This window comes from Mya arenaria, chromosome 4 (genome assembly GCF_026914265.1).
Source record: "Mya arenaria isolate MELC-2E11 chromosome 4, ASM2691426v1".
In the NCBI taxonomy this organism is placed as follows: Eukaryota; Metazoa; Mollusca; class Bivalvia; order Myida; family Myidae; genus Mya; species Mya arenaria.
The window spans coordinates 59138523-59197745 of record NC_069125.1 but is presented as its reverse complement, the minus strand read 5'-3'; the positions used below and the strand labels follow the sequence as shown (position 1 = coordinate 59197745).

Sequence of the window (59223 nt, the reverse complement as noted above, 5' to 3'; positions counted from 1 at the left end):
AGTGGAATAACTTATAGGTCAGGTGACATCAGTCGTATGTCAAGTGACATTAGCTTTATGTCAAGTGGCATCAGCTCTAAGCCAAGTGGCATCGACATCAGCTATAGGTCAAGTTACATCAGTTTTATGTCAATTGGCATCAGTTACGGGTCAAAAGGCATCAGCTCTAGGCCAAGTCGCATCGGTATCATCTTTAGATCAAGTGGCATCAGCTATAGGTTAATTGGCATCAGCTATAGGCCATCTACAAAGTTGGTTTTTTTTTCAAATTGTTATCCAAATTCCAGCCGTCCGAGTGAGAACGAGAGCAATAAAATTGCATAAAAGTTATAGAGATATACTGTAATAATCAGGAAGAATGGCTAAAAATATTTCTTTACACAAGTTCATATTTTGAACATGCACGAAAAAAGGCTTTATGTTGGTTTACAATTCCGTTTGTTGGCTCACTGACTAATGGTCATGAATGCCTGTGGAATTCAACAAAAATAATCTCTTTCTTGGTAATTGATATATCCACTTTTAAAACGCTTCTTGTTCATAATTTATTAACGTCATAAAACAAACCAAGTAGAAACACACCATTTTGCTAATTATACATTATTATTTCAATAGTAAAAACGAAGTATTCTCTGTGTTTATAAAATTTACGATAATAAACCAATCTCAGGTCGAAATCGACGGTAACGCACGAATTGCAGGAAACATGTCTATGTTAAATATTTATCTATTTCTATTATTTTCCGTTCAGTATTTCTTGAAAAATATCAATTGATGCCATATAGGTTCTTGGGACGATCCTAGTGTTCTAAATAGGCAGTAGTTGGGTGGCTCAAATTCAATTTGAAAGAAGGACCAATTTTATAACCGATAGGTAAATGGTTTAGTTATGTTAAAATTATCATTGTTTAAAGTTTATAAATAAGATTGCATGTTTGATAATACATAAGATACCGACGCAAATGTACCTTTAACATATAATGTCGCAAAGACACATTTTCAAATCTTAAAATTCAACTTCATGTTAACTACATGTGAAAGCTGGATAATACTCACTGGCAAAGCACTGGTGTTGTTGCTGGTGTTGTTGCTGGTGGTGCTGCCGGTGTAGTTGCTTGTGGTATTGCTATCGGTTTAATGACGTGTTGCAAGTGTTAACAAGTATTCTGGATATATTTTAGTATTGCGGTTATTATGAAATCGACATTTCATCGTAAATTCAGAGCGGAAGGTTTCATGTTTTTAGATGTGGTGATTGGTATCTATGACATTTGAAACAGTTTGTGCTTTGGGGTTTAATAATGTACTAGACACATACACTGTTTTTACGATCTTTTATCTCGGATCCTTCTTTGTATATAACTGTACCATTCCAAAATACTTAAAATGTTTAATACCTCACCTGGCGTTTCGAATAAAACAACCACATACTGGCAGTGTAATACATTGTGTCTAAAATGCTTCGTTGGGAGGAAATATTTTACCCTTTTGTTTCATTTAAAATGGTAAAAAAAGAAAGTTATCTTTGTTTTAAGTCTTCTTTCGAAGCAAAATACTGCCTTCCGACGTTACATTTATGACGTAATTTATCACATGATATACACACACTGACTACTATGGCGCGCTGCTGTTTTGCTCCTCTCATGGGGTTATGGCTGTAGGACACGGTGACATAAAGAAACGGTAGTTTTGTTGTATTTTGGTGGTATTTTCTTGTATAGTTATAATTGTGCATGGAAACACGATCAGGGTTAATTATTTGTCTGTCGGCTCTGTTGTTTCAATTGTTAAATGAAATAGATGATTTAGGACTAATTTTATTCTGTTTCCTTTTTTGACAAAATAAAGGTCGAAAAAATCAAAGAAATTAACTAACAGAAGCTTTACACACAGAACGACAATGGCGACACAATGGTCCAATCACGTTACAGTTGCAAATGTCGTATTGTTACTCTTCTTTCTGAAACTGGTTCTGCAAATCGATGGATGGCAAAGACTCGTATTTCCTGAACCGTTAATGGAGCATAACGGTTTCTGCCTCCAAGGCCTGGTTTTTCATACGTTTAAAACGTCCGATATTCAAGTATGTGGGATGGGTTGCCTTAAACAGAGCAAGTGCAAGTCTCTCAATTATGACAAAGGGAATAAAAGATGTGAACTTAATAAAGAAGACCAAGACGTTAGATCAAGTCCCTGTTTTAGACAAATAGAGGGTTGCTCCTACTTTTCTCGGAAGGAATTTGAAGTAATGGAGGTACGTATATGTGTGAAAGAGGGATGTTCATACTTTTTTTAACAAACTGGAACATAAGAAGGTAAGTGCGCATGTGGAAACAGGGTCATAGAGGGATGACATTATATTCTGCGTACATGTTGCAGCTAATGACGACACATGCGCACTACTATTGTGAATACGGTGCAATAGAATAGGGTTTTCATACAATTACTTTCAACCAATGAAGGTTGTATGTTGTACATACAATGAAGCATGTTAAGATTCAACGTGGTTTTTGTCTACTTTCTGTAAACGCAGTGGAACTGATGTCGGTATTTCGTATGAGTTCTGCTACTTTACTATTTTTTTAAAGGAAAAAAACCAGTTTATTTTCTAAATTACGGAGGGAGAAATTAATGGGACCCATAGATCAACAACAACCTATAAGTCATTCAATCAACATTAACACACATACACCAAATACACTGTTTGGGGTTTTTTCACAAAAATGTTGATCTTAGAGAAAAACACCATAAATTCAGCAAATCAAATTTTCACTAATCGGGAAACTCAGTTCGAACTTAGTAATGGCCCGTAACATGGCAAATTACACCAGTTAGGAAGCGACTACTCCGTGTAACATGTGTTTCTGTTTTATTTAATCAAGACATGACAGTGATTCAACGCATGGTTATACCGAATCAAACCATTGACTACTTTCCATCTAGTGGTAGCGTTCAGCCAATTTATTTTTTCTTGTAAGACACATAACTTTTTTATGTTGTTTAATTTCTAATGCACAAGTGGAACTTTCATCCCATTTATGGTATTGAGGGTCACGAAACACTAGAAATCAGTGATACTTCCCGTGGAAATCAATCAATTCACTATAGAAAATAAAGGAAATGTATATAGTGACCTACACTATTAATAGTTGTGTCCGCTGTGAATGCGTAGCCAATTTTCCTTTCTTTATGTTATTGGGCAGACGTTATGAATTGTTCTTCGGACTTTATCTGATAATAATGTGTATGTATATGTGATTTCCTCATGAAATCAACCTATATTATTAACCTATATGCATATATTTTTTCTGTTTTCCCGACGTATCCTATTTTCTATAGCCGACCCTATTTATAAAGACATGTATTCGATACAGATGTTTCTAGGAAAGTGTAGGCGCCACTCGTGCCCAGACGACACGGTATGTGTACCAGACGGGGCCACGTCATCAAAACGGTACAGCTGTGAACCATCTGACACCAATGGAAACCAGACGAGTAATGTATCATTACTTTTATGCTGATATATGTGACCAAATTGTTTTTGCCGATTTTTCCAACCGATAATGTAAATCGAAGACGCGAAGATGTAATTGAGAAATAAAGGAAGTAACGTCTTTCTAGCACTATTCCATCCGAACATGAAACAAATCTATTCAAAATGATCATTGAGTTGTTTCCGATAAATCTGGCGTGTAAGCACTTTGCAAATAAAAAACAATAAATAGCATACAGTAAAACAATAAAAAGATTGAAATCTGCAAATGGAATGATATGAAAACATGCATATATATGAGGTCTGCATAACAAATAAAATTGCCAGTCTATGATTTAAAGTCTATGCACGACGTCATCTTGAATGTCCGTCGCCTTCTAGTATGCCCCATGCCTTCTAGTAAACCCTACGGCCTGAAGAACTCTCCACGCTCCATAGAATTCCAAGTTCTCTCTTGTATGCCGGGTTCCCTCTTGTATGCCCGGCGCACTCTTGTATTACCTGCGCCAATTAGTATGCCCTTCGCCCTCTTTTATGCCCGACACCCTGTAGTATGTCTGCCCCCCTCGAGGGTGACCTGCAACCTGTTGAATGTCCGACAATCTCTAGTATGTCCGGTGCCTTCTAGTATACCCGACCTCCTCTAGTTTGACCGATACCAAATAGTATGCCCGACACTAACTAGTATGTCCGATGCCCTCTAGTACACCCGGCCCCTTATACTTTAAACGGCAACCTCTTTTATGCCCGACACCCTCTAGTATGCCCGATGCCTCATAGTACGCCCTCTCTAGTGAGACCGGCGACATCTTGTATGCCCAGTACCCACTAGTATGTCCGACACCCACTAGTTTGTCCCATGCCTTCAAGCACGCCCGGCCCTTTATACTATGACCGGCAACCTCGTTTATGCCCGACACCCTATAGTATGCCTGATTAACTCTAGTTTGCCCGTCCCCCTCTAGTGTGACCGGCAACCTCTTAATTGCCAGACGCCAACTAATTTGTACGACTATCTCTTGTTTGTCCGATGCCTTCTAGTATGCCCGTCCCCCTTTAGTGTGACCGACAACCTCTTGTATGCCCGGCACACTCTTGTATGTCCGTTGTCCATTAGGCACGCCCGGCTCCCTTTAGTGTGACCAGCCGCCAGGCATCCACTTGTATGCCCGACACTCTCTAGTATGTCGGGTGTCTTCTGGTATGCCCGGCCCCATTTAGTGTGACCGGCTACCTCTGGTAAGCACGGCGCTAACTAATATTTCCGTAGCCCTCAAATACCACTGTTATCTTTAAATGACTAGCAACCTCCTGTTTAGCCGGAGTCCACTTGTTTAGCCGGAGTCCACTTGTATGGCCGGAACCTTCAAGTAGGCCCAATGCCTTCTTATAGGACCTGTGTCTGATAGTATGCTCGGTATCTTCTAGAATGCCCGGCAGTCTCTAGTTTACCCGGTGCCTTTTAGTATGCCCGGAACTTTCTAGTATAAAAGGTACCTAGTACGCCCGGTTTCTTCTTGTATACCCTAAAGTGTGCCCGGCGCCTACTATTATGCCAGACACTCTCTTACTTTAACCATTATATATTTTACAACGATTATGAAGTAAGCTTATACTAAGTCACTCTCGTTGGCACGATGTTGCGCGAGAGTGTGGTCTTATGTTGTGGGGGAAACCGGAGTACCCGGAGAAAACCCCCTTGTCCGGCTTGGTGACCACTTACCAAACTCACATGCGCCCAGGCCGGGAATCGAATCCAGGTCGCCTTGGTGAGAAGCGAGTGCGCTTACCACTGCGCTAACCGGACAACCTATCAACTATTTACGGTGCCCACAAGTGTGCCCGGCTATCTGTACTATTCCCTGTGCTTTTTAGTCCCGACACTATCTAGTATGCCCGGAACGATCTAGCATGCCCGGTGCCTTATTGTCCGTTCGCCAACCTTAAGTGTGCCCGGAACCTTCTGGTAAGTCCGGTGCCTTCTAGTATTCTTGACACCTAGTACGCTCTGTGGCCTATAGTATGCTCAGACTCTAATTTCTCGAAAGTGCTTAAGCATAACAAACTTAAGTAGCTTATTTCATTAAACAAATTAACTTAGTTAAATAATGAATTCAGTTGAATCCTATCATAAGAGACTTGACATGATTCGAGGTATTGGGTCATAGGCGTTGCACAACGTCTTGCTTTATTGTTTGCATCCACAGCCAATGTGACTGGCACGCAACTCCAGATTATCGGCGTAGGCTACAATCTGCTCACAGGAAACCCGGAAATGACCGAAGATCCCGGAGTTTTGCTAAGTAGTCGCGTACTTCAGGTATGTGTTCCTAAACGAATTGGTAGAAGTGAAAAGCGTTTATTAATGGATTTGTCGAGAAAGAAGTATTATCAAAACCGAATTAAATGTTTCTCGTAGCCGCAGGGATATTGTCGTTATTTTTTGTAATTGCTATAAAATGGTATGTTTTGCCAGCTGACAGAGTTAGACACTAGAAGATTCATAGAGGCTTCGGTCACACAAGGATTTATCTGCACCAACACCGAACAGCATGCTCTTGTCCATGGGTCCACGTCCCTACAGAACGAAATGAAGGAATTTGTGCAGGCATCGTGTATGTATTACGTTGGATTGGTAATAATCATCTAAACAGTAGTTTGAGATATACCTAATTTGTATGTTTAACATAGATAGACAAACGTGGATTAATTTTGTTTTGACTTTTTCAGCATCCCACTCCACGTCCTTGGTCGGATCAAGCTTCACAGGAAATGGAGGTTTGTGACAATTCAATTCAATTCAATTCAATTCATTTTATTCAAGTAAACAAAGGCCACCGGCCCAAAATACATAAAATGTACAAAAAACAAACATAATATAGTAGTTGCAACATACGATTTACATATTTATCATGTCTAACAGATGGTATACATAGATTGTTAACTTCAATATTGTAGACAATACTGTCAGTAGACATTAAAGAGTAGAAATCATTTAAACTATTACCAGATGAATACCAATTAAAAAGATATTGTCTACAAATAATATCGAGTTTAGGACATTGAAAGAATGCATGATATTCACAATCAATAACTGTCAAGATTTTATTCAGACAATATATACAAAGTCTCTCATCTTGTGGAGTATTTATATATCTTCCAAGTTCCATGTTGAGTTTATGGTTTGAACAGTGAAACCTAGCATAACCAATCTTATATTTTAATGGAATTTCCAGATGTAGGTACCTTTCTGTATTTAATAATGTTTTGTAATGTTTATAATGATGACGTACCATTACATTGATCCAACCATACGTCTGCAATATGGATATCAATAAAATAAAAAAAATAGAGCTCCTCCTAAAACCTTGACGTTCATTTGTTCAGACTTTGTCAAAGCGCGAATGAAGTTGGACGCTGGGGAAGAGGTCTACCAGGATCACGTGATCACGTGCAAACTGGGAACAGCATAGTACGACCTTGCAGGCGCCGTATCGAACTACTACTACACAGTTTCTCATGAGTTTGCAAAGGCAGTGTGTAATCTGTCAACATTGAACAGTTCATCCGAGTCGCAATATTTAGATTTCCTCGATTACTGGGGAACGGCAAGTCCAATTTCAAAATAATACACCTATAAATGTGTCCATTGTTTGCAGGTTCTGTAAAATCAATGTGTTGGAGCACAAATCATGAAATATCCCTTTTCTTAAATATCCTTTGATTTCCATACCAAGTTAAGTTTATAAAATTGATATGCTGATGAAAGGGCTTGTTTGTTCTGAAATAAGTGATGAATATTCGAATATTTTTAACGGATTTCAAGAAAGATTGGAGCATTTGAGCTTTATTAACGTTTTGATTTTCAGAGTGTCGTGACATTGGCAGACTTTGGAACCTGGACGATGGAACGACACAGATTGTCTGTTCCCGCCTTATTCCAACAAGTCTTTGCATCGGTAACACGGCATTTATACCACATAACTGTTTTCTACTTCATGTATTGCATAGCATTTCGATTATATAGATTGCGGGACCCTTTCAAAGAAATCGACCATAAAGCCTAGGTTTGAAAATGTCGGTCAAGGCTTATGTTGAAGGCCTTGAAACTTTAACCGTTCGATAAATCGAAATTAGTTTGGCATGAAACAGGTATTTTGTACTGGATTATTTTTATTCGCGTAAAAAGACCAATGGTCAAGTTCACAATAATTCGAATAATCTTTTTGCCAAAATAACTCAAGAATGCTTAGAGTGTTAGACAAAACTGGTATGTTGAACTTGGCAAGTAGGTGACCTGCCATATACTGAGTTGGGTCAATGTTTCAAACGCCACAGCCAATATCGTTTTAAATCTTCCTAAACACGATGTCTCGAAAAGGGTTAAGCTTAGGTTAAAGGTCAAGGCCATGGCAGTTGGTGATTTGTTAGCTATTTCTAGACCGTATGGTATGCGACTTTTAACATCAGTAGTAGGTTGTACTTGACCAGGAGGAGAAAACTGTAATTGTTTCGGGGTCAGTAGATGAAGTTCATGGAATTGATTAATGTCCTTATATTTTGTCCGCACAATAACCCGAGAATAGTTTAACAACGGACGATGCAACTTCCCTCACAGTAGGTTGCCCTTGTCCGGAATATGAACAGGTAAGGTAAATGCCTTGACAAATTTCGATTTGAAAGGTGTTTTTTTCAACATATTCTTCTTAAAAAATCCAAAATGCAGTCTACATTTTTGTGTTAAAACATTGCTCATGGACGGCGAACAATTTAACAATATATACATGACTGTTGCTTTTTACGCATGAATGCATATATTACATAAGTGTATATATATACACATTATATTCACTTTAGGACCCAAGCGTACTCGACCTTGCCGGTTATTTCAACGGACACGCTTCATCCAGGACCATTAATATGAATAGGTACGACCGGAGTTCACTTCTTACACACTCTTTTGGATCTCCAGATCAGTTGACTGTTGGGAAACTGTCAAACCCAAAACCCATCAGAATGGAGGTTACTCCAATCTCAGACTTCATACAGTGGAGCTTCTTCCAATCGGTTTGTTTGAAATGTATAGTATTCCTGTTTACATCGTTGGAATCAAGTGTATTTTATTATGAAATACAATACGTTTTGTAATTTTCCTTACTCAAAGAGTAGAACTTGAACGAATCTTGACATTTATTTTCATCAGATCGTGTGTGAGTTGAAAGCGCGCCACGAGTGTGTGGACACGATGCAGGCCCACGACCTCCAGCTGATTGCCAACAACGTCCGGTCTGTTATGGCTCAATATGGACAACATAAGGGGGTGACCGGAACCATAGGTGCACTGGTTTAATCATAACATTCAATATACGCATCAATACATTTAGATTCATACACAACCATAATCTCAGCACAGGGATTTTTTCCAAAAAGTATCAATGTGTAAAAATATAGAAGAACTGCGTTGGAATCTGATACAAATAATGATAAGGGATGTATACATAATACGCCAAGCAATGATTAAAGTATTTTCAAAAAGGTTCATAAAAATGCCTTAAATCCCGTATCACACATTAGCTCCTACATTCTTGCAGATCATACTTTGCAAGCACCTGTGACATGGCCCGTCGGTATGTACGGGTTGATGAAGGCTTCTTCCGGTTGCCCGATGAATGGCGTCCAATGGCTGCAAGGTTGGCGCAAATATGACACGGAAGACGACGGTCCTAGTAACCGATTTACCATTGGAGTTAGTAGCTACTTAAGTGGTAAATATGATCATTGTTTAATCTATATATTTTAGCATATTACGATTTTAAATAGCAAAAACAAGTGGAGTTTGGTGTGTATTTTTATAAACCATTCCACAGAATAGTAAATACGCAGAGTTTTCGTTTGTATTTTAGTTGTAGTTGCTTTCTTTTAGGTAAAGCAAATATCACAAGTATCAATATTATTATTATTATTATTATTATTATTATTATTATTATTATTATTATTGCAGGAAATTTTGAACTTTCCTACATTACAACATATTTCTGTATGAAGAATACCCCTTCTGTCACAAGCTACGACACGAACTGGCCGAAAGGTTCCTACTGCATACTGAAGTACGAAAGCTCCTCCTGCCCCTCTGGTGAGAAGTCACGTTGTTTTGGTGTGCCACTGAATCTCATGGATTTAAGCAAACTTGCCCACAGTTGTTTTCAAGTTATATAATCAAACATTCAGCAAATTATTCTTAATAACTTTAAGGAACAAGGCTATATATGTGATAAAACGACTAAAGTATGAAACGAAGGTAGACCTTCCTAATACAGTTGTAATGAAAATCTTTGATAACAAAACTAGCGAATTTTAACGACATATTACTTTTCAGGGTTCCAAAAAGGTTTCATATACTGGGACGATGAAGACGTGAACAACGTCAATGGTCTAGGCGGAACTCTGCCGGATGGCGAGTACGGCACCGACACTAAGATTTACTATTGCTGCAGGTCAGCTGGCATTATTCTATACACACTGATAGCAATAGTTTATCTTTGTCTTGTTAATTTCCATGTCATGAAATTGCTACATTTTTTTTCATAATTCGTGTCCTACTGAATTACAATTCATGAACACCACAATCTAATCATTGGCACCACAACGTTCAGAAAATCGGGAATAGTGCACCAATTATAACAAATACAGTTCTAAAATTTGTAACGAGGCAACCCTTTGTTAATAAAAAAGCCACACACATGTAAAGAAATTGTTCAAACAACTTTCACGAAAATCCAGATTTTTACGTTATCAACACTAACCTCTAGCAAGTAATGCAAGTTCTAAACGATCATATTTTAATTTTTTTTCAGAACCTTTTCATTTATAACACCTCATAGCCAATCCTATGTGGAACTACATTCTCCAATTTTTCTAATTTATTCGTATAAACCTCTAAAATGAAAAATAAGAAATCATACTCACTGTTTATATCCATATTCCACTCTTTGGCACTATAACGGAAGACGCGTTGGAGCATTTTCAACACATAACAAAATGTTATGGCTCCAATGATTGCCTGACGTGAACAATCCCATTGTTAAAAGTGCTCTATTTGTTCGACATCCCAGGGACGACGGTTTGACATCGACTGCGATCAGTCTGCCTACGGACATGCCCTTCATCCTGATGCGCATGTCGATCGCCTGTCAGACCGTGTACGGTATGAGTGTCACGGAGGTGTTTGTGGGCTGGGATGACGAAGACGAAGCTAACATAAGCAACCGCGGCGGTCTGCACCCGTACGACGGCGGCAGTTCAGGAGCCGGGGCCACAAACCACCTGCTGTACTTCTGCTACTATTATAGATGAATGGTCGGATAACACAAATTTTCAGAGTCTACTTTATTGCTTTGTTGTATGTTTTGTTAAATATTCTGCTTATTAACAATTAAAAGTTTAGACCAAACTTATATGTAACATATTCGACGACTGTAGCCCCGCGTCTTCCATTTCCTGCGTCAATTAACCAACGCCACATGATGATACAACAGATGAAATATACAGAAATAACTATCATTTTAAAACAAAGACATCTTACTTTACACTACGCCTCTATCATCAACATGATATTGACCTGACTATATAAACTCGTTATTTTCCATGATTTTCCCTTTTGACAGCGTGTGTCGCAGTCAACACATGGTCGACATATTGTAATGCCTTATTTCCTACCTCTACGTTACAAACCCTCGTTTGCCAGCCACTTCAGCCATTGTTTTCACCGTAAATGCATACAAACTTTGGTTGGTTTCCTGAAGATGTCCTCATGCTGATAATCATTTTATAATAAAAGTTCTTCGTATTTGATTGATGAATTTCCAAAAGTAACACTTTTAGTTTAATAGTAATGAAACTCGCATTGTAATTGGGCCAGACAAAAAGCAAACGCCATGTATATGCTGACTTTTACTACTGATACTAGTTAAACAAGTAAGCGTAGATGGAAAAATAGACTGACTGAAAATATATATACTCTATGAAACTTTTTTGGGTGCATTCGTCAGAATCGATATACGTGAAATTAATAATTAGAACATTTGAAAATTCATCGATTATCATTGGCAAACACAAAAATGCAAACACCAATGTATTATAGAAACATGTTTAAAGAAAAACAATCTGATTCAACCCTGACAACACATTTTCCAACAAATGACAATGAACCATTCTCCACTATACTGGGTGAGTACCTAAATCGGAACACTTTCGGCACTATTTTTGAAATATTTTTAGTTAGAGTTGCACCACAACTACAAAATTTTCCATCAGCATACTAGGATTCAAGACCAATTGGTTGATATAAATGGCATTTTTCAAGATACTACCAATCTGTATGTAAAGTACTTTATTAACCGCACAATTAAGGACTGCCATTTTCGTCCTCGGGGTACCTAAATATGGAACAGTTTTAATTCCTTATTTATTTTTATGTATTCTTTTAAAATTATTGCTCCATGATTTGTTTAAGTAAGCTAATAATTTATGTTATTTCCAGCTTGTTTTTTTTGTCATTTTTGTTAGTTATATCTGATGATTTCAGTAAAATATAGGCTGTACCAGTATGCTGTGATTTTGGCAAGCATGAAGTCTTTCCCCTGCGTGCCATGTACTATCATTTGAACATGGATATCTTAAAATGATAGCAGTATTTGAAATACTTACTAGAGAATCGTGTTCTTGGGAATTTGTACCTAAGACAAGTGTCTTTATTGATTAAAATCATAAATAAACTGATCTCCATCGGAAAAACACTTTTATAATGGGTGTTCCATATTTAGGTACTGTTCCGATTTAGGTACTCACCCAGTATCAACTGTCATGTCCTCAACAACTTGTGATAGATGTGAAACATTTATCTTTATAAGAACAAAAGTATAACCTCAATGCATTTACATAGTGACCAACAAATGTAAACATACCGATGCAATGCATGTCCAGATATACGTCATGGTGGTAAGACAAGTAAAACTACCATTGTACATACATGTTAATCATGTGCAGATCAAGCAATTTTCACCAGTGGTTCAGACAACTATTTCCAGAGGAATCCATATTTTAACTCAAAGTTGTAAATGTTGTTTTACCTTTTGCCGTAAATACTTGAACATGTAGTTAACGTATGTAATGATTTAGCTATAACAATGTCTAGGTTACTTTTATCATCTCATAAGCTGTTTATTGAAACAGGTCGATGGCATCGTTCAAATTGTAGCACCGTCAAGATAGGAAGTGTATAGCATGCAATAAATTGGAAGACGAATATTACTTTGTGATAGAATGTTATTTATATACTGAACATCGTTAAATATACATTTCGAAATATAACTGGTCCAATCCTAGTATGTATAAAGTGAAACAACTCTTCGAAAGTACTAATTAACTTTTCTAAATTCAGAAAGTTATGTACATACGTAGATAAAGCTTTTAAATTAAGAAAAGGTTTACAAAGGTAAACCCCTTTTATCCTGTCACTAGCATACAAATCGATCCAATAACAAGATGCCGTGTAAACTTTAGTTTAGTAGGTTAGTAGACCACGTGATGTTTATCTACAGTCAGGTGGTCATGTGACCGCGAAAATGAACTTCTTTTCTGTACTCTGCAATGTCAGAGGAAAAGCACAAATACTGTTTCAGTATCTTATCAATAGACCGCCACCAATCGAACACAACAATCACTCGCCCATAAACCCCCACCAATCTGCATAATAATGACACTGGCAAAACAATCAACCTGAAACTCTACATGTGATGTGAAAATATTACCCCACCCGCAAATGCTGGAATTTGTAAAACAGCATTCAACGATACTCGTCGATAGTTTATTCCATTTCTGTGGTGTATGACAAAATCTCACTTACAACAGAAATGAATGATCTCTTTGCCGGTGCAGTTCTGAACATCCAACACTATCAACATGAATTAAATCCATTTAACATGTGGCGTTGTTTGTAAACACTCGTGATCTTGAACCGTTACCTGTGTACTGTACTCTGTGACTTGCGGAACAATTCTTACATTATCAGATAATGTTTGGTGACTGATCCGTGTTTGTGCACTTTTAAAGCTTTTTCATGTTTAGAATTTAATTTTTCATATTAAAATGCAATGACTTTGACTATAAGCGTATTAAATAAATTTGAACAATTTTAAGAACTATTTCGGGGGCGATTTAAACATGGATAACCTATTATGCTGACGTCAACAGTGAAAAAACAGTTGTCCCCCTTATTTTTAAAAATACTTAATAATTTTAAGGCAATTTATAGTGTTTAAATAACAAAGTAACAGGATAAATAGAATACTAGGTTAGTGCCGTGGATGGAGAAAGTTTATCTTGCTCGGCTACGGAATTTATCGGGTTCGCCTTCGGCTCACCCAATAAATTCCTCCGCCTTGCCAGATAAACTTCCTCCATCAACGACACTAACCTAGTAGTCTCTATTTATTTGTAAGTTTAGTTTGCTTTATTATATTGCGTTACATTTACAGTTTATGTTTTGGAAAACCTATTCATTAATTTGTATGTATTGAAGGATAATATTTTTGTCTTTGAAAGGTGTTATGTATATTGCATAATGTGTAAAAGGTTCACTTTACTCAGATTTCTATCTTGCACTATGCTGGCACTGTATGTATGTAAGGTATATGAACACCATTTTCCGTCTATAATGTGGACTTTCGCCTATAAAATATCACTTTGTTTCTAATCATGTCCTTCGTTACGTGTAAAAGCTTTCGTAAAATTTAAAATACTCTAAAATCTTGTATCTAAACAATCCTCACATGCTCCACTTACTATGTCATTTGTAAATGTTTATTCGTGTATTTTGTTTTTCTCACGGGTCATGTGGCTAATTGAACCTGTTTTCGAAATAAACTTTTCCATATAGTATTCTCACTATTCTGTATTGGTCGATAGCTACTCGTAGCCTTTGTTTATATCGCCGAGTGTGACACCATCGCAAACTTCAGTTACAAACTCACATGGAGTTTGCACGACAACCTTATATTTATATTTTGACCAAAGTTAAGTTGGAAACCTAATATATTAGAAATATCGCAAGTCATTTGAAAGTATACGGACCGGCCAGTAAGCCAAAAATGCCTTAAAGTTTCAAGAGCTCACCCGATTAATTTATCCGCCATGCAAGATAAACTTCCTCCATCTACGGCACTATCCTAGTATTCTCTATTTACATAGACCGTGTTTCCTTGAGACAAACATTCCGGACCATTTTTTTTTAAATTCCGGACCAGTTCCCTGAAAAATCCACTATGCGACTTCTTGCTTGTAAACTATTAGTGTCCGGATCCAAACTCGAATCTGACCTAATTATCATAGAAACACATGCTGTCAAAGACATTTAAGATGCAAATATGGTATTACAGTTCTTACAAGCAAAATGTTGAAGACGCATTGCTTTACCAATCATGGAAAGCCACGATCCATATGTGCACGTTGTGCTTAATCAAAATATGTTCGGGCTACATCTCTGACCACTGACTGTTTGTATTTTCTTTAATGTCTGGCGCAGTGACCAAGCACAGGTTAGAATTTATTAAGTAATATCTGCGTGAATAAGTAACCTAAGGCGACCGTGATTTCTTATTCACGAAGAAATTACAAAGTAGATTCTCACCGACTTAGTGTAAGACCCTCCCAATTTGGATCAGCTTTAATATTAACCCTGTCAAAAAGACCTGTCAATCACTGTAATATATTGTCACGTCATTTAAATCAACTTGTTGTTTATCATGAATCAGCTTTGGTCTCGGCACACAACGAAATTGTCTGCTTTGTTATATGTAAAATAACTCCATTCCACCATTTTATTATGAATTTTGAGAAAAAGATTTCAGCTTTAACACGTTTTTCCCACAAATTCTGAACACTTTATCTGTCGATTTAACACCAGAAATCCCATATCAAGATATTTTTGTTTTTTCTGCTATCATCATTTATTTACAGTCACTATATATATCATCCATGTGACACAGTCATGGCCGCATCTCTGGGTCATTTCTTAATCCATCCACCCAAGAAAGAGGTCCTGCAAAATATCATTCAAAAAACATTTATATCTTCAAATATGATATTAATCATGTGTTATCTTGAAAATACATTCAAGAATTCAAAGTACACATCAACACGTTACCTAAATGGCAAGAAACATTGTGTTTTTTTTTAAATTGCTTGAAGGGGTCGTTGTTGACCGACACCAGCTCTAACGAAAACATAGTGATTACATTTAACAATTTTTATTTTTTCTCATAAGAAATGCATTTTTCTATGTTGTTAATGTTTAGTTCACTTGAAGAATGTTTCCTTATATGTTTATTATATCGCAATCCTCATCTTAGAATAGAATTTTCGGACCGTGGTAATATTTGCCTTTAAAAGGCTTATGACTCGTGTGAGAATATTATTCTTCTGGGTGATGTTAACGAAGACCAGCTGAAATCCTCAAACCACACATTTATTTTCTATGCTACTTAATGATATACATAATGTCATAAACACGCCAACTAGAGTAACGAATACTTCTCGTACTTTATTAGACCATATCGCGGTATCAGAACATATAAGTGTCCTAAATTCTGGAGTTTATGAAACCATTTCACACATAATTGATCATTTTTCGACATACGCATTCATTACAAGTAAATTCGAGTCAATTTCTTTAATTAAAAGAAAGTAATGGATCTATAAAAGAGCTGATTTTAACCAAATGAACGCTCTTATTACAAGCACTGATTGGCGTGTTTCAAACGAGGGAGGTATTGACGTCACTTCAAATGCGTTTACGAATATTTTCAACTGAATAGCTGAAATATGAATCCTTCCCTACTTTGCAACTATACGAAACTTAGACAAGCCTTGGTACAATCAGAAATTAGAAAACTAACAAACAGGCGTGAGAACCTGAATAAAAACGCCACTCTATCGAACAAACCATTAGTCCGAATAAAAAAGGAACAAGTAACTTTATATGATAAAACACGCAAAGGAAATATTTAGCAGGAACTTGGAAAATATAATGGTTGAGTTAAATAGTTCAAATCCGCGTTTATACCGGAAAACTGTTCAAATGCTTCTTTAAAAAATGCAAGCAATTGAAATAGAATACCTCCATTACACAACCCAGATAATTCGTATTCGTTTATTGACTTGGAAAAAACAGATGCCCTTTACAATTATTGTGTTTCTATCTCTAGTGTGGACGACAACAATGTTAATTTGCCGACGATTAACATAAAAACACGGTCCGAACTCAGTAATATATATGTTACCGAAACCGAAGTAAAAGACGTTATTGATACCCTCGATACTGACAAAGCTAGTGGTCCAGATGAAATAAGCCACAAAATGTAAAAAGCTGCATCATCTTCAGTATGCACTCCGCTTTGTATACTCTTCAATAGATCGCTGGTTGAATGCACTTACCCCTTTATATGGAAATTCGCAAACGTCATGACTCTATTTAAAAAAAGGCGATCGCACTTGTTTATCAAATTACAGACCTATATCATCTATTATATGCGTAGGAAAGATATTGGAACGTATCGTTATAAACACACATACAACTATTAGCATCAAGACTATCTTATTATCAAATATCAGTCAGGATTGATAGCTGGTCATTCTACAACCTATCAGCTTATCTATTAACTAAAATCAAATATGCAAGTCATTCGATGAATACCTAGCAACTACTTTAGCTTTCTAGAGTTTGGCGCTGCTGCCTTATTTTTAAACTTTAAGGTTATGGAATTACCGATCATGTAATCAAATGGATATCCCATTACAAAATTGAGGTCAACGTCAGTGTTCATTGGCACATCCTTTTCTCAGTTTAAACATATTACAGCAGGTGTACCACAGAGCTCTATTTTAGGCCCTCTACTCTTTTTCATATACTTTAATGACATTGCTGACGCACTACAAAGCACAACTAGATTGTTTGCGGATGAAAGATCCCTTACTTTCTCGTCAGCTAGCACAGATAATATGGATAACACTATAAATGCTGACATGCGAACCATTCCTGACTGGTCAAAACAATGGCTTGTTCAATTCAACCCATGAAAAATTCAAAAGAAATGTTTGGCGCACTGTCAAATAAACCGCGCCCACAACTTGTATTTGATTTAACAGCTCTTTCCTATTTAGACCTACAAAAACACTTAGGGGTCACTCTAAGTTCTGACAGAACCTGGCATCATTCACGAGGAAGCACACTGTAATGGGCCCTTTATCAAAATATCCTGTATTTGAGTTACAAATCTTACAAATAAGATACAATTTTATTCAGAATTAAAAGTTTCAACAATACAATTGTTCTTTATAACCTGTTTTCCTGGATGATATAAATGTTGACAATTTGATATTTAGTAACTGTTGTGCAGAACTGGCAATCAGTACCTATGGCATGACAATGCTGCTTACTAATAATGCTTGTTAGCTTTCAACTGTTTCTGTTAACCGTTTAAATACTTTCAGAGCTATTTTGTGTGTACATTACACTTTTAATTTTACAGACCAATAAGACTAAGTTGATATTAAGTGAATACTTAACATTGATAAATACCTCTTTTTTAAATTTTGAACATAATCATGAATCAAATTCTCAATTCAACTATGAAAATAGTCTTACAAACTAAACTGTAAGTCTTTTGTTCAAATATATATAAACGATTTCTCTGATCAGTTAATCAATTTGCTTCGAAATAAATACAGAACTCAGGATTGAGGAAACAGCATAATCAATTGTAGAAAGCTAACTGAGATACAGTCGTTGACAAGACCAGGCAAAATATATCTATCCATTTAGAATAGCTAAGTCACTATATCAAATAAATTCCCGTTTTAGTAGTTTTCAGCACAGCCTGTCCACCACAATATTGCCATCCTTGTCCTTCACCCTTAATCTCCCATTAGAGTAACGCGTTTCCTTGCGCCCGTCCGAGTAAACCGTCTTAACTGTGCCGTCTGGGTATTCCCGACTCTAGAAAGTTTGAAAATGGTGACTAAAGGAAAGGAAACTATGGGACTATAGGAAAGATGTATTTTAGAAATATAGTTTTGCAAAATGATTATTAGCTTTGTACTGACCAAAAACTATAGGGGTCATCCACTGGTCAAGGGCAATCACTGAAGTCCTTGGTCGAACCATTGTTTAATAGTTGGGCAGAAAAATTAGTCATATGAGTCAGACCGACCTACTGCTGACATTTGCATACCTATATATGCCCCATTTTTCGAAGGTGTCATAATACACAGAGAAGGTTTGATAATTACTACTTCATGAAGAACAAGATGGTCTGATTATTTCCATAACTACCTAACAATATTTAGAAGCGGGCAGCGGGAAACACACACACAGAAGTACAAGGTAAAATACTCTCCTCAGAGCCATTTGGAAGGATGTATTCGACTGTCTGGTCAGGGAATGTGATCTCCTTGGTACCACCTGGGTACAGCTTCTCTGCTTGCTCACTGAAATGGTACAGGCTAAACGTTTAAGTAAAACAACTTACATCTGTAGCTGACAATAACTTTTTGAATACATTTACATGTATATCTTTATTTAAATGAATAAAAATTAGTCCATATTGGAAGTGAGAGACAAGTTAGTCTAACTCTATAGTCACTTTCTATCTAAGGGGCAAAATCATAATCATTTGATCTAGTACTTTATATTGGTATGAGTATGTATCATTGAAATATTTACTCAAAGAAAGGGAAATTTAATACTGCTTCAATTTACATACCACCTTCTGGTCGTGCATGATTTGCTTCACATCTCCGTTGAAGAATGACACAATAATGGACTTTCCGTCAGATGATATCTCCTTCTTTGTGCCATTGGTGAAGATTATTTCTCGAGCTCCGCTACGATAAGTCCTCTCAATCTGTAGAAAAATGTTATTAAAATTTCCATTAAAATGTATGTGATGAATTTAAGATGTTCATCAAATCTTCATAAACATGAAAAGGGACTCTTTTATAAAAAAGTGCATCACAATGTGTTTGAGTCAGTTGCCTACTAAATGCCAAAAAATGTCATAATTATACACAGTTACAGTCATTGTAAGTCAGTTACAGTTAAATGTTTGCCAGTACCTTGCCATCACTGTGCTGTATTTCATCATATTCATTGTGGTCGCCCTTGTCTATGACAGACCTGTCTACCCCATACTGTCCGGTGGCAAACTTTCGAGGCATATTGGTGGACCCGCGGTTGGCGACCTGACTGTCTCCCTGGTGCAGGTTGGAGGGCCCTGGGGCAGGAGCCTCACTGTCTCCCTCAGAATACATGCTTACTCTGAAACATGTAAATAAGTAAATAAAACAACTATACAGCGAAATCAATCATAGCCGTACACAATTAATCATGTGTAGATTGCGCACTATGTGTGTGAGATGAGGGGTGCGAACTGTATGAAGAAGAGTGTGAATTGTGTGAGATGAGTGTGAATTGTGTGAGGAAGAGTGTGAATTGTAAGCTGAAGTGTGAGAGGAGTATGACATTTGGGATGGAGGAAAAGATGAGCGAATGTTTGCCTTGGAATGAGCTGGTTGGGTCTTTGGTACACCTGTCCACACTGATGATAGTGCTTATAAATCTGAAATACATGTGTCAGTTCAGTATTAATGATTTATCAACTAAGTATTCCTTTTCTATTCACAATTTATGGAAATATCTTTTATCAAGTTATAATTAATCATTAATATGATACCATTTTGATCAGTTAATTAAAACAGTGCTGGATGGAAGAACTGTTGTAGTTGTATATTTCATACAATTGAGTTCCCTTCTCCGTATATAGGTCCTCCATTTGTGAGGTGGTCCACATGGTTTTTCAAGCCTTCATCAGTAGGGGTACTGCTTCGCAGATTATTCATCTTGCACGTGTTGACTGACTCCGCGTGTTTTGGCTGTGACCTAAATTTCTTCAAATATTTTACGTTTTCAAATCATTTTGAAGGAGAGAATTACATATACTAGTCGCTTTTATTTTTAATAAAGTTTTTCTTTATTTGTTCCCAGTTTTAGTACAATGATGCTTTTTATTATGAAACTCTATGATCACACAGTTTTAAACCTTTTATTTTATAAGGCAGACTGTGTGTGATGTTTTTGGTTTCTAACGATGACTGCATCGTATCTTTGAAAAGTATTTGCATTATGTGCTCTAAATTGTTTCCCTCCGTCTGCAGATAGAGTTGGGATCTCTAATCATTGAAGAACTTGGGGTTTACCTTTTCGTTTTTTATTATTATTTGTTTTATTGATAAGTTTCCTCAAGTTAATGCATACTTTGATATGATTTACCTTTTGCGTTTTATCTTTATTAAGAATTGTTGGGATAAGAGTGAGGTTTGTGCACGATTTTAAAACCCCTATATTTGATGTTAAACGGGATGGTAAAGCGGATACAATCAAAAGAAACATCATCTTCAAGAACTATGAATACGGTGGTCTTAAATTGACAGAAATAAAATATTTTTAATGTTCAATAAAATGATTGTGGATAAAAAAAATCATTTATGCCTCGAATAATGTAGATCGGAAATTGTTCTTCCATAAAACGCTACTGCAGAGAAATAATACTATATGAATTTGACAGACAAAGCACCAGATGAACCGAAAAACCATCCAAAATAATATTCTCAATTCTTGGTTTTATTAAATGTATCATCATGAACTGCTCTTTTTCATTGACAACAATACTTGAATTGAATAAAATGCTTGGAATGAAAATAATTCGTTTTTATTTTCTTCTTTTATTGAAAAACAGTGTGTATTCAGACTCAAGATTCAAGTGGGTAGCCAAGTAAATCTAAATGTACAGATGTCCCTTGCCGGCTATGGTTTTTAGAGTGTCGAACCAGTTCTTTGATTGTTAACTGGTATTACATAACTTCATTTAACTGGAATGACAAATGCTATGATAAAGTCGTTAAACGAAAGTTGCTGTTTTGTCTTAATTAATAATGAGTGTAAGTCGGTGGAGGTTGGATTCAAACCCAGTTTAATCAAGCCTGAGCAATAAACTCTGTAATGCCAATTCCAGCTCAAAGGAGACTGAACAACAAATCATAAAATAGTATGTTAATTGTGTAACAGTTTTTTTTTTCAGAAGTAAAAGTTTCAATTATATTGGTGATTGAACCAAAGCAAACAAAATGCATTTGTGCTCTAAACCAGGTAACATAAATTGGCAAGTCAAAATAAAAAAAGTTGTAAAAATGGTAAATCTGTGAGAGCGCAGCTTTAAATACATGTAGTACGTGTAGGATCTTACATGTCATATAATGTGAACTTTTATTAAACAAGTTTAAGAAAATACTATAGCAAGGTTTATATCAATCTCTTGGACAAGTTAATAAAAGTATATTCCCCAGTACTGTCTTTTAACAATGATAATATTCAATCTTCATCATCATGTACTAATGATGGCAACAAATTTGACAGAGCAACACAATTTTTCAGGATTCTTGATGCTTGCTTAGACAATGTTATAGGCATTACACCTTGCAAAATTCTAAAGTTTTTCACTCTTTCCATAGCACTTTCTACGTCAGTTCGCAAGTAGTTTGCAATTCTCATTGCTTCCTCAATTTGTCGGCGGTTGAACTTTTGTAATTTAAAGGGTGGAATAATTAGATGCATGCATCGTGGTGTTGTCAAATCCGATAGGACAAAACCCTTATCAGCCATTATCCCATCACCAACTTCACATAAATCAAGGAGTCCTGACATAATTGTCAACTGTTTATCGCTAATGCTTCGACTACATAGGTCCGAAAGGAAAGTTATAATTCCAGATGGACTAATTCCTAAAAGTGCTTTCCAAGTCATATGTGACTTGTATTGTGAATACATCATTGATTTGTTAGCAAGTGATTGTGAGGTTTCTGTGTAGACTCAGTGCAGTCAATGATTATGCGGCAGTTCGGGTATTTCCGTTTGAACTTATGTGGCATTGTAACCTTTAATGCCTTTCTGGATGACCAAGCAACTAATGTGGACAGTTTAACACTCATGTATGAAATCCACTGGTTTGTTTTGTTTGAACATGTGAATTTCGACATGAAATCTCCTTGCTAAGTCCTCAAGAAGAAGCCCTAATCTTAATCGCATCAAAACTAAAAAAATCATCAATAAGTCGTAGCGCTCTTGGCCTGCCCTTGTTTACTCCATTTCCGCATCTATTTGTGTACATCATACATTTCATCAAAAAGTAAATGAAAAGTTTCCACATTAGGTAAACCTGTGTAAAACATTTCCGCATCTATTTGTGTGACTCTCTACATCATACATTTCATCAAAAAGTAAATGAAAAGTTTCCACATTAGGTAAACCTGTGTAAAACATACACATCTCATTACTTTTAATGTCGTCCACAGTCAGAACTTGTACTCAAATTTCAGGAGTTGCTTTTGTTATACATTTACATACTAATAAGTAATGGAGTTTCAAAGTCTGTTTGTGTTGAAACACTACACTTAGTAACTGAAATTGAACTAGTCCCTTCTGAGAAGAAAAGGACACTCCTAACTTGTCAGTCTGTATGTCTTTATTTAGCGTTTTCTGAACAGTAAATTCAATCTTTCCCGCGTAGTCATGGAAATTGATTGAATCATACTCGGATACACTGCTTGTAGTTAACGTACAGTCTGGCCCAACATACTCTTCATTCTCTGCCTCTTGGCCTTCATCACTACATTTGTATGCCGGTTCTGAACTTTCCACCTGAAAATACATAAATAAACAGGATTCTTAGTATTTATTATGGTTCTATTTCGAGAGTATTTTTTTCGATAATTCACAGAAACGGACAAAAATCCTTCATATGATATTCATGATGCTACGGAAACAATATATTGTACGCTAACTGATATACAGATAATAAAACAGGTAAACAATCCCCCTTGTTTTAGCAAACTATAAACATGTAACATAACAGAACCATATCTTTATTTGGCAATTTCCGATAGTGTTGGTAAACAGTAAAATACATTGATATAAAGTTTAGATAAACACGTTTATGATGTTGTTCAATATATTTAAAATAAGTAGCTAGTGATACGCAAAGAATGATAAACAAGATGAAACTAGTTTCAGGACGACAAACTCAGGCTTACCTTTGATAATTTAGTATCTTTTCCTTGTTGTTTATGATAAACACACACGGAACGGGGATTTTCTTTGTGTATTTTCCGTTGGCGATGGAACAGAACAAATACGATCGTTTTTCAAATTTGACATAAAGTTTGGACTGTCAGCTTTCGTTTAATCCAGAGTTTTCTGAGCTTATCGTCCGTTGGGTATCTGTGCAACGTTACATAAAGTTGATTCACAATCTTCCCCCTGTAGTAAATCCAAATGCAACAATAATGTCGCTTTTTAACTGTCGATCTTGGTGTAGATTCGCTCATTTTCGCACAAGTTTACTTTGCTCTCCTCCGGAAGTAAAGATAAGATCTCCACGCTGAAAAGCGTTCAGGGGAGGTAATATTTCAAGGGAAATAACAACAGTTATTGAACAGGACTATAGTTACAATTATTACGAGGTGCACCATTTCACATCGGTATTTACCATGTTCCAAGTTTAAACCAATTCATTGTGGTTGTATAAGAGTTCTGCTCTAGGCAAAATTTGGTTGAAGAAGAACAGCGAAATCCATTGAGTTTTATTTTTTTTTATATAAACAAACGTTGTGGTTGTTTACTTTAAGAATATAATACACATTTTGTTTACTTTACATCTGGGACAGAGACCAAGTAAATCCGACACCCAGCTAACATTGAGTTAAAATTGAGACTTTCTTTCTTTGTAACAAAGTTTCAATTCTATTAAATAATAAATTAATTTAACGTTTACAAATCAAATTATGTTTACCTGAATCGAATGAGGCATCTAATTCAAAACAATGAACTAACTAACGTTATACTTGCTTTTTTGTTAGGGGTTCTTCTTTTAATTCTATTTTTATCTTATTGCCAAGTATAACGTGTGTATATTGTTATTGTCTGCTTCTGCGTACTTGTCAGATGGCCCTTATCTAGGGGTCACGTGACAATGTTGACATAGCCTTATTGCTTTCGACTTGCAGTAAATTTGTCAAGTGCGCGCCCAAAGCCCTCAATATGAATACACAAGCCAATATAATTTATATACTCACACTCGCGCTAGAGGTGTCCCTTCTTTCCACATGCTAAACAGTTGGGTTTGCCGATCATTGGTCTATTGGAAAATAGAAGGAAGATAACTACGAGAATATAGTTTAATATTGTGTATTAGTTGCTTCCTTGGTTTTAAGCAACACAAATGCTTTGTGATCTAGAATGAATCACTATTTTACGATATCTTTTTTTTCACTTAGTGTATAATTCGGTCGGGCGAACCGGAATAAACATGATTTTTATTAATAATTTGCCGGATAGAGATTGCTTAAGAATCACGGAGATGATTCACGGACCACGGAGGCATCGGCTGTAGGTAAATTGTATCAAGTATATGTCAAGTGGCATCAGCTATAGGTCAAGTGGCATCAGCATAAGCTATACGTCAAGTGGCATCAGCTGTAGGTAAATTGTATCAGGTATATGTCAAGCGACATCAGTTCCAGAGCAAGTGGCATCAGCTATAGGACAAGTGGCATCAGCATAAGCTATAGGTCAAGTGGCACCAGCTGTAGGTAAATTATATCAGGTATATGTCAAGTGGCATCAGCTCCAAAGCAAGTGGCATCAGCTATTGGTAAAGTGGCATCAGCATAAGCTATAGGGCAAGTGGCATCAGCTTTAGATCAAGTGGCCTCAGCTGAAGGTCAAGTGGCATCGACATGAGCTTTAAGTTATGTGGCATAGGTCAAGTGGCATCGGCTAAAAGTCATCGACAAACGCTGTTTAAATAAGTGTCCTATTTCCAGTCGTCTCAGTGCGGACGAGAAGAATAAACTTTTATAACAGTTATAGAAATATAATTTAGATGTTCAGGAAGAATGGGTAAAAATATTTCTTCACACAAGGATGTATTTTACAAGAACTAATTGTCATGAATATCTGAAATTCAGCAATAATGATCTCTTTCTTTTTAATGGATATATCCGATTTTAAGAGTTCTTTTGCATAATTTACAAACGCCATAAAACAAACCATAATTAGAAACACACCATTTTGCTAACGATACATTAATATTTCAACTGTTAAAACCAAGTAAGCTCTATTTTGTTGAAATATAGAAAAATAACCGATATCTCAGGGATATTATCCTTTGCTGAAATCTGTGTAATGAAGATTTGCATGTGTTAATAAGTATTCTGGATAAACATTAGTATTGCAGTTATTATGAAATCGACATTTCATCGTAAATTTATGAAAAACAATGGATTTTCTTGACAGAATACATAAACATATAAAGAATCCCGGATTATTTTGCAAACATCGTTTGCTTTAGGCGTGCGCATTTTTGAGCACGATTTACTTGTTCTCAAATTGAGATATACGTTGAAAGAATGTACTCACCCTTCAGAGCGGAAGGTTTCGTGTATTTAGATGTGGTGTTTGGTATTTATAACATTTGATACAGTTTATGCTTTACGGTTTAATAATGCACTAGATACCTAAATAAAATAACAGTTTACTAATAATGATAGTGCTAAACTAACACTGCAAATTAACTTAAAAATCTCGTAATAGTATATTGAGTTTATATATAATTAATTATCAGTAAACATTTAACCTATTCATTCGACACTGTTTTCTCGGTTCTTTCTTAGTATATAACTGTACTATTCCAAAACACTTGAAATCTTTAATGTCGCATCTAAATAAAACAGTCCCCATACTACAAGTGTGGTTATAACACGTGATAAATTGCGTCAAAAATTCTTTGACGAAAGGCAATAGTTTGCTTCGATTAAAAACATTAAACAATGGTAACTTTACTATGTCTTCACCACTTTAAATGAAACAAAGCGCAGTCTACGCCGCTGACAGAGCCCCGTATTTTATTGATAGTGTAGTTTCTTATAACACTTCGACAAACCTTTTCACAAAATCGTCACTTGATGGAGCACTCTGTCAAAACATTATTTTGGAATGGATTAAGGAAACTAATCACCTAATCAAACTCCGGTTATAAAAGCGAAGTCGGGACTCTTAAAGCGGCATAGACTGCCCTTTGTTTCATTTAAAATGGTGTTATAAGTCCTTCTTGAGAGCAAAATGTTGCCTTCCGACGTAGCATTTATGACGTAATTTATCATGCGGTATATACACACACTGACTACTACGGCGTGCTGGTGTTTTGATCCTCTCGTGGGCTTATGGCCATAGAACACGGTGAAATTAAGAAAAGGTAGGGTTTTTTTTGCATTTTGGTGTTTTGGTCTTGAATAATTATATTTGTGCGTTGAAACAGGTTCATCATTAATTGTTTGTCTATCGGCTCAGTTGTTTTAATTGTAAATATATGATTTAGGAACTTATTTTATTTTGTTTACTCTTTTCTTACAAAATAGAGGTCGATAGATCAACGAAACAAATGATAGTGGCTTAACACAGAGATGACAATGGCGACACACGTGAATCAAGGGACAGTTGCAAATGTCGTATTGTTACTCTTCTTTCTGAAATTGCATCTGCAAATCGACGGATGTCAGAGACTCGTATTTCCTGAACCGTTAATGGAGCATAACAATTTCTGCCTACAAGGCCTGGCTTTTCATACGTTTAAGACGTCTGATATTCAAGTATGTGGGATGGGTTGCCTTAAACAGAGCAAGTGCAAGTCTTTCAATTTCGACAAAGGGAAAAAAGATGTGAACTGAATAAGAAGGACCATGACGTTAACACAAGTTTCTGTTTTAGACAAATAGAGGGTTGTTCGTACTTTTCTCGGAAGGAATTGGAAGCAATTGAGGTACGTGTATGTGTGAAAGAGGGGTTAATTTATACTTTTCTGTGAACCAATTTTAACCGATAATTGGTTTTCATACATTTACATTGAACCAGTGAAGGTAAGTATGAATGTTCAAAAAGTTTCAACGTGGTTTTAAGAACTTCCGGTTAACGCAGTGTAACTGATGTCAATATTGCTTTTGAATATTGCTACTTCATTATTGTCCTTTTTTAAAAACAGTTTATTTCCTTCATTATGGAGGGAGGAATTAATGGGACTATCTCATAGATCCACAAAAAAACTTTATAAGTCATTAATTCAACGTTAACACACTCAACTGTTTTTTTTAAACAATAATGTTAAACTAAGAGGAAAACACCATCATTCCAGCAAATCAAATCTACTCTAATCGAGAGTGTCGCTTCAAATTCACCCGCAGTACTGACATGTAACATGGCAAACTGCACCAATTCGGAATAAATACTCCGTGTTACATGTGTTTCTGTTGTATTTTATTAAAACATGACAGTGTACATGTGGAATTTTCATCCCATTTATTGTGTTGGTCTTTGTGAAACACTATAAATCAGTGATATTTTGCGTACGAATCGGTCAATTCACTATGGAAGATAAAGGAAATGTATATGGTAAACTATGACCTATAATATTGAAAGTATTGTCCGCTGTGAATGCGCGGCAATTTTACCTTTGTTTATAATATTGGGCTGACGTTATGAATTGTTCTTCCGACTTTTTCTAATAAAAAATGTGTGTTTTATCTATTTTTTTCATCAAGTGATAATACAAAACCATTTTACTTTTAATATTGATTTTTTTACACATAGGTTCCATATTAGTATCTTAAATGCGTAAAAAAGTTATACACGTTTCCCCGACATACTCTTTTTTCTATACCCAACCCTTTTTTACTTACAGATGTTTCTAGGAAAGTGTAGGCGCCACGCGTGCCCAGACGACACGGTGTGTGTACCAGACGGCACCACGTCACCAAAACGGTACAGCTGCGAACCATCTGACAGCAATGGAAACAAGACGAGTAATGTATCATTACTTTTATGCTGATATATGTCACCAATGGTCTTCGTCGATTTTTCCAACTCAAAATGTAAATCGGAGACGCGACGATGTAATTGACAAATAAAAGAAGTAATGCCTTTCTCGCGCTAATCCATCGAACATAAAATCAATCTATACAAAATGTATTGACTTGTTTCCGAGAAATATGTCATGTATTTGATTTGCAAATCAGACAGAACAATAAAAAGATGGAAATCTGCAAATGATATGGAATGATATGGAAACAAGCACGGGATTCACTAGAAATATGTATTGCTCGTAAACATTACTCTTTCTTTTGAAATTCATGTTATAAATAATATATCATATCGAGGTTATCGGCAATTTCAAGAATGCCCGATTCCTCTTGAGTGACCGGGAACCTTTTGTATGCCCGGCATCCTCTAGTATGTCCGGTGTCCTCTTGTACGCCCGCCCCCCTCTTGTGTAACAGGCAATCTCTTGTATGAACGGCGCCCACAAATATGTCCGGAACCCACTAGTTCGTCCGATGCCTTCTAGTATACCCGGTGCCTTCTAGTATGACAGGTGCCCTCTAGTATGCCCGGTGCCTTCTAGTATGACCGGTGCCTTCTAGTATGTCCGGTGCGTTCTAGTATGACCGGCAGACTAAAACATATCAAATCTGTTATTGAAACCGTTTAAATAACACATTAGTTCATTTTTCCTGTATATCATCCGTTGAAAGCCCCTGTGACATGGCCCGTCGGCATGTACGGATTGATAATGGCTGCCTCTGGATGCCCGATGATTGGCGTCAAATGGCTGCAAGGTTGGCGCAAATTTGACACGGAAAACACCAATCCTGATAATTACTTCACTGTTGGAATTAATAGCTTCTTAAGTGGTAAATATGATCGTTGTTTAATTTCATAGTTTTTATCATCTCACTTTTAAGAGCTTGTAGTTTAGTGAATGTTTTTTTTTAAACCAGTCCGTAGATACGCACAGTTTTCGTTTGGTCTTTAGTTGTATTAGCTTTCTTTTATGCAAATCTAGAATAACTTTTATCATTACCATTATTGCAGGTTATTTTGATCTCAGCCATATTGAAACACGTTTCTGTATAAAGAATAACTCTTCTTTCACGAGCTACGACATGATCTGGCCGACAGGTTCCTACTGCATACTGAAGTACGGAGGCTCCTGTCCTTCTGGTGGGTATTTATATGTTTAGTTGGGCGGCTGAATCTAATGATATTAAGCAAACTCTGCACACATTTTTAAGTATTTTCATCCATCATTCAGCAAATTATTAAAACAATTTTAACAACTTGTTACTTCCTTCAGGTTTCCAAAGCGGTTTCATACATTGGGACAACGAAGATAAAGATAACGCAAATGCCCGAGGCGGAACTCTGCCGGATGGCGTATACGACAGTGACACCAGGATTTACTTATGCTGCAGGTCAGCTGGCAGTATACATAACAACAATTTATCTTCGTCTGTGTCGTGAGGAAATCGTCGATGTATTGTCATTTAGAACTGGTAACATTACCCCAATGTCAGCAGAAACTGTGTCGGCCAAACCCCTAGGAGATTTGGTACACATGTTTACTTTACCAAAAGGCACTTGTATAGTAATAAAAACATTTTTATGTTTAACGCATTGATGATAAACTTTCGTTAAACCTCTTTTTAATACATTCCATGTCAAAACAATGCTATTTTTTCGGTACCCAAGGAACGACGGTCTGACATCAACGGCGATCAGTCTGCCCGTGGATCGGCCCTTCATCCTGATGCGCCTGTCGGCAGTCTGTCAGACCGTAATGTGTGTCACGGAGGTGCTTGTGCGTTGGGATGACGAAGACGACGTCAACGACAGCGACCGCGGCGGAATGCACCCGTACGACGACGGCAGTATTCTTGACCACCGGCTGTACTTCTGCTACTATCATGGATGAATGCTCGAATAACACAAACTTTCATATTCGACTGTATTTGTTTCTTGTATGTTTAATAACATGTTTTGCTTATACTCTTCAACACATATTTAAGAGCTAGGACCAATCGTCTATGTAACATATTCGACGACAGTCGCCTCGCGTCTTCCATTTCCATGGTGAATTTATAAAGAATAAATATCATTTTAAAACTAAGACAGAACTTTACATAAAGCCTCGATCATCAACATGATGTTGAATTGACTATCCAAGTTATCGTTATTTTGCATGATCTTCCCTTTTGACTACGTTTTGCTGACAACACATGGCCACCATTTTGTAATGCATTATTTCCGACCTCTACGTTATTAGCCCTCGTTTGCCAGCCACATCAGCCATTCTTGTTCATCGCCAAAGCAACTATGGTTGGTTTCCTGAAGATGTCCTCATGCTGATAATCATGTTAGGATAAATGTTCATCGTATTTGATTGTTGAACTTCCAGAAGTAACACTTTTAGTTAAAAAGTAATGACACTTTGAAAAAAACTGGCTTTATTAAATGCAAAAAAGTAACAATAGCACACTAGAAATGTTGTTTTCGAATATAATGAGAATCTGAAATGTCATGTTTCAAGTTGCAATGAGTTGGAAATTCTTCAAGTAGTAAGTGTCTAGACACAGTGTGTATTAAGAAAAAAGAATTACTTTGCAATAAAGTTATAATTTTTGCAAGGTGTACAACTTTACATCTCTGTCTATATATGTTTCAAGTTTCAATCAATTCTTTCAAGCAGTTTTTGAGTAAGTGCCAGAAAAAATACATTATTAAAAATAAACAAGGGAAATAAATCTGAAATAAAATGCCACAGTTATAATGCTTGCAGAGTGCTCAGTTTCACATTGCTATCCGTCTATGTACTAAGGTTCAATCAATTGCTTCAAGCAATTTAAAGGTAAATGCCTTGACAAATTTTGCACTATACAAAAATGAACAAGGGGAGAAAAAGAATAAGGAAAAGAAGAATAATGACAGTATGTCTCCCTTCTAGTGGAAGGGGAGAAATTAGTCTGATTCAACCCTGACACCACATTTTCTAACACATCATCATGAAACATTCTGCGTGTTATCAAATGCCATGTCCTTAAGACATAAATAAACGTTTGCAACAAATATCTTAATAAGTACAACAATATAACGTCAATATATTTACATAGCGAACAACAAATGTAAACATATCAATGCAATGCATGTCCAGATATACGTCAAGGTGGTAAGACAAGCAAAACGACCATTGTACATACATGTGAATCATGTGCAGTTCAAGCAATTTTCACCAGTGGTTCAGACAACTATAGGTAAGTTAGTAAGTTTAAGTCAACACATTTCCATTATCTGCGTATTTTTTTTAATTAATGTAATCATCAATCCCTCGGTTCCCTACCAGGATTTATTTAAGATTATTCGGCTTGCATAAATATTGCTTTTAAATTTTCATTAACAATCTTTTGAACGTATGTAGATAAAGCGGTATTTTAATTCGGACTTTTTAAAAAAAACACATAACCCATTCCTCTTTTTTGTAACCCAGGCGCATATACACACACTGCATATATTTAAACACTACAGGCCGATTAATTTTAACAATAACAGTGGTTTTCTCTGTAATTCTATAATTATTTTTTTCGCCCCCCATTCAAGAAATTATGCTGTTCTCTCCTTAGAACAATTTATAGAAATATTTGATTATTTACATAATCTGAATCACTGCGCGCATATCCATGACAACTACAAATTATTACATATCAATACGCACATTATTTTCACTGAGCACAAAAGAGTTTTTTTTACTTTATTTTGTTTAACTGGATGGGAGAAAAAGCATCTATCATAGTCGCTCGTGTAAGATAGGTTCATCCTAACCCTCGGTAAACCTCGTTTCCGCAAAACACCCTACGCTCGGGTGGAAGATACTTATAATATGCATATGCTTACCAATGATACAGACATCAGCCTTGATGAACCGGAAGTCGAAGACCTCCAAGCAGGTGTTTTCTGGTGATATCTCCGTCCAGTCTTTTTTATCTGTTGACGCATAATAAGTGTGTAATTTTGCCTCACCTGACGCTCATTACATCGCTTACAGTTCAGTTGTAAGTTCTTACTAAAATGCGTTTAAATGCAGATGTTGTGTTATAATTGAGAATTATTGTTTTACGACCACCGCTTCATTTGGGCCGCCATTTTGAAAACAAATTTTATAAACTGCACCCTTCTGTAACAAAGTAGCAGACAACAGGATTTACATGAGCATACATCAATTTCCACGTCCGCATATTTTTTTTGAGTCTCTTTGAGCGGCGGATCCGTTAACCAATTCATTTTAAAAGGCCTAATCCCCTGTATAGACTACAACTTCCCTTATTACCTGAAACATACGGAAAATTATTTAACAGCTGGGGGCTGTTTCAATAAAGGATTTTAGTCATAACTTCAATTCTCTTAAACCTGTATAAAGATTAACAATACATTCACATCAATTATTTTTATTTACTCAATTTGGTGTTCATTTTCAATGCTGACTCGAGTTCAATTCACTCAAATATGTAACAAAATAATGAAACTATGACACTAAGATAATTTCAATTTACGATAAAAAATCTTTATTGAAACGCACCCAGCAGTACTTTATCTTCTGTTTTAAACACGTAATTTTATGTCAGTATACATTAAGGCGGTTTTATGTATAGGTTTATTGTAAATACTGTATTATTTCAATGTTTATATTGCGAATATCACATTTTATTTATTTGAACGAAGTCGTGTGCTTAAAGCTTTCCTCTCACAGATTGACCGTTTTGACATGTTTTTTCCTTGTTTTTTATTTATTTATTCCTTTTTTTCAGAATCAACTGATTTCTGAAATAATCCTTCAATTGAGTCACATTAGGTAACTCACAATAGAAAAGATCTCAATTGCAACGTAAATCACCTATTACTTCATTTAAAAAAAAAACGTTAGTAAGGCTTTTAGCCATAAAACATTATTTTTCGAACGTAAATATAAACATCTGCTATCAGATCTTTTCTTAGCATTCTTATGTCACTGGTTTTCGGACATTTACGCAAATTATTGGCTTATTTCAAGACAAAAAATAAAACAAGTTGCCGAAACAGTCAATCAGTAAAAGTGCAGCTTTAATATGTAATGTGTCTGTTACTTTTGAATAGTTTGTGAGTTTGTTAAATTATTTCTTGAATACACATATTTTTCAAATAAAAATAATAATAATAATAATAATAATAATAATAATAATAATAATAATAATAAATAATAATAATAATAATAATAATAATAATAATAATGATAATAATAATAATAACAATATAATAATAATTAATAATTAATAATAATAATAATAATAATAATAATAATAATAATAATAATAATAATAATATAACAATAATAATAATAATAATAATAATAATAATAATAATAATAATAATAATAATAATAATAATGAAAAAATAAGAAGAAGAATTATAATAATAAAAATAATAATTATAACAATTAAAACAATAATAATTATAAAAATATAATTCATATCATGATCATGTTGTCAGTTTTTCTTAGTGTTTGTCAATTGTTCAGTCAATTTCAGTCAATCTTGTTTGACATTGAATAAAATGCTTGTTTCAATGATAAAATGTCTTCAAAAGTTCAAATTACAGCTCCATTTTAAATTAAGGATTTAAATTCATTTCTAGGGCATTTATGCGATATTGAATATCTCGCTCACAATGGCAAATCCCGTGAAGGGCATGAGCACTTCATGGGTAAATTGCCTATTGAACATGCATAGAAATGAATATCAATCCTTATATAAATTCATGCTATAATGAACGTCACTTCATTTGCACAAAAAAGATCTAGAGAGTGAAAAAAATATTATTCAGATCAGGTAATTATTAAAGATTAATAAGACAGAAAATGCTATATTAAGCCGAAAGGTGTTAATATATACCATATACTAGTAGTAACGCTATTGAGAAGTTATTTGGCTTGGATTTACAGATTTCTGTTAAAATAAGTATCTGCAAGTTGCTGGTTTTTTTTAAAAAAAATATGTGAAAACAAACTCAATTTCATATAGGAAAAAAGATCGATGCAAATATAAATTCTGTCTGTAAGTCCCTTTAACTCTCGCTGATTTATTGCCTCGATTGCCTGAGAAAAAACAACTGACGAACATAAACATTACGCTGGGGGGGGGGGGGGGGGGGGGGCTCGAAGTTTCAAAAACATTCAGCCAAAAGTCATGAAACTTGAATTATTAGTTATGAACCTTTAGGCGTCGTTGTCAACGATGACAATTGTCATTATATTGGTTACTGTTCACAATCACATATGAACCCCCATCACCTCGGATAAAATATTTAAATGCAAACAGAAAGATACACTTAACCAGATGTATAGCCCTTTGATAAACTGTTAATGGTATTCGGATTCGTCATTTATTTTTGAATGCTCATTAGAATTATGTTCATGTTCTCGTATGAGAAAGAATAGTTCAAACACGTTGCTTATACATTCATACCATTTTGCATTCTTCTGTTTTAAAGTGCGTCAATGCTGGTTCCACGTCCGCTTGCTCCTTGTGTTCAGAAACTATAATGACATACAATACCTGGATATGGGCAGAAAAAAAATCAAATGATTAATAGAACATTGTCAACTGAACGAGAAATTCTATGTAAATATTAATTGATGAAAAACGCCGTATTGATTATGTACGCTAATTTGCATTAACAGCATCGACGGTATTGAAATCCTTTGTGTATTCCTTATTCGCAATTAAAGGAACGTTCTGGAGTGCATGCATGCCAGGAATAAAGTTATTTGGATACATTCCATAATTAGTTCTTTTACGACGCGAATTAACGGATCTAGACATCCATATATTTATTTCTTTAGGTTGGAATAAAAAGATCTGGACAATGATGTATTTAGATGATTTTTTTTAAATGCGGAAAAAGTACTTTAAAAGAACGGCTAAAACTTGCAATATTAAGTGCCGATAATTGTGAGTTTGTGACAAGTGGGCTGTAAAAAAGTTTGTGCTAAAAGCGACCATTTCAAAGTGCTATGCTATAGAATAACTCCGTAATTTATACCTTTGCATAATGTTTAATTCATAATTTTACGAATAAAGGTGTTATATTGTTATAAACTTTTTATAGTCTGCCTTGGATATCACAAAAGTTGGCACGCGTTGTAATAAAATATAATGTTCGACAACCATCACATTTGTGAAGTTTAATATGTATCAAAACACGCTCGGGGGCTGTCGACCACTATTCGTTGATATATTAAAAAGGTCAAAAAGTCAGTAGGTGCATTTTAACCGTTTAATGGATATTTTCGAACATTGTGCTTATTTATCAGTTTCAAACCTCACAAAAAATATTTTCAACACCAAAACTTTGTTTTGCAGGAATGGTAACATGCGGAAGAGCTGAAATAAAACTTGAATTAATATCAGCAAACTATGGAATTCCCCATTATTTAGTCATCTGCATTACCAATACGATTGGCACATCCTGATGCCTTACATTTAAATTCAAACATGAAAGTCTGCCCAGAATGATAACATTTGGATCTTGATGTGCTGCATTTTGTGGTGCATCCACTTGTATTACCAACTGCAAAACAGGAGACTGGTACCAAGGTTTTGCTCATCTTTAACTGGTTTCAGTACACCCGATTCAGTAACCCAACAGCATATACTTTTTGGATCCTGTGGCTCGTAATCTGCATCAGCTGCTTTCATTCAGATCATTGCTTGATTAGCTGCTCTCTTAACGTGTACCGCGAGTGCATCTTTAGTTGGCGGACGCAGGTATTAAAACGTCCTGGCTTTAATGAATAGTCGGTATAGGAAGACATCAATATTGGCTTCATGGGTTTCGGGATTGCATCCATAAAAAGGTGTTGATCCAGGATTTTACCTTAGAGAGGGCACAACTTTTGGGCGTAAGCTTTTGACTTGCGCCCCTCCCTCAAAATCGAAATTTATTTGGTTTAAAGTGTTAGCAGGGGTATTACCCTGAAGAAACATTTTGCAATTTCTAGTCCGAGATTGTGCATTTTCGGCGTATTGTATTACCTTTTTTTCTTCTAAATTGAAATAAACAGTAAACTAAGACGATTTTAGGGGGTGGCGCTGGTTGCGCCCCCTGGATCAGCTAGTGATAAAGACCACACATGAACTTCTCAACATTACCGATATCTCCACCGTGGCCAATAGAAAATAGAAGTACAGGGCTTTCACAAAATAGCCAGGCCTTTTTTACCTATTCCTGAAAAGGGTGTGGTGTCGCATTCTGTGCATTTACATCAGCGGTTAATTTCTGCACCATAACATGTACTTGAAAACGTTTTAGCACGCTGTAATTGTTCATTGCAAGGAAAAAGGAGTTGTCACCATTATACCACCATACTACCGGTCAAACGTAATATCAACGCGCGTAGTCTTGTCATTGATTTATTTCAATACCGACTACTAAAACACTTGTGCATAGTCAATAAATGTTTTACACTTAGGAGGTTTACTTAATGCTTGGACTCACATATGCCAATTTATTACCTCGCAGGTTTGAATGCCAAAATCCGCGGTCAAAGCATTGAGAACCGGCGATTTTGTTGTGGTATTCATGTTTTCACTCGCATTAGCCAAAAAAAGAGGAACAGGCGCCAATTCATGTTGTAACACTTCAGCAGTTTAAACAGATCGTCCCGAGTTTGCGGCATTGAAAAGCCGATGTAGCAACTTCATGTCAGACGTATTAACTTCGTCATTTTCTGCCTGTCAGGTGTAGTTTTCATGTACAAATCAGAGAATGTCTTTGAGTTGACCCTTTTGCCGACCCTTAACTGCACAAGTCAATAGATTGGAAGCGATTTCGTCTGAAGCAACGTCTTTTGTTGCTACAGATACCAGTGTTTTCATCATTAGATGCGTTTGCTCTTCGGGAGTTTGTTTTTAGGTCAAAGACATCAAGAGAAGCAATAAGTTTCATTTTTATATTAACAAGACTTTCTTCAATGTTAATACGCATATAATGAGGCTTCACCTTATTGTCGCTCGTCTCTTCTTCATCATCGAGTAGTCCAAAGAGAGTAAGTCTTTCGTTTGAAACTTGTGACCGTCGGGCCCAAGTGAAGCAGAACCGATATCTGGCTTGGTCGTTCCTAGTTATCCTATGATCCCTCTGACAGTCTTGCAAACTTTGTTGATCCTCTCCGTGTCTTGATCTGTCCCAGTTATCCCTTTGATCCCTCAGACAGTCTTGCAAACTTTGTTGATCCATTCGTGGCTTGATCTGTCCTAGTTATCCCTATGGTCCCTCAGACAGTCTTGCAAACTTTGTTGATCCATTTCGTGGCTTGATCTGTTGGAACTTCGTTTTTATACAGAGAACAGAGGCATGTCCAGTCAACAACATATAGCCATTTGATTCGTCAAATAGACTCGTAGGTTAGTTGGTGCCCACGAAAAGTTTCTGTAATATGGCTTTCCACCCAACACAGTGGAAACGGTATGATGACCATTAACGCCCGTTTCTATCCATATACTACTATCATGCCAACCTGAACACTCCATGTGTTGACCAATCGCTCGCAAGAATTAAAAAAAACATGGAAACCACCCATTACAAAATGACATTTTTGAGAGTTCCATACGAGTTTCTTTGCTATTGGTCGGCCGTTATAATAGTGTTGGTTTGTCCAATCATCCAAGCGTTCATGTTGCAATTATTCATGCTTGCCTTGTTTTGTAGTGATGACCATTTGCCACTTATAACATAAGCTTTGTCCATGGTTTGGTAAACTTGCATGGTTTCCTTGTCTTCTTGTCAAGATCACTTGATTGGTCTTCTGGTGATGGTTGTCCAGAGTCCAATTGCCAAGCTACCGTATCTTTCTATCTAAGATGCACTCGAGAACATCAATATAATCACAAGAGAAATGTGAGAAAATACCGTGTCACTATAAGTATGTTTGAATATATGCTATTACTTCTAAGATTGAATGAAAAGTGTCATGGTTTATTATGAATTCCTTATCAAAATGATACTTCGCCTTTTTTATAAAAAAAATGGGTCATATATTATATAATATTTAATATAATTTTTAAAAATATACTGAATATATATGAGAAAAAAATTGCGGTGTGCTATGTTTCTTTATAGATCGAGTAATGTAACAAAAACAAAGTTAAAGGGTTCAGTAAGAAAAATCGACACTATGTGGTTATGACACCGACAATTTTAGCCTTATTTCCGCTTTTAAAGGGCGAAAGCAGGTCTGAATGATCCCCCTAGATATCATACAATCATTGGAGGTTAAGTTTTGCATTGACAAATTTTGCCAACAGAAACATTTTCTTTATCTCATTTCTGATATGCGAGGCAGACTAGCCAGCATTAAATGTCACAGAAAATAATCGAATTTTCAAACAATAAGCGGGGAATATTTACTAGTGCCAGGAAATTGGTTGCCAAAGAGTGGTTTGAATATTTCATGAGACATTTAATGTGATATTAGGTTGGTTTTTAATTTTGTTCTGTTAATTATATGCATTTATTCAGCACTTCTTTTACGTTACACTTTGCTTTAATTTCGCAATGTTTGTGCAAAGCCCTGGAGATGAGCTCATAATGGAACAATTAAAAAATTTAAATTCAATTGTTGGCATCTCTATGTTTATTTCAATGTTACCTTGGTGAAATTGCAGAAGGTTTCATTGTAGCTTCGACTAGGCGGCACGGTGACATAGACGTCAAATAACTTCGTAGAACAAACATCGTTTTTTCGCAACAAGTAACACTATGGGAACTTTGTACTGGCAAATTTAGTGCGGATCACAACCAAGATGTAGGCGATACAGGTACGTCAGCTAGTTACAAGACGAATGTTTATGCAAGGCATCAAAGACGTGGCCGAGTGGCTTTTATTGTAATATTATTATATTGGTTGAAAAGCAATATCCGGCGGGAAGCAGTAACCGGCAATTGTTATTTCTCCTTTCATTTATGTTTTTTCATGGTAATTGTAAGTGTTATTTAGTAATATGTGTAATTTTGCCTCGGGTGTTTACAACAATTCAACATAATCATGTAACATTTGTGACTGTTGTTTCAAAAATACAAAACTGTCATGAAATCCGCAATTTCTCACGTATGGAATGGTCCAGTGAGATTGACTGCGCATGCGTAATAGCAATACATTATTGATGCGGAGAATCTTTTTCACAACTTATTAATCGTAGTAAAGTTCCCGGCAATCTCCGCCATGCGTAACACCGGAAACGACTATCTAGTGATCTCGACTGGTGCCTTGCGTTATCACCGTGTCGGCCCAGTCATCATTACGGCATGGCGTCAATAACACAAACTATTTAAGTCAACTCTAAATCTCAATCTCATGTCAATTAACCACTTAAAAGCATAGTATGATTGAAAATCGTGCATATTATACCTTGTTAAAAAGTACCTTCTCAAAGAATGTGTTGATAAAAAGAGTTTGTCAATATTTCAAAGAAAACTAATTCTAAAGCAAAAATATACTTGAGTAATTAATAAAAAACAATGAATTGTACTCAAATACATTTTTGCCTTTAGAATATTTTTCTTGACCAACGGCCTTAATTAACATATTCTATGATATAATTCACTTTAAATGTGTAAAAACATAGAAAACGTTTAATGACTTTTGATGCTATGTTGTATGATGAGTTCAGAGTGAGACTGGGATTTGACTTAAGTTTTTTCGTGATATTGGGGCCTGGCTTTTTTTCTTTTATTTGACTGAAGTCACACCGACTTCCTGAGAAATGAACATTGGTCAGTATAATATGAAACTAAAAGTCCAGGCCAATTGAAAATTGCAAACATGTTCCCCTATAGACGCGACTGGCCGCGTCCAGTAAGGATATCTTGAATGGTCTAATAAACTGGACTATGGCGGAAAATAATACTATGGAGATCATTCTCGGCTTTACCTTGAAACATAACTGAACTGTTACCAAATACTTAAAATGTTAATACCTCACATGTCATTTCGAATAAAACAATCTCCGCACACTATGCTTCGTTGTGTACCGTGTGCGATTTGGCTATGGAAATCTCGCAATCAAGAATAATGAAGGTGGCAGTTTGGTTCCGCAAGGTACCTATGCGGAATATGCACAGACACACATACTCATGTTTTCCCGTGGAGAATGGATTCTGGCGAAAGCTCAATTTGAACTCCGTCCGCCTTGTCACAACAAATTTTATAATCGCCATTAAGACCACTCTCCAGTGATGACAGCCGACAATACATGGTTATTGTAGTGTATTTAAATGTAAAATGTGATTTCATTGGAAGAAGAGTTGTCTCACCTACCTCATTCATATTCTTAAAAACGAGATTTGGTCAGACAATTTCCTCACGGTATGTATGAGGTGTAATGAAAAAAAGTACCGTGTTTGCCGACGATGTACTATGGCACGCTGGTGGATTGATCTTCTCGCGGGATTGTGGCGGTAGGACACGGTGGAATTTAGAAAAGGTAGTTTTGGTTTTCTTTTGGTGTTCTGGTCTTTTATAGTTACAATTGGGCATTGAAACAGGCACTTTTATTTGAATTGTTTAATAAAATAAGATAGTTCAGGAAGTATTTTCATTTTGTTTCCTTTTTTGCAAACTAAAGGTCTATAGATCAACGAAACAAAATCAACTGGCTGAACACAGAGAACGACAATGGCGACACAAGGATCCAATCACGTGACAGCTGCAACTGTATTGTTATTCTTCTATCTGAAATTGATTCTGCACATCGATGGGTGGCAAAGACTCGTATTTCCTGACCCGTTAATAGAGCATAACGGCTTCTGTCTCCAAGGCCTGGTTTTTCATACGCTTAAAACGAACGATATTCAAGTATGTGGGATGGGTTGCCTTAAACAGAGCAAGTGCAAGTCCATAAATTTTGACAAAGGGGGTAAAAGATGTGAACTTAATAAAGAAGACCAAGACGTTAGAACAAGTTCCTGTTTTAGACAAATAGAGGGTTGCTCCTACTTTTCTCGGAAGGAATTTGAAGCAATGGAGGTACGTGCATGTGTGTTCATACTTTTTTCTTAACAAATTTTAACATAATTATGAAGGTAAATGCGCATGAAAAACAATGGTCATAGAGGGATTACACTACATTCTGCCAACGTGTTGCAGCTAATACAGTAAGGTGCAATAGAAGGGTATTCGTATTTCTCGAGGAATGAATTTCAACCAATGAAGATAAGTAAGTATGCATGTTTAAACAGTTTGAACGCGGTTTGTGCTTACTTTCTGTGAACGTAGTGGAACTGATTGCGATATGTGCTTATGAGTATTGTACATGACAGTGATTCAAATCATGTTTATACCGTAACAAACCATTGGCTACTTTCCATCTAGTGGTAACGTTCAACCATTTTGTTTTCTTATAAGAAACGTTACCTTTTAAATTAATCATGAGAGAGGTCCTTTAACAGCGTCGAATCAATTTTAACTAATTAAGGTAAGTGCGCGTGGGTACTATTAGTTGGGCATTAAAGCCGGAGGTCGTCTTCCTTTCTTCATGTTATCGGGTGGACATTATGAAGTATTCTTCCGACTGTTTCTAATAATTATAATTATATGTGTGTTTTATTTTTTCTGTTTTCATCAAAAGATATGATAAACAATGTTGTTTTTAATATTTACACATGTGTGTTTCCGGTTTCCCGACGTACCCTATTTTCTATACCCGACTCTATTTTTAAAGACATGCATTCGTTACAGATGTTTCTAGGAAAGTGTAGGCGCCACTCGTGCCCAGACGACACGGTGTGTGTACCAGACGGGGCCACGTCACCAAAACGTTACAGTTGTGAACCGTTTGACAGCGATGAAACGATGCACCGGACGAGTAAGGTTTTAAAATTTTAGCCTGCTCTTAGTTCCATAGCAAACGTTAGCACACAAGGATGGGACACAAATTCAACGACGTAATTTCAGAGATGACCTTTTCTAGCACACCGGATAGGCATTTCCGGTGAATTCAGCCGTGCTGGAAAACTCCATCTGGCATCCCCCCATGCCAGATGAGTCACGCGCTGTGACGTAATACTTTCAATTTCTTTTATTAAACACTTATGGTAACCATAGTTATGAGATTTCAATAGATGAGTTCCATTTACATTAACTTTACAAAAATATTCCTTTAAAACAAAACAAAATAACCCTTAAAAGACGTGATAGCAAAGGAACTTATTGACGTATGCAGTGAATACAAATTACTGCGCGTCATGACGTCAGTAAACATCATCGCACGCGCTTTTTGGTGAAATGTACAAAAACGCGCTTTCTTATGTATTTTCTTCACAAAAAATGTAATTTAAGGTATGCTAGAAAAAATATCTATCATGTGTGTCCGTTCCGGATAGAAAATCCGACCCTCGGGCACGCTGCGTAGCCGGCAAGCCTCGTTACCTGGCAAAGCAGGTGCCCTCGGGTCGGATTTTTCTATCCGGAACGTGAACACATGACAGATTAATAATCTGACAGATTTTTCTATCCGGAACGGGAACACATGACAGATATTATTAATCTGTCATGTGTTCACGTTCCGGATAGAAAAATCCGACCCGAGGGCACGTGTGTTGCCAGGTAACGAGGCTTGCCGAGTTACCGGCTACGCAGCGTGCCCGAGGGTCGGATTTTTCTATCCGAAACGGACACACATGATAGATATTTTTTCTAGCATACCTTAAATTACATTTTTTGTGAAGAAAATACATAAGAAAGCGCGTTTTTGTACATTTCACCAAAAAGCGCGTGCGATGATATTTACTGACGTCATGGCGCGCAGTAATTTGTATTCACTGCATACGTCAATAAGTTCCTTCGCTTTCACGTCTTTTAAGGGTTATTTTGTTTTGTTTTTAAGGAATATTTTTGTAAAGTTAATGTAAATGGAACTCATCTATTGAAATCTCATAACTATGGTTACATTAAGTGTTTAATAAAATAAATTGAAAGTATTACGTCACAGCGCGTGACTCATCTGGCATGGGGGGAGGCCAGATGGAGTTTTCCAGCACGGCAGAATTTTCCGGAAATGCCTATCCGGTGTGCTAGAAAAGTAAATATTTAACAACTGATTACGCCACTCGTGAAATAAACTTTTTCGTGCTCACTCGGTGAAATATATTACGATCTTACACTGAAACAGACAATTATCTTCTATTTCGTTACAAATCCATAAATAAATCATGTATCATGTCATGCTAATAGCAATTCATCTCATATAGAAATAACTTAATAATATTCATCAGAGAAATACATAAGAGTAAAGCCTAAAGTCCAGTGACATCCAATAACACTCGCATGTATATTAACGCTCGTGTATGACCGGCACTCTCTAGTACGTCCAGCGCCCTTTAGTTTACCCTTCAATACGCCCGGCACCATAAAATACTATGTACCTTTACTCACAAATATATTTTGTTAGAACTTAAGATCTTTAAAAAGAATACATAACAATATAAAAATACGTTCTTCTGACCACAGAGAGACTTTTTTAATGAAAATGCAAGATTTGTGATTATTAAAACGCGAGACTGCAAAAAATGGCGGTAACTTGGCAACCTCTGCAGAAATACCTAGTAGAAAGGTTTTATCACTTTGTAATGAAATTAACATTTAAAGTCTATGTCCAGCGCCATCTCAATGCCCGGCGATCTCTAGCATGCCCGGTAGGTCTAGAATGCTCGGCACCCTGTAGTATGCCCGGCACCCTCTAGTATTTTCGGCTCCCTCTTGCAAGCCTGACACACCACTAGTATGCGCGGTACTATCTAGTTTGTCCGGAACCATCTAGTATGCCCGGCATCCTTTAGTATGCCCGGCGACCTCTAGGTTGACCGGCATACTCTAGTTTGACCGGCACCATCTAGTATGCCCGGCACCATCTTGTAAGCCCGGTGCCGTCTTGGATGTCCAGCTACCTTTAATATGCCGGCACTCTCTAGTATGACCGGCGACCTCTAGGTTGACCGGCATCCCCTAGTATGACCGGCACCATCTAGTATGTCCGGCACCCTCTAGTACGCCCGGCTACCTTTAGTATGACCGGCGACCTCTAGGTTGACCGGAATCCTCTAGTATGCCCGGTTCAATCTTGTTAGCCCGGTGCCCTCTTGTAAGCCCGGTGCCCTCTAGTATGCCCGGCACCCTCTTGTACGTCCGGCACCTTATTTTAAGCCCGGTGCCCTTTAGTATGCATGGCAACACCTTGTACACCCGGTGCCCTCTGATTGGCACTGCACCCTCATGTATGTCCGGCTCTCTCTTGTTTACCTGGCACACCACTCTAGTATGCAAGGCACTTTTTGCCCGTCCTTTTTGACCGGCGTCCTCTAGTATGCCCTACACCCTCTAGTATGACCGGCACCCTCTTGGATGCCCGGCACTCTCTAATATGTCCAGCGCCCTCTAGAATGCCCGGCACCCTCAAGTATGCCGGAACCATCTTGTATGCCTGGCACCATCTAGTATGACATGTACCCTTTAAGCCCGGTGCCCTCTAGCACACCCGACGCATCTGGTGTGACCGGCGCCCTCTAGTATGCCCGGTGCCATATATAATGCCCTGCGCTGGCGCCCTCTGGTATGCCCAATTGTTCTGGAAAGTTTTTAACGTTACAATCTCAACCCCAAATTCAAATAGTTGACTGAGCAAAATCCTGCACCAATTCTATCTTATTGTTATTATTTGCTTCCCCAGCCAATGTGACTGGCACGCCCCTCCAGCATATCGGCGTAGGCTACAATCTGCTCACAGGAAACCCGCAAATGGCCTCAGATCCCGGAGTTTTTCTACATAAACGCATACTTCAGGTATGTTTTCATAACGATTAGGTAGAGGTGTGATCGTTCATGAAACTGTCAGCATTACCGAAGTTATTGTTTTCGAATTTCTTTAAAATGATTTGTTTTGCCAGCTGACAGAGTCAGACACCACAGGTTTCAATGAAGCTTCGGTCACACAAGGATCTACCTGCACGCACAGCCAACAGCACGCTCTTGTCCATGGGTCCACGTCCCTACAGAACGAAATGAAGGCTTTTGTGCAGGCATCGTGTATGTATTCGTAGGGGTGATACTATTCATGTTTGCAGTAGTTTGAGATATACCTGAATTGAATGGTAAACATAAACAAGAAACATAGAATAATGTTGTTTTTACTTTTTCAGCATCCCATCCCACGTTATTAGCTGGATCAAGCTTCGCAGGAAATGCAGGTTTGTGCCAGTAACACATGTGCTGATCAAACCATGACTTGCATAAGGTTGAAATTTGGATTGTAATAAAATAAATAGCAGAGTACGCTCGTCTTTATGTGATGACGTTCTATTGTTCGTCTTTATGCGAACGTTCTATTGTTCGTCTTTATGCGATGACGTTCTATTGTTCGTCTTTATGCGATGACGTTCTATTGTTCGTCTTTATGCGATGACGTTCTATTGTTCAGACTTTGTCAAAGCGCGAAAGAAGTTGGACGCTGGGGAAGAGGTGTACCAGGACCACGTGGTCACGTGCAAACTGGGAACAGCTCAGTACGACCTTGCAGGCGCTGTATCGAGCTACTACACAGTTTCTCGTGACTTTGCCAAAGCAGTGTGTATCTTGGCAACATTGGGCAGTTCCTACCAGTCTCAATATTTAGATTTCCTCGATCAATGGGGAACGGTTAGTCCAATTCAAAATAATACACTTATAAATACTTTAGTCCATTGGTGGCAGGTTCTGTAAAATCATTGTTTTGGAGCACAAATCATTAAATGCCCCCTTTTCTCGATTATCGATAAATCCTCAACTTACAAGAACGATTGGAGCTCTTAGCTTCTCTTACTCTAAGTTCAACCATAATCATAGGTTTTTGCTATATAAAACAACAGAGCAAATAACTTGTCAAAATTTTATTTTGTTTTATTTACATTTAAAGTTTGGATTTAATGGCGAGGCTCCATGTTATTTACACAAACACGAATTCACAAGCATGAACAGCGAACGAAGCAATCTGGTCACCTGCCAACTTGACGTATTACTGGCGACCGCCCCAAAGGGCAAAGCAGCAGTTTTGAATAGCCCCCACTGGGCTTTACGAGTTTGATTATGAAATAAACTTAAGTATTTGAACGTGAATTCCGTCAAGGTGTACTATGGCCGGAACTCACAAATTAGCATTTTAACTTTAAGTATACTGTCTGTATTTATATAATTCCAATAGCTTAATAAATATCATAATTTAAGTGCTGCCGAACGCCAATGTGAGATTCTAGGTTCTAGAAGCGAACTCGCCAAAATATAAGCATAAAGAAATAACACGCATCACAACCCGAAACAGAACTGGGTTTATTATCTTATAAAACAATTCATACTTTAAGGAAATTTTGGCTCGGCAGCAAAAAAGCAACAAGAAAAGGAGCCTCGCATTACTCAGCAGCAAACTTGAATGAACGGTAAAGCATACCGTAAACGTGTATTAGCGTATCATAAAGCGTCGCTGGACAAAACTGATGATATTTATTTCAATGATTTACCAAACTGCACACGCAGGACTTAAAGTCGCGAATCAAAAGCGCATTGCCCTGCTCGTTCAATTGGACACCGTCGGACTTCAATTGTTCAGGCGTTATGCTATGAGAAATGAAGGAACCCCCAATACCTAATATGTTTTTTTTTACAAAGCCATTTAATCGGCGCCTTACATTTCCCATTGCACGCTTATTACTCGAATAGCGCCATGTTGTTCGAGGCGTTATCTGCGATACTGCGAGAGTGGTTGATGGGAATAAATCTTTAAGCGCTCTTATTACTTTAGCAAAAATTGCCATTAACACTTTAGTAGGATATTGGCCAATGTCATTTCCCCCAATGTGAATAATCATGACATGAGGTAGTCCATCTTCATTAATATATTTCAAAAACGTGACTTTCCTTACAAGCGCTTTAAGGCTTAGACCTCCATAGCCCTGCCACCAAAAGGCACTATTTGGAATTCCCAGGTTCGCGTCGTGCGATCGGGCGTAGCAAAAGGCATGCCTAATAATTGAAGAACCGACGACCCACACGCGCGTCGTTCTATCTAAATAAGCCAAAAAAAAATAATATGTAATATGATGTGATGAACCAAACCTAAAGTAAATTTGGAACCAAATGTATAGTTTCATGCCGAACGTAACGTTTGTAGGCGTCTGACGTCCACCTACCGGCCTCTTTTATCTGTTCCGTGGTGCAACCCACCATAGCGGCGGTTGTGGCTGCCCCAATGCGAAAAGAATGTGTGTTATACTTTGCAAATTCGAGGTTCATAACAGATAAACATTTTTTTAATACAGAAGAAAACTGTGTGCGTGTAAGAGGAGTACCATCCATATGACACAGCAACGGACCGTTAATCTTTGGCCTGCATGCCAGAAAAATATTTAAACTGTGTACAGGGCAAACCCTTTTACCGGTTTTATTGATCTGAATAATATAACCCTTTGACTCTTTATCCGTCTTTGAATTGCGAAGTGTAAGCAATAAATTGCCGTCGCTCGTATATCTTACATCACTAAATGCTAACGTGTGATTTACAACAGACTGTCGTATTACGGCTAATTCTCCTACGCGGAAGAACCCAAAGAAAGCCAAAGTGTATGCCGCTGTAAATAGGGCACTTTCGTACATATTTATACACATGGATGGGAGTGTTTCAACAATAAGGCATAATAATTGTGCCGTTATTGGAAGTCGCGTTGTATGCGCGCGTGTATTCCTTCCCATGCCTGTTATAATTTTAGTGATTATATAATTTTCGGTGGTATCCGCGAACCCAAAAAGCTTGCATTGGGCACCGATAGCACATTTATAGAGGCGAGCTGTATTGGCGGTTAAGCCATCAAGTGACAAAGATGAGAAAAACAATACCAAATTGTCAACGGGTGGAGGCCACAAATTTGGCAATTGATACGTAAGCCTAAAATTAGAGAACCGGTTTAAACCGACTTGATACGACTGTAATGTATTGCCGGACATAGAACAGCCAATTAGTCGTCGAGCCTCATTTCGTAAATCATGCTCTGAAAAAGTGGTGGAATTGGTGCCCTTTCTGCCAAGTCGGGTACCAGCTGGCGAAGGCGCGCCCACTGCTTTCGTGAAATAGAATCAGCGATATTATTAAGTTTTGTTCGAATATGGACAGCCTTAAACAAAATATTATGGCGCATGCATCTTAACACAAAATGTCTGAGAATGTGCATAACGCGTTTGGATTTCGCAGACTGTTTATTGATTATGGCAACTAAAGCCTCGTTATCGATTCGTAAAATTATCTTTTTATTTTTTAGTTCGGGACCCCAAAGATACAAGCTAAGCAGCACAGGGAAACTTGTTAAGAAAAACAGCCACATGCGGAAGTCCTCGCGCATTCCTTCTGTTATCCTTATTTTATGAAATTCATGTTTTATACCGGACATTGCATCATAAAATCGCCGCAAAAAAGCTCTGCTTGAACGAATTGCCTGGCCGAAAAAGCAAAATTTACCAGCGAGTGACTGAAGGTCTCGCAACGTTATTTTCTTCCTAGTTATATAGAGCAAAATTAGGGACTTCAACTCTGCGATTTTGTGCTGGGGTATTCTAATAAGCATTTGTGAAGAATCAATTTCCAAACCCAGAAAAACTATTACAGTGGAAGGGTCCGTGCTTTTTCCATCGTTAATTGGTACACCCAACTGTACACATACTTGATGGAAAGTGGAAAGTAAATGTTGGCAGTTGCCAGTTCCATGTGCCCCGCAAAATATGAAATCGTCCAGATAATGATCAAGTGATGGAATTTTTGAAATGTCTTTTACCAGCCAATGGATAAAGGTCGAAAATGCCTCGAAATAATATGGTGCACAACTGGCGCCAAAAGGTAAATTTAAGTTTACATAAATTTTGCCATCAAATTTAATGCCTAATAATTCGAAGTCTTTAGGTGATATTGGAAGTAGCCGGAATGCAGATTTTATATCACGCTTTGCCATTAACGTTGATCTTCCCAATTTAAATATCATGTCTGCCACTGTGTCAAATTTTGTGTACGATACTGATTTTAATTGACTAACTATGCCGTCATTACCACTACCGCCAGCCCGTGGATAGCTTAAATGAGTGATAAGGCGCCAACCGCCATCAGACTTCGGTACCAAGCCTATGGGAGAAATTCGAAGATTTTTAAACGGTGGACTAAAGAACGGCCCAGCCATTCGGCCCTCCAATATTTCTTTTTCCAATTTATCGAAAACTACGCTTGGTCGGAGTTTAGCCGATCGCAAATTTTTTGCACCGATGGGTTCGCGCGACCCTTCAAATCCTAAACTTAAACCAAATCGGAAACCATTCTTTAACAATGTTGCATGGACCTTATCGGGATATCGCTGTAAAAATGCGTCTAAATTTGATGTGTTTATGGGGCTGTAGCCGGGGTACTTAAGACGACGGACGGGGCACGAATCGTTGTTAGTAACGGGGGGAGAACTTGGACCCGAGGTAAGGGCGAGTAAAGGAACGACCCCGGACGAGTGGAAACCTTGTCCACGCGAGGTGAGCTGCGTCACGGACAGGTCGGGGCCCGGGGTATGGGACAGAACTTCTTTGGCTAACGCAAGACCTACAAGGATGATCAAGATTGCAGAACATACAACTATGTCGGTAAGCACAAACTATTCGATGGTATTGTCTATAATTGAAATCGAAGCATTTCTTCTCTGCGAGTTTGCCAACATTGCTTACCACTGCCAAGGACGGACCCATGCAAAGTAGCCACAATTCGTAATCTATTTTGCGAAGGACAGGCCAGTTGGGTCGGCGGCTAATCTAAGTCTAAACTGCTGGTCATAATCACGCCAGCCTAGGCCGGCGTGCTTTTTGGCAGCTAGCCGGATGTCACGGCCATATTTTAACAATTCCTGAGTCCTGCCCGGATGAGCAGCCAAAAAATGGACATGTAGATTAAGAAAGCATCTGTCCACGAAATGATGTCGTTAACTTTTCGTTGTGCGGACTTGTTGTCAATAATTAGCCGACCGTCCTGGCCTATCATTAACGATTTATTTGACTCCTCGACACCTGATTTAGAATCAATCAAAGAAAAGAATTCTACAAATGCACCAGACACAATTTTATTCTTTATCTGATGCGAGATGTTGCACCCAACATTTGAAAAGACACTTGGCATCTGATTCACTGTGTTATCAATAACCGTTAAAGGCAACGGATCAGAAAGGAAATGTTCCGTACCTGCACCTTGTTCACCGTTCGCGACCAATACCTGCGGTATGCTGATGGGCCCATTTAATGGCTGGAGGCCTTCCAGGGCGGCGGTTTGTAAACCGTTGCCAGCGAGGAGTGATGACACGACCTGAGGTGTGGGTACCCTCCCCGTATTAGCCAAGTCTATGGGCGCTATAGGACCATCATCTGCAAGAGCCACAGTACCGGTAGTCAGCGCCACAGATGCATCAGCTGTAGCCGCGGCTAGACCGGAATTCACCGTCGGGGCTGATGCGGGGACTGCTGCGATTGTGTTTAATTTGGGCGTCTGGCCTGTCTGTACTGGAGGGGTCCTCCTTGCCCGCTTAGCGGCCCATAACTCTTCCACAATATCTCGAAGCGGGAATGCCATCCGGAAAAAGAAAGCAAAATCAATAACCGTCGTCTGACATATAAATATTTACAATTTATATATAAATATGTATGCGCGTGTTTTAAAACCTCATTCCTCGACAAATTGATCGAGTTCTTGATAAAGTAGACAAAACAAAGTAAAATAAAAACATTTATTTAATGATTTGAATGTATATGTAATGTTCTGTACTATAATTCATCAACTAACTAAGCAAAACTATTTTAATTCGAACAACTAATTTTTTCTTAAATAGCAATCCTAGCTCTTAAAAAACTGACCTTTCGGTTCGACTGCCTGAACGAAAGTGAATCGGTGGGGTTGCGCGCTCGATTTAGCGCATGCGCTGAATCTCTTTTTAAGTTTTAACCAATGAAATGCTTTAACGAAATGGCGGGCGCGGGAATCTTTTGATTACGTAATACTGTAAGGCGCCCTCAAGCGGATCTGTTGACTGATTAGATGTGTATTGCTAACGTAAACATAAAGGTGATGAAACGGGTTGATTATTCTCGATAACAACAGCTATTTTATAGTTAATAGCTGGTAATATAGTCCCGAATTTAGTTTGTATTTTTATATACTGATGAAGTGGCTCGTTTGTTCTGAAATAAGTAAATATTTTAAACGAATTTCAAGAAAGATTGTATCATTAACGCTTCGTTATCGTTTTGATTTTCAGAGTGTCGTGACAATGGCAGACTTTGGAACCCGGACAATTAAACGCCACAAATTGTCTGTTCCCGCCTTATTCCAACATGTCCACACATCGGTAACTGCATTTATACCCCAGAACTGTATTTTACTTCATGTAGTGCATAGCATTTTGAATAATTCGATTGTATGCCCTCAGCATATAACCCAGGTTTGAAAATGTTGGTCGGTTGGTCGGTCGGATGATCTGTCTATTGGTCCTTTATAGGCAAGTTATCATTCAAAGGCGCACAATATAGACTGATGCAAAAATATATGTTTGTTTATTTTTTTTTATTTTTTAATGCATTTTCATGTTTAACTCATTTGAATGATAAAGCCCCCAAAAATGCATATGTTTTAGGAACAGATTAAACAATACTAACTATCATAAATGGGTTTTTTTAAATAATAACTACGCAGCCAACAATTTCCAGATTTAAGCAGGGCCAAAATATCGCTTATGTAATAACTATGATAAGTATTTTAGGCATGTGTGTTAGATTATTGTTATTCAGGTCATTAGACCAAATATAAACATTCACGGTCAATAACCTTAAGAAACTGTTTACCAAAATAACTTGACAAGTAGATGACCCTTCATAACCTTATTTTGGTCAATAGTTCAAAGGTCAACGCCCCGGTCAATGTTGTTAAAAAATCACGATGTCTAGATGTCATGATTTGGCAAAGGACTCTTATTGGGAGGTTGAATTTGTTTTGGGGTCATAACGTTACAGTCAATGCCATTGCGGTTGGTAGTTTGTAAACCCAGACAGTATGGCCTGGGGAGTAGGATTTGTTATTTGTCTCAGATATGGCCTACGATGTAAGTTGTACTTGACCAGTAGATGAAACCTGTATTTGTTCGGGTTCATTAGATGAAAGTTCATGGTTACGATTTATGTCCTTGGAGTTTGTCCGCACAATAACTCGAGAATGGTTTGACAACGGACGATGCAACTTCCCTCGCATGACCTTGTCAAGAATATAAACTGTATAGGTCAAAGGTCTTGGTCACGGCCAATTTCGTTTTAAAAGTGTTTTTTTTTATAATGCATTCTTCTTAAAACACCAAATTGCTGTCAAACATGTTTTTGACAGTGCCCAGTGACGGCGATCTGTCTCACAACATAAATGCATAGATCACATGTTTATGTGTATATAAGCATTATTTTTGTTTCAGGACCCAAGCGTACTCGACCATGCCGGTTATTTCAACGGACACGCTTCATCCTGGACCATTAATATAAATAGATACGACCGGAGTACACTAGCAACACAATCTTTTGTATCTCCAGATCAGCAGCTGACTGTTGGGAAACTGTCAAACCCAGAACCCATCAGAATGGAGGTCACTCCAATCTCTGACTTCATGCAGTGGAGCTACTTCCAATCGGTCTGTTGGAAATGTATTTTATTCCAGTTTACATTGTCGGAATCAGATTTTCCTATTTCAAAGCGTATAACTTCAACGAATCTTGATATTTATTTATTACAGATCGTGTGTGATTTGAAAGCGCGCCACGAGTGTGTGGACACGATGCAGGCCCACGACCTCCAGCTGATTGCCAACAAGGTCCGGTCTGTTATGGCTCAATATGGAAAACACAAGGGGGTGACCGGAACTATAGGTGCACTGGTTTAATCATAACATTCAATATACGCATCAATACATTCATACAAAACCACAATCTCCGCACAGGGATATTTTCCAAAAAGTATTAATGTGTAAAAATATAGAAGAACTGCGTTGGAATCTGATATTAATAATGATAATGGGTGTATACATAATACGTCAAGCAATGATTAAAGTATTTTCAAGGTTCATAATAATGCCTTAAATCCACAAATCACACATTAACTCCTACATTCTTGCAGATCATACTTTGCAAGCACCTGTGACATGGCCCGTCGGTATGTATGGGTTGATGAAGGCTGCTACCGGTTGCCCGATGAATGGCGTCCAATGGCTGCAAGGTTGGCGCAGATATGACACGGAAGACAACGGCCCTGGTAACCAGTTTACCACTGGAGTTAGTAGCTACTTAAGTGGTAAATATGATCATTGTTTAATTTCATATATTTTAGCATATTACGATTTTAAATAACTAAAACACGTGGAGGTTGGTGTGTATTTTTTATGAACCATTCCACAGAATAGTAAATACGCAGAGTTTTCGTTTGTATTTTAGTTGTAGTTGCTTTCTTTTACGTAAAGCAATTATCACAAGTATCAATATTATTATTATTATTATTATTATTATTATTATTATTATTATTGCTGCAGGAAATTTCCTACTTTCCTACATTACAACATATTTCTGTATGAAGAACTCCCATTCTGTCACAAGCTACGACACCAACTGGCCGAAAGGTTCCTACTGCATACTGAAGTACGAAAGCTCCTCCTGTCCTTCTGGTGAGCAGTCAGGATGTTTTGGTGGGCCACTGAATCTGATGGTTTTAAGCAGTTTTGTCCACAGTTGATTACAAGTTATATAATCAAACATTCAGCAAATTATTCTTTATAGCTTTAAGGAACAAGGCTATATATGTGATAAAACGACTAAAGTATGAAACAAAGGTAGACCTTCCTAATACAGTTGTAATGAAAGTCTTTGATAACAAAAATAGTGAATTTTAACGACTTCTTGCTTTTCAGGGTTCCAAAGCGGTTTCATATACTGGGACGATGAAGACGTGAACAACTTGAATCTTCTAGACGGAACTCTGCCGGATGGCGTGTACGGCACCGACACTAAGATTTACTATTGCTGCAGGTCAGCTGGCATTATTCTATACACACTGATAACAATAGTTTATCTTTGTCTTGTTAATTTCCATGTCATGAAATTGCTACAGTTTTTTCATAATTCGTGTCTTACTGAATTACAATTCATGAGCACCACAATCTAATCATTGGCACCACAACGTTCAGAAAATCTGGCAAAGTGCACCAATTATAACAAATACAGTTCTAAAATTTGTAACGAGGCAACCTTTTGTTAATAAAAAGCCACACACATGTAAAGAAATTGTTCAAACCTAAGGTACGATAACAATTTTCACGAAAATCCAGATTTTTACGTTATCAACACTAACCTCTAGCAAGTAATGCAAGTTCTAAACGATCAGATTTTTTTTTCAGAACTTTTACATTTATAACACCTCATAGCCAATCCTATGTGGAACTACATTCTCCAAGTTTTTCTAATTTACTCGTATAAACCTCTAAAATGAAAAATAAGAAACCATACTCACTGTTTACATCCATATTCCACTCTTTGGCACTATAACGGAAGACGCGTTGGAGCATTTTCAACACATAACAAAATGTTATGGCTCCAATGTTTGCCCGCCTTGAATAAGCCCATTGTTAAAAGTGCTCTATTTGTTCGTCATCACAGGGACGATGGTCGGACATCGACTGCGATCAGTCTGCCTACGGACTGGCCCTTCATCCTGATGCGCATGTCGGCAACCTGTCAGACCGTGTACGGTATGAGCGTCACGGCGGTGTTTGTGAGCTGGGATGACGAAGACACAGCTAACAGAAGCAACCGCGGCGGTCTGCACCCGTACGACGGAGGCACCTCAGGAGTCGGGGCCAATAACCACGTGCTGTACTTCTGCTACTATTATAGATGAATGGTCGGATAACACAAATTTTCAGAGTCTACTTTATTGCTTTGTTGTATGTTTTGTTAAATATTCTGCTTATTAACAATTAAAAGTTTAGACCAAACTTATATGTAACATATTCGACGACTGAAGCCCCGCGTCTTTCATTTCCTGCGTCAATTAACCAACGCCACATGAGGATACAACAAGTAAAATAAACAGAAATAACTATCATTTTAAAACAAAGACATCTTACTTTTCACTACGCCTCTATCATCAACATGATGTTGACCTGGCTACATAAACTCGTTATTTTCCATTATCTTCCCTTTCGACAGCGTTTTTCACAAACAACACATGGTCGACATATTGTAATGCATTAATTCCGACCTCTACGTTACAAACTCTCGTTTGCAAGCCACATCAGTCATTGTTTTCATGGTAAATGCATACAACTTTTGGCTGGTTTCCTGAAGATGTCCCCATGCTGATAATCATTTTATTATAAAAGTTTATCGTATTTGATTGATGAACTTCCAGAAGTAACACTTTAATTTTAATAGTTATGAAATTCGCATTGTAATTGGCCCAGACAATAATGCAAACGCCATGTATATGCTGACTTTTACTACTGATACTAGTTAAACAAGTAAGCCTTGATGGAAAAATAGACTGACTGAAAATATATATACTCTATGAAACGTTTTTGGTGCATTCGTCAGAATCGTTCTACGTGAAATTAATAATCAGAACATTTGAAAATTCATCGATTGTCATTGGAAAACAAAAGATGCAAACACCAATGTATTATAGGAAACATGTTTAAAGAAAAACAATCTGATTCAACCCTGACAACACATTTTCTAACAAATGACAATGAACCATTCTGCTCTATATCAACTGTCATGTCCTCAAAAACTTGTGATAAATGTGAACATTTATCTTTATAAGAACAACAGTATAACCTCAGTGCATCTACATAGTGAGCAACAAATCTAAACATATCAATGCAATGCATGTCCAGATATACGTCATGGTGGTAAGACAAGCAAAACAACCATTGTACATACATGTAAATTATGTGCAGATCAAGCAATTTTCACCAGTGGTTCAGACAACTATTTCCAGAGAAATCCATATTTTAACTCAATGTTGTAAATGTTGTTTTACCTTTTGCCGTAAATACTTGAACATGTAGTTAACGTATGTAATGATTTAGCTATAACAATGTCTAGGTTACTTCTATCATCTCATAAGCTGTTTATTGAAACAGGCCGATGGCATCGTCCAAATTGTAGCCCCGTCAAGATAGGAAGTGTATAACATGCAATAAATTCGAAGACGAATATCACTTTGTGATAGAATGTTATTTATATACTGAACTCCGTAAAAGATACATTCGTAAATATTACTGGTCCAATCTTAGTATGTTTAAAATGAAACAACTCTTCGAAAGTACTATTATTTCTTAACCCAGAACGTTTTGTACATACAGACTGTAGATAAAAAAATATGAAAAGGTTTGCAAAGATAAAACCCTTTTATTGGTCAGTTTGTTGTTATATTATGCTGCGTTACATTTACATTTTATATATTGGAAAATTTATTCATTGATTTGTATGTATTGAAGGATGATATTTTTGTCTTTTGAAATGTGTTATGCATAATGTGTAAAAAGTTCACTTTACTAAGATTTCTATGTTGCACTATGTTGGCACTGTATGTATGTATAGGTATATGAACATCATCTCCGTCTATGATGTGGACTTTCACCTATAGAATATCACGTTGTCTGTAATCATGTCCTTCGTTGCGTGTAAAAGCTTTCGCAAAATTTCTAAACAATCCTCACATGCTCAACTTGCTATGTCATTTGTAAATGTCTATTCGTCTGTTTTGTTTTTTCTCATGGGCCATGTGGCTTATTGCACCTGTATTCAAAATAAACTATCTTCTTCCATATAGTATTCTGTATCGGTCGATAGCTACTCGTAGCCTTGTTTATATCGCTGAGTGTAACACCATCCATAAAATTCAGTTACAAACACACATGGAGTTTACACGACAACCTTATATTTATATTTTAATTAAAATTAGGTTCAAAACCTAATATATTAGAAATATCGCACGTCATTTGAAAGTATACGGACCGGCAAGTAAGCCAACGAATGCCTTGACGTTTCAAGAGCTCACCCGATTAATTTATCCTCAATGCAAGATAAACTTCCTCCATCCATGGCACTATCCTAGTATTCTCTATTTACATAGACCGTGTTTCCTTGAGACAAACATTCCGGACCACTTTTTTTTTAAATTCCGGACCAGTTCCCTGAAAAATCGTTAGGCACTATGAGACTTCTTGCTTGTAAACTATAAGCGTCCCGATCCAAACTCGAATCTGACCTAATTCTCATAGAAACACTTGCTGGCAAAGACATTAAAGATGTAAATGTAGTATTATAGTTATACAAGCAACATGTTGAAGTTGGACGACGCATTTCTTACCAACCATGGCGAACCACGATCCATATATACATTTCTACCCACTGACTGTAATTTCTTTAATGTCTGGCGCAGTGACCAAGTACAGGTTAGAGTTTATTAAGTAATATCTGCGTGAATAAGTAACCTAAGGCGATCGTGGTTTTTTATTCACGAAGAAATTACTTAGTAGATTCTAACTGACTTAATGTTAGACCCTCCCAAATTGGGCCAGTTTTAATATTAACCCACGCGTCTGCCAAAAAGACCTGTCAATCACTGTAATATTATGTCACGTCATTTAAATCAGCGTGTTGTTTATCATGGTTCAGCTTTGGTGTCGGCACACAACGAAATTGTCTACTTTGTTATATGTAGAATTACTCCAGTTCACCATTTTATTATGAATTTTGAGAAAAAGATTTCAGCTTTAACACTTTTTCCCCACAAATTATGAACACTTTGTCTGTCGATTTAACACAAAAAAATCCCATATCAAGATATTTTTGATTTTTCTGCTATCATCATTTCTTTACAGTCACTATCTATAACATCCACGTGACACGGTCATGGCCGCATCTTTGGGGTCATTTCTTAATCCATCCACCCAAGAAAGAGGTCCTGCAAAATATCATTTAAAAAAACATTTATGTCTTCAAATATGATATTAATCACGTGTAATCTTGAAAATACATACAAGAATTCAAAGTACTTACATGTATCATCAAATACTACCTAAATGGAAAGTAACATTGTTTTTTTAAACTTCTTGAAGGGGCCGTTGTTTGCCGACACCAGCTCTAACGAAAACATAGTGGTTACGTTTAACCATTTTTATTTTTCTCATAAGAAATGCATTTTTTTCTAATGTTGTTAATGTTTAGTGCACTTAAAGAATGTTTCCTTATATGCTTATTATATCGCAATCCTCATCTTAGAATAGAATTTTGGGACCATGTTAATATTTGCCTTGAAAAGGCTTCTGACTGGTGTGAGAATGTTATTCTTCTGGGTGATGTTACGAAGATCAGCTGAACCCCTCAAACTCAAACACGCCGACTAGAGTAGCAAATATTTCTAGTACTTTATTAGACCCTATAGTGGTTTCAGAACATATAAGTGTTCTGAATTCTGGAGTTTCTGAAACTATTTCACACCTAAGTGATCAGTTTTCGACATACGCATTCGGTACTGCA

General features: G+C 37.1%; 2 protein-coding genes across 3 annotated transcripts; both read left to right on the top strand.

The window, feature by feature from the left end:
• The first annotated feature begins 28078 nt into the window (after positions 1–28078).
• On the top strand, positions 28079–30462 carry LOC128230943 (uncharacterized). The gene is made up of 5 exons (XM_052943372.1): positions 28079–28096; positions 28393–28513; positions 29583–29711; positions 29845–29962; positions 30240–30462. Exons 1-5 carry the CDS (start codon positions 28079–28081, stop codon positions 30460–30462), a joined length of 609 nt encoding a protein of 202 aa, XP_052799332.1.
• Positions 30463–39170: 8708 nt separating this feature from the next.
• Positions 39171–57487, top strand: LOC128232152 (uncharacterized). Of its 2 annotated transcripts, XM_052945546.1 has the most exons (14): positions 39171–39391; positions 41198–41598; positions 42310–42436; positions 45296–45408; positions 45513–45651; positions 45765–45812; positions 46043–46260; positions 51912–52001; positions 53109–53321; positions 53424–53556; positions 53804–53977; positions 54213–54344; positions 54588–54705; positions 55333–57487. In XM_052945546.1, the coding sequence occupies exons 2-14, from the start codon at positions 41248–41250 to the stop codon at positions 55571–55573; spliced, it is 2097 nt and encodes a 698-aa protein (XP_052801506.1). In that variant the 5' UTR covers positions 39171–39391; positions 41198–41247; the 3' UTR covers positions 55574–57487. The 2 variants fall into 2 exon arrangements, with proteins under 2 accessions (XP_052801506.1, XP_052801508.1); XM_052945548.1 differs by lacking the exon at positions 53109–53321.
• Positions 57488–59223: the final 1736 nt, after the last annotated feature.

Excerpts from the sequence above, each read along its gene's own strand:
- LOC128230943 (XM_052943372.1), top strand. Across the intron at positions 29,712-29,844 it reads CGGAGGCTCCTGTCCTTCTG|GTTTCCAAAGCGGTTTCATA; the intron begins GTGGGTATTTAT and ends TACTTCCTTCAG. Across the intron at positions 29,963-30,239 it reads AGGATTTACTTATGCTGCAG|GAACGACGGTCTGACATCAA; the intron begins GTCAGCTGGCAG and ends TCGGTACCCAAG.
- LOC128232152 (XM_052945546.1), top strand. The coding sequence starts at position 41,248 with ATGGCGACACAAGGATCCAATCACGTGACAGCTGCAACTGTATTGTTA. Across the intron at positions 54,345-54,587 it reads AAGCTCCTCCTGTCCTTCTG|GGTTCCAAAGCGGTTTCATA; the intron begins GTGAGCAGTCAG and ends CTTGCTTTTCAG. Across the intron at positions 54,706-55,332 it reads AAGATTTACTATTGCTGCAG|GGACGATGGTCGGACATCGA; the intron begins GTCAGCTGGCAT and ends TCGTCATCACAG.